Source organism: Gossypium arboreum, chromosome 11, assembly GCF_025698485.1.
Source record: "Gossypium arboreum isolate Shixiya-1 chromosome 11, ASM2569848v2, whole genome shotgun sequence".
Lineage (NCBI taxonomy): Eukaryota > Viridiplantae > Streptophyta > Magnoliopsida > Malvales > Malvaceae > Gossypium > Gossypium arboreum.
The window spans coordinates 135747208-135819296 of record NC_069080.1 but is presented as its reverse complement, the minus strand read 5'-3'; the positions used below and the strand labels follow the sequence as shown (position 1 = coordinate 135819296).

The window sequence follows — 72089 nt, the reverse complement described above, 5'->3', positions numbered from 1 at the left end:
CACATATGTTAGTGTTATTTAAGTATAAATATTTTTTAAAATTTATTTTCAATTTATTGGGAAACATTTATTTTAATGTTTTTAGTGTTTTTGATGTATTATAAAATTTAAAAATTATATAAAAATTTTAATATGAGTTTGGCCGAGTCCGGTTTTAACATTTTTATTTAGGTCCTGGTTTGAGTAAAATTTAGATCCATTTTTCAAGTTGGACTCAGACCTATCAAATGAACCTAAAATTTTATCAAAACTCGACTCATGATCAAATCTAATTCAATCTTTGAACACTTCTAAAAGTAAATTATTATGAATTTAGTAAGTAAATTTTAATAAAAAATATTAATGCTATCCTCAAAATGGTTAAATTTAAAAAAAATTAGAAATTATAATCCTTTGAGATTTAATTATTATATTTTAATTTTATCACAAATTTTTATATTTTTATAATGCTATTAATTAGTTAATAGTTAATATCGTTAATTTTTAATTAAAATGTTATGTGGTTATGTATAATTTAGAAATAAATTTTTAAATTCAAAAATAAAGTAATTAAAATTTTAAAAATAAAAGCAAGAGGACTAGATTCTAATTGTAAAAAGTGTAGAGATTTAGAGTCATTGTTGTTTGAATCAAACCGGGTTGGTTGGTCGGACCGAGAATTGATTGGGGTCTTGGTCTGGAGAGAGCAAGGGCAAAGTATGAAAACTTTTTTGTATGGTTGAAATTAAGTTGTATATTTTTACGATTGTAAAAATGCAAATTTATCATTTTAATAGACTATATATTTATAAATTTGAAATGATTAAATCAAAATTTTTATCATTTTTTGAAGGTCAAAATACAATTTTGCCGTTACTAATTTAAAATTTTATTAATTATAAAAGGACAAGACATAAACTTTCCGCTTTAAGAAGTGAGGGAGTGGCACCCTGCTAGCTAGAGGTGATCATGGGCTGGGTCGGGCCAGGTTCGGATAAAATTTTAGGCCCATCTATTGGGGTCGGGCCCGGCCCAGCCCGAAATATGGGCCTAAAAATTTGTCCAAGCTCGGCTCGAAATAAAATTGCTAAGCCCGAGCCCGGCCTAGCCCGACCCATATTAATTTTTTTTTCTTATTTCATTAAATAAAAAAAATTTTAAAATATAATAAATCAAATATATTTAAAAACATAAAAACAAAAATTAAAATAAATAAAAATAATACTAAAACAATTCTTAAAACAATACACAAATTAACAATATAATAAAAAATGGTTATATTAAAAATTTAAAATGATTAAAAATAAAATAAAAAATATATTAATATATAATTACATTTGGTCAAGCCCCCGGCCAAAAACTCTTACCCGAGGCCCTGCCCGTTTTCTAAACAGGCCTTATTGTTTTGCCCAAGCCCATTTTCCGGGCCTATATTTTTACCCAAACCCTCCCATTTTTCGGGAGGGCCTTCGTGCCGGGCCGGGCCACCCGACCCATGATCAGCTCTACTGCTAGCCACTCTAGCTCTATTATCGAGAGAGAGATATCAAACCGATTGACTCGCAAAATGGTAAGAACCGAATGATGTAGACTAAAACAAATAAACTATTTTTCTTTTGTTTTTATATGGTTTTTTAGTTTATTTAACAGAACTATACAAATCAATAATTTGATAAGTTCAATCCCCAGTTCGATTCAAAATATTTTGATTAAAGCATATTTTATTTAAAAATATATATATTAAATTTTTATATGAAGTCAATGTGGATTGCCACGATAATGATAATAAAATTTTAATTGTAACGTCCTGATTTTCGAATTTATTCGCGGTTTTCAGTATTTTGGTAGAGATTTTAAAATTTTTATTTGGATGTGAAATTAATATTTTGAGAAGGTAAAAGGGCTTATAGAAGGCCCATGTATTGGCCAAAACCCGGTTGAATTTTTGGAATTTTGGATTTGGGAGTTAGCGGTTCTGGCTAGTTGGCCTTATATAAAGTTGTGGGTAAAGTGTATCACAAAAAGAGCCTTAGTAAAGTGGCAAGGGTGACGCCACTAGGCTCCTAAAAATATGGCGTGTGGAGCTTTAAGGGAGGCATGGGATCGATTCCCTGTGTTGACAAATAGATGCATTTATTTTTAAGTGCAGGAGGAGTAGTGTTGGAGTCCAGGTGGATTCTGCTAAAGGAGAGTTTGGATCACTCCAAACGCTTGGATTAAGGAGTGATAAGGGAGAGATTTAAGGATTAGGAGAGAGGATAGGAGTTGGCGAATATTGGGAATTGAAGAGGAAAAATCGGCGGGGTTTTCGTGTTAATGTTTGACACTTAGGGTGTTGAGTGGTGCCGCTTTTCTTTCAAGCACCTTAGGGTTTTTCTTTTCTCTCTTCTTTCTCTCTAGCCGAAACTACCACCTCCTATATTCTTATTTTTCTATTTTTCTTCTTCAAAACCATTCATCAATTCTGCTGTTCATCAATACTTTTGCCGAATCCATAAAAGCCAAAATCCTGTGATCACTGCTTGTGCCGATTTCTTCAAAGCCAGGTCCTTCTATATTCTTTTGTTTTTATTAATCCACGATTATCTTTTCTCAATCCTAGATACCTGACGGTAATTTTACTTCAAGGTTATAGTTCCATATTGTCATCTCCTCCATCACCCAAAAGCCGAAAAACCATAGATTTGGGGGCTTATAGCCGAAACTTCAAGACTTTGGGGAGTCGAGTTCTACCATCGTTTAATAGATCAATCTGCACCGGATTGCGTGGAAATCAAATAAGAGTAAGGGGTAAGTACTTATCATCTCAGATCTGTTCTTATTTTACGATGTTAGGAAAAGCCGAAATCCCTAAAATCTAGGGAGGCTGCCGATTTGGGCATGTGGCTCTAAGGGTTTTTAACTGATGTTTTCTGTCAATGATTAGTGCCTTCTTAAGTGTTGGATTGAAGTCGTGGGAGTTGGAACAATCGGATTCGGAGCTAGCTATCGATTTTGGCAAAAAGGTAAGGTTTCAAAGGCTTTTAGGGACATGGTTTGAGCATGGATGAGTAAGTTTTGGGGTTTAGTGATTATGGTTTGTAAATAAGAACTATGCTAATCAATTGTAGGACATCGGAAGTGATCTCAGTAGCAGTCGTCGCAAATCAGGTGTGTACCGAACACCCTTTCTTAGTTCAATTCGGCAAAAGCCGAAATACCGAAATTCCGGCATTTCATGGTCATGTGAGTATGCGAATGCTCTCAAGTCATAAAGTAATTGTTAGATCTGGCACCGCAAGGTGGTAAGCAAGTTCGTGTGACGTTTTAGCGTATTTCGGAAAAAGGGGCTCGATGGGCCAAAACTGGGCCCAATGGGCTTACGGACCAATATGGGTAAGAGATAGGCAAGTTAGCCTGTTAGGTAGATGGTGGAATCAAATTGCATAAAACTGTTAAAAATTACGGAATTAGCTTGTGTAGTTGCGTAGATCACGAAATTACCCCTAAAGAGCAAAATTATCGATATACCCCTAGGGTTTAAATTGGCTGAACTGCATGATTGATCAATGTTGTATTTTACATGATATGCTTTTATTAATATCTGTTGCATGGGATTGGGGTATTAATGGAGGAAGTACTGAAAGTGGTTTATCCACGTACTGGAGGCTTTGCCTCAATCGATCGAACTTGAGCGGCGTTCTTTTAACTGTGGAGTGTAGGTTGGGTGGGTTGAGATATTCCCCACATGGAGTGTAGGGTTGGTATGGGGCAGTGTAGCGGTTGGTGGGTTGAGTAGTCTCCCCAGATGGGCTTGCATTCATTATTACTGTTGTTACTCATGTTACTGAACTAGGCCTATGGGCCACACTGTTATGTAAAAAGGGCTAAGGCCTTGCTATCAGATTCGAAAAGGGCTTCGGTCCACTGTGTCTTTATTATCTGAGTGGGGCTTAGGCCCAATGGGCTCGAGCTGATTTGGGCTTTGGATAGGTTTCTCAGATACACCGAGTTTTCCCAAACTCACCCCTTCCTCTTCCATCCTTGCAGTGAGCCCTAGTTGGTGGACTTGGAGTCAAGGGATTCAGAGTGGCCATGAAGATTGATTGCCAATTTTAAATAATTTTAGCATTTAATTTGGATTATTTTTATTATGCTTAAAGTTGTAATAAGGCCGCTCTTTTTAATTAATTTTATTTTGGGGATTATTAAACTAGCTAGCACTAGGGTTCGTTTTATAAAAAAAAACTACTTGTTTTTAAAAAGATCACGATGAAGCACAAAGTTTCCGCAAAGTAAATGTTTTTCCAAGAAAATAAATATTTTAAGCAAACGTTTTCAAACTTAATCATTTTCTTAAGACGGACATAACCAAACGGTTTTTCTCAAAATTATACGATATGATAAAGTGTGGTAATGGATGTGTGCATGTCTAGGATTGGATCCGGGAAGAGCTTGGTACTTAAGCAGTCTGACGGACTCACCTCCTCTTTTTCCTGGTTTCCTACCTGGTGCACAGCTTCCATTCACTTTAACCTACTTTTAAAAGTGTCTTTTACAACACCAACTCAGCTTTTCCAAATTAAGTGTTTTGAACGCATCAATGTGGCGTATCAGATCTGATCATGACGTCCAGGCCGGGTTTGGAGTGTTACATTTAGTGGTATCAGAGCCAAGTTGCAACAACTCCGCTGTGGAGCGGGTCCGAAAAGCTTTTCAAAAAAAAACTTAGGCCTATGAATGGTATTTTTGGAAATGGTAAGTTTTTCAAAGAATGTTCAAGTTTTTCTATTGTTAAACAGGGTTAAATCAATATTTTTAAAATAAAAGTGTTTTCAAATCAAATCCTTTTATTTTCTAGAAACAAAAATGGTTTTTAATTTTTACAAAGGAGGTGGCACATCAATCCCGGCACCAAGTCTGTAAGTGTTCTTTTTCTCGCTTTAAATATTTATATGGAACCGGATCGAAATAATATCGTAGATAATCTTGAGCCTTAGAAATAGTGCTATTGATAAGGTAGTATTAGGGCCACAAAACTGAGACCGTAGCTAAATTGTGATTATGCGAAAATAACTCTAAAACTTTATCTGTTCATAAGACATTCTGTAATAAACAAAGGAAAACAAGAAAGTAATGTCATAAAATTCGTAATCAGATAAATCGTTATGAGTACAAGGGCTACTCGAGGAAGAGGCCGTGGTCGAGGCCGAGGTAGCACTCAAGCTGAATCTGCGTCATCTGAATACTTGCCAGCTGGCGAGGTACGTCCACCACCGGTTAATGAAAATGGGCCGTATGACCGGGCTGCAGGGGATGACACTTTGTCTCAAGCCATGTTGAGAGTGTTGGAAAGGGTGGCCGGAGCTAACACCGGGCCCATGAATAGGGGGTCCATCTCTGAACGGCTTCGGGCCAACAGAGGCGTATCTGGAGTGGCCCCAAATGTGGCCGAAATCTTGGTTGGAAGCCACGAGCGGATCATGGATGACCGGACTGCTCGGTGAGAATGAAGTTGAAAGGGCGTGTCGTTGCTACGGGATGAAGCGTGTCGATGGTGGATTATTGTGAGAGAGGAACCCCACCGAGAGGGTAACATGGGAACTGCTTAAATGCACCTCTAAGGCAAAATATGTTGGAGCTAGCTATGTGGATGCACGCAGAAAGGAGTTCTTGAATCTGACTCAAGGAAATAAGACCATTGCTGAATATGAGGCGGAGTTTCTACGATTGAGTCGGTATGCTAATGGCATCGTTTCCACCGAATACGACCGCAGCGTTCGTTTTGAGGATGGCCTCAAAGATGAGTTAAGGGTACTCATAGCTCCGCAGAGAGAGCGAGATTTCGCTGCACTGGTAGAGAAGGCTAAGATAGCCGAGGAGGTGAAACAGACCAAACGGAAGAATCGTGATAAGGATCGAAATCGATTCCGGAGGGATGCTGGACCAGCGGGTGCTGCAAATCGAAATGTTAAGAGAGCTAGGATAGAGGAACCGGTTCGAGCAGTTCCGGTGAACACAGGTAGACTGCAAGCATGTGGAGATTGCGGAAGAATGCTTCAAGGAGAGTGCTGGAAGCGTTTTGGGGCTTGTCTTCGTTGTGGATCTAAGGAGCATAGGATTAAGGATTGTCCTAGGATGGCCACTCGTGCCCGTGTGGCGTAATAAGGGGGTGCATGACCGCTCAACTCATGAGGATGGACCGCCGCTGCCAAGAGGTCATGGACAAGGTCGCGGTGGTAATGGCCGTGGACGTGGGGCACCTAACAGGGGTATTGGTAACGCGGATGCTCGTCAGACAGCTTTGGTGTATGCTGCTCGTCGCCGCGAGGAGGGTGACGCACCTGATGTCATAACTGGTACATTTTTTATATATGGTGTACCTTATATCGCTCGATTGATGTGGGATCAACCCATTAATTTGTAGCATATAACATTTCGGGCACCTGGGTGTGCACTCGAGGAGACCGTGTGGGGTGTCCGTGATAAGTCCTTTAGGTCATTCGGTTAAGGTAGAGAAACTCTTCAAGGAGGTGCCTCACGGAGATTCAAGGCGGGGTTTTCGTGGGGATTTGATGGAGTTACCGCTTGAAGAATTCGATTTGATACTAGAGATGGATTGGTTGACTAAGCATAAGGCAACTTTGGATTGTGCGACTAAGAGGATGGTGTTAAGGATCAAATGATGAAGAGGTAATGATTATTGGAGAACGGAGGGATTACTTAGCCAATGTAGTATCGGCGTTGAGGGCTGAGAAACTGATGCGCAAAGGGTGCGAGGCATATTTGGCTTTGGTAAGCCAAACTGAAACTAAGGATCTGACTGTGGAGACCATCAGAACTGTTAGGGAATTCCGGGATGTATTTCCGGAAGAGCTTCCTGGATTACCTCCGAATAAGGAAGTTGAGTTTGGAATCGATTTGTTGCCTGGAACAGCTCCAGTATCTATTGCACCCTATAGGATGGCACCGAAGGAGTTAGTGGAACTGAAAGCTCAAATTCAAGAGTTGTTAGATAGAGGCTTCATTAGGCCTAGTGTGTCTCCTTGGGGAGCACCGGTCCTGTTTGTGAAGAAAAAGGACAGAACGATGCGCATATGCATCGATTATCGCCAGTTGAACAAACTGAAGATTAAGAATAAGTATCCACTACCAAGGATTGACGATCTGTTTGATCAGCTTAGGGGAGCTTTGATATTCTCCAAAATCGATCTTCGTTCTGGATACCATCAGCTAAGGGTAAAAGAAGGGAATATTCATAAGACAGCATTTCGAACTCGATATGGACATTATGAGTTTGTGGTCATGCCGTTTGGGCTGACGAACGCACCTGCAGCTTTTATGGATCTGATGAATCGAGTATTCCAACCTTACTTGGATCGGTTCGTAGTCGTCTTTATCGACGATATCTTGGTATACTTTGAAATGGAGGCGAAGCATGATGAGCATCTCCCTATTGTGTTGCAAGTGTTAATGGAAAATGAGCTCTATGCGAAATTCAGCAAGTGCGAATTCTGGTTGAGGGAGGTAACCTTCTTAGGGCATGTGGTCTCTGCCGAGGGGATCAAGGTAGATCCTCGTAAAATTGAAGCAATTTTGGAATGGAAGCCACCTAGGTCGATGATCGAAAATTCGAGTTTTCTAGGGTTAGCGAGTTACTCTGAAGGTTTGTGGAGGGTTTCTGTGATGGCGGCACCCTTGACAAAACTCATAAGGAAAGGAGTACCATTTGTCTGGACCGAGAAACAGCAAAAAGCTTTTGATCGGTTGAAAAAGGTTTTGATCGAAGCGCCAGTGTTGATTCAACCAGTGTCTGGGAAGGACTTTGCTGTATACAGTGATGCATCGCATGTGTGGTTAGGTTGCGTACTGATGCAAGAGGGCAAGGTGGTCGCTTATGCATCACGACAGCTTAAGGCTCATGAGGTGAATTACCCTATGCATGATTTGGAGCTAGCAGCGGTGATTTTTGCGTTAAAAATGTAGAGATACTATTTATATAGGGAAAAGTGCATCATATACACAGATCATAAGAGCCTAAAGTATTTGTTAACTCAGAAGGAGTTGAACCTTAAGCAACGAATGTGGGTGGAGTTGCTTAAAGACTACGACTGTTCGATAGAGTACCACCCAGGAAAGGCTAATGTGGTGGCGGATGCGTTGAGTCGAAGGGTTGTTACTGATTTGAGAGTCTTGTTCGCACGATTAAGTCTGTACGACGATGGAAGCTTGTTGGTAAAACTGCAAGTAAGGCCTACTTGGACTGAGTAGATTAAGGAAAAACAGTTGAAGGACGATTCATTAGCTTTTCGGTTCCAGCAAGTTAAGAGTGGTGAGAACGCGGATTTTGGGTTGAACAATGAAGGAGTTCTGTGCTTTCGTGGAAGGGTTTGTATTCCAAAGGACCCTGAAATGATGCAGTTAATTCTAAAAGAGGCTCATGGTGGACTCTGTGCCATGCATCCTAGAGGGAATAAGTTATATCGAAACTTGCGAAAGATGTACTGGTGGCCCGGATTAAAACGGGAGGTGACTGAATTTGTTGGGAAATGTCTGAAGTGCCAGCAGGTTAAGGCTGAGCACCAATTGCCTTCGGGATTACTGCAACCTGTGAAAATTCCGCTATGGAAGTGGGAAAGAGTAACAATGGACTTTGTGAGTGGGTTACCTTTAACACCTACCAAGAAATATTCGGTGTGGGTGGTTGTGGATAGGTTAACAAAATCTGCTCATTTCATACCTGTTCGTATCGACTACTCATTGCAAAAGTTGGCCAAGTTATATGTGGCGGAGGTAGTGCGACTGCATGGGGTACCAGTGTCGATAATTTCTGATCGAGACCCTAGGTTTACATCTCGGTTTTGACGGAAGTTGCAGGAAACGTTGGGTACACGATTGGATTTTAGCACTGCTTTTCACCCACAGACAGATGGTCAGTCAGAAAGGGTTATTCAAGTTCTGGAAGATATGTTAAGAGGTTGTATCATCGATTTTCGTGGAAGTTGGGAGGACTACTTGCCATTGGCGGTGTTTGCTTACAATAATAGCTATCAAGCAAGTATTCAGATGGCACCATATGAAGCGCTTTATGGGCGGAGATGTCGTACGCCGACGTGTTGGACAGAGTTGGGTGAACGACGAGTGCTTGGACCGAAATTGGTGGCAGACACTGAAGGTAAGGTTAGGCTGATAAGGGATTGGTTAAAGGAGGCGTCCGATAGACAGAAGTCGTATGCGGATCTAAAGCGCAAAGAGATTGAGTTCGCGGTTGGGGATATGGTTTTCTTGAAGGTTTCCCCTTGGAAGAAAATTTTGAGATTTAGTAAGAAGGGTAAGTTGAGCCCACGGTTTATTGGGCCTTACCAAATTGTTAAACGGGTTGGACCAGTGGCTTATCAGCTGAAGTTACCACCAGAACTGCATCGTATCCACGACGTTTTTCATGTATCCATGCTGAGGCGGTATCGATCTGACTCAACTCATATCATACCGATTCTGAGATCAAGCACAATCGATTTAACCTTCGAAGAGGAACCTGTGCAAATACTTGATCGTGACGTCAAGGTGTTGAGAAGGAAATCAGTTCCACTAGTGAAAGTACTTTGGAGGAACCATGGCAAGGAAGAAGCTACTTGGGAGACTGAGCAGGCTATGCGTCAACAGTACCCTCAACTATTCTAATATGGTAAAAATTTCGAGGTCGAAATTTCTTTAAGGAGGGTAGAGTTGTAACGTCCTGATTTTCGAATTTATTCGCGATTTTCAATATTTTAGTAGAGATTTTAAAATTTTTATTTAGATGTGAAATTAATATTTTGAGAAGGTAAAAGGGCTTATAGAAGGCCCATGTGTTGGCAAAACCCGGTTGAATTTTTGAAATTTTAGATTTGGGAGTTAGGGGTTCTAGCTAGTTGGCCTTATATAAAGTTGTGGGTAAAGTGTATCACAAAAAGAGCCATAGTAAAGTGGCAAGGGTGACGCCACTAGGCTCCTAAAAATGTGGCGTGTGGAGCTTTAAGGGAGGCATGGGATCGATTCCCTGTGTTGACAAATAGATGCATTAATTTTTAAGTGCAGGAGGAGGAGTGTTGGAGTCCAGGTGGATTCTGCTAAATGAGAGTTTGGATCAGTCCAAACGCTTGGATTAAGGAGTGATAAGGGGAGAGATTTAAGGGATTAGGAGAGAGGATAGGAGTTGGCCGAATATTGGGAATTAAAGAGGGAAAAATCGGCAGGGGGTTTTGAGGTTAATGTTTCGGCACTTAGGGTGTTGAGTGGTGCCGGTTTCTTTTACTGAAGCACCTTAGGGTTTTTCTTTTCTCTCTTCTTTCTCTCTAGCCGAAACTACCACCTCCTATATTCTTATTTTTCTATTTTTCTTCTTCAAAACCATTCATCAATTCTGCTGTTCATCAATACTTTTGCCGAATCCATAAAAGCCGAAATCCTGTGATCACTGCTTGTGTCGATTTCTTCAAAGCCAGGTCCTTCTATATTCTTTTGTTTTTATTAATCCACGATTATCTTTTCTCAATCCTAGATACCTGACGGTAATTTTACTTCAAGGTTATAGTTCCATATTGTCATCTCCTCCATCACCCAAAGTTCGAAAAACCATAGATTTGGGGCTTATAGCGAAACTTCAAGACTTTAGGGAGTCGAGTTCTACCATCGTTTAATAGATCAATCTGCACCGGATTGCGTGGAAATCAAATAGGAGTAAGGGGTAAGTACTTATCATCTCAGATCTGTTCTTATTTTATGATGTTAGGAAAAGCCGAAATCCCTAAAATCTAGGAAGGCTGCCGATTTGGGCATGTGGCTCTAAGGGTTTTTAACTGATGTTTTCTGTCAATGATTAGTGTCTTCTTAAGTGTTGGATTGAAGGCGTGGGAGTTGGAACAATCGGATTCGAAGCTAGCTATCGATTTTGGCAAAAAGGTAAGGTTTTAAAGGCTTTTAGGGACATGGTTTGAGCATGGATGAGTAAGTTTTGGGGTTTAGTGATTATGGTTTGTAAATAAGAACTATGCTAATCAATTGTAGGACATCGGAAGTGATCTCGGTAGTAGTCGTCGCGAATCAGGTGTGTACCGAACACCCTTTCTTAGTTCAATTCGGCAAAAGCCGAAATGCCGAAATTCTGGCATTTCATGGTCATGTGATATGCGAATGCTCTCAAGTCATAGAGTAATTGTTAGATCTGGCACCGCAAGGTGGTAAGCAAGTTCGTGTGACGTTTTAGCGTATTTCGGAAAAAGGGGCTCGATGGGCCAAAACTGGGCCCAATGGGCTTACGGACCAATATGGGTAAGAGATAGGCAAGTTAGCCTATTAGGTAGATGGTGGAATCAAATTACATAAAACTGTTAAAAATTACTGAATTAGCTTGTGTAGTTGCGTAGATCACGAAATTACCCCTAAAGAGCAAAATTACCGATATACCCCTAGGGTTTAAATTGGCTGAACTGCATGATTGATCAATGTTATATTTTACATGATATGCTTTTATTAATATCTGTTGCATGGGATTGGGGTATTAATGGAGGAAGTACTGAAAGTGGTTCATCCACGTACTGGAGGCTTTGTCTCAACTAACTGAAACTTGAGCAGCGTTGCTGCAACTGTGGAGTGTAGGGCTGGGTGGGTTGAGATATTCCCCACATGGAGTGTAGGGTTGGTACTTGGCAGTGTAGCGGTTGGTGGGTTGAGTAGTCTCCTCATATGGGCTTGCATTCATTATTACTGTTGTTACTCATGTTACTGAACTGGGCCTATGGGCCACACTGTTATGTAAAAAGGGGCTAAGACCTTGCTATCAGATTCGAAAGGGCTTGGTCCACGTGTATCGTTATCTGAATGGGGCTTAGGCCCAATGGGCTCGAGTGATTTGGGCTTTGGATGGGTTTCAGATGCACCGAGTTTTCCCAAACTCACCCCTTCCTCTTCCATCCTTGCAGTGAGCCCTAGTTGGTGGACTTGGAGTCGGGATTCAGAGTGGCCATGAAGATTGATTGCCGATTTTAAATAAGTTTAGCATTTAATTTGGATTATTTTATTATGCTTAAAGTTGTAATAAGGCCGCTCTTTTTAATTAATTTTATTTTGGGGATTATTAAACTAGCTAGCACTAGTGTTCGTTTTATAAAAAAAAACTACTTGTTTTTAAAAAGATCACGATGACGCGTAAAGTTTCCGCAAAGTAAATGTTTTTCCAAGAAAATAAATATTTTAAGAAAACGTTTTCAAACTTAATCATTTTCTTAAGATGGACATAACCAAACGGTTTTTCTCAAAATTATACGAGATGATAAAGTGTGGTAATGGATGTGTGCATGTCTAGGATTGGATCCGGGAAGAGCTTGGTACTTAAGCAGTCTGACGGACTCACCTCCTCTTTTTCCTGGTTTCCTACCTGGTGCACAGCTTCCATTCACTTTAACCTACTTTTAAAAGTGTCTTTTACAACACCAACTCAGCTTTTCCAAACTAAGTGTTTTGAACGCATCAATGTGGCGCATCAGATCCGATCATGATGTCCAGGCCGGGTTTGGGGTGTTACATTAATAATCTAATTAAATTTTAAATTTTAAAAATCAAAATAATAATAAAGCCAATGGGGCAAAGGTAAATCTATATTATGCCTTTTTTTTAGTTATTTATTAATGATTATGAAGGTTAGGGATTATTGCTTGCTTACTCCATGTAGATAATTAATCTTTTAATTAAATTATAAACAAAATAAAAGTTTGTGCAAGTGTCATAATTGAACATCAAAGGGACCATGTGCATGCCAAGACAGAATAAAATTATAACAAATCATTGCTATTAATCATTGCTACTTTTTTCTTTTTCTAATTTTGATTTAATTTTGATTATTTTAATTAATTTTTAAATTAATTTAATTACCATTTGATACTTAAATTTTAATGTGGTATACGTATTTTTTTGTCTAATATTGATATTTACATCGACAAAAATTATATAAAATATTTAATATTTAATTGGGTTTTATATATTGAGACTTCTCTTTTATATATTATGCATAATTATATTATTAATAATTTAATAGAAAGATTAAGCTTTCTTAAAGAATAAATAAGTTGAAGCTTTACTTGGGAGTGGGTAAAGACTAAAGAAGTAAAGATAAATAAAACAACTTTTATGATTCTTTCATACCACAATCTTTTATTTTTTATTTTAATTCATTAAATATTAAATTAAATTAAATTAAATTAATAATTAATGCTCATAAATAAAATTTAAATAATTACTTTATTTAATTTTTTAATTGAAATTTTTACCATTAAACCAATTTAATTATATTTAATTTCAATATTAGCCGTTGATCTGATTTGAGAAAGGGTGCCATTTTTTCTTAATGATTTGACAAACATTTAATTTTTTCCACATATAAATAAAATTTAAAAAAATAGAGTCAAATCTAATGATTAGATTCTTATGTGTGTTTTTTAACTTTGGTAAATGTAACTGCTTTATGTATTGTCGGTGGTTAATTATAGTAAAACAAAAGGTCGTCGTTAAATTCTTATCCATAAAAGAAAAAAAAATTTATTTGTGGCGTAGCTTTGGTTAGATTTGCTTACACTTGGGTTTTAGTTTGATTAATATCAGTACTATTGTTATTATAAGAGAATGTAAATTTAAGTGTGTCGAAATACATTATCTTTTTATTTAAGAGATTGTATGATCATCGAGGAATTTTTTTACTTATTTATTTTATTCCAATAGAATTTTTTTTTCTAATTGCTTGATTGTTGAGATTAGTTATAACAATATTGAATAAAAACTTCAAAATTTTAACTCGATCCTCGGAATCGATATTTTCCTGTTAATCTTCTGTCAATATCAATAAAGAGAGTTATTTTTCTGTTGCTAATGATTTTATATTAAGTGTATCTAGTTTCAATTCAAATTCATGATAATTGGTAATAAAAAGTAGATAACGAATCTTATTTATCCAAAACGGGAAGCTATGAATAATTGTAAGCAGTCTATAAAAAAGAGCAGATATGATAAAAACTTATAATGAAGTTCATATTAGGCAAAATAATTTATTTGGCCTTTCAATTTAAAAGAAAAACTATTTTAATCAAATATTTGATTTTTGTCCCTTTTGATTATTAAACTTGTATAGTTTGATAAATCATCACAAAATGGATAGAAAAATTAACATATTTGTTGATGTGGTATATATGTGGTTAATTTTTTAAAAAATACACTTTTATAATTTTTTTAATTTTACAAAATTAATTAATTGCTAAAGTGACATCCACGTATATGTCACGTTAGCAAAGTTAACATATGTTTAATTTTCCATCCATTTCGATATGATTTGATAAACAATGCAAGTTCAATGATTAAAAGATGGGAAAATTAAATAGAAGGCTAACATGACTTTTTTTTTTTTTGTAAAGTTGGAGGGCAACTAAGGGTGTATTTGATAAGTCATTGAAAATTTTCTTTTCATTGAAAATGAGAAATTTTGACATTTAATATTTTAAATGTGTTTGATTATCATTTTAATTCTTTAATTAATTTAAAATTTTAACAAAAATTTTGAAATATTAAATTAATTTTATTTTATTAAAAACAAGTAATCATTTTTAAAAAATAATATTCAAAATACTATATTTATCTTTCATCCAAAACTATCCAAAATAATATATTAATAAAATTAAAATTAAAAAATCGTTAATCTTTTAAAAATAAATATTTACTTTTATCAAATAACATAATTAAATTCAATGTTTATATTTATTATTTTACAAAATAATTTTTAATACAAATTAAACACTTATAGAATTTATCAATAAAAATTTAGTACTTTATTTTTCAGTTTATCAAACACACCTGAGTCATTATGTCTATATATTTTATGATTAAATTTAATATATTTGTTCTTTACTTTAAATTGGAATCAAATTAAATCTGTTCAAAATTAAAATTAGTAGAATGATAAATTTAGCCTTTAGTATTTATCTTTTTTTTGCCACTTCAAGGCTCATTCTTTTTTTTTAGATCACTTTGGTCCAAAACCTCTAAATTTTAGTTTAATTGTTATTCTAGATGAAAAAATTGATTGGACAGTTAAAATTTTAACAGTAACTTGCGTTACAATTCACATATACTTCGTAAAAATTAAAAAAAAATTATAAAAAAAAATCATGTTAGCAATAAATGGTTGAGCCCATGGACAAGTTCTAGGTTAATCAAAGTCATATGCGTGAATTATTTGTGGGGAGACTTGTCGCCTTCGGCCCATCCACATACCATAACTTTGGAAATGGTTTTATCATCTAATATCAATAATTGAATCTGCCGACCCGAAAAGATTGATGGAACTTGGGTCGGGTTTCAAATTTCAATTCTATTTTAATAATTATCTCCTTTGTTTGGTTTTATTGAAGGTCCCACTTTGAAAAAGTTTCGGTATTATTTTTAATTGGGGTTTTATCTTTCTATTTTTATTGAGAGATTTACTCGATTTTCGTAGAGCGTGAGCGCTTCACAATCCTAATCAAATGGCAACATGTTCTTGCTCCCATAAATATAAGGCATATGCAAGGATGAAATCATCAATTCATTATTGGGGTTAAATTAGAAATTTAAATAATTAGAAGGTTAAAGCTAAAAAAAATCTGTTTGAGAATGATTTAAATTGAATACTTTATAATCAAAAGAGACTAAAATAAATATTATACCGCTTAATTTAATTGCAAGGTCACTGTTTGCTTCTAACCTTCAATAAAATGATTACTATTTAGTTAAATTCTAAGTGCATGTGCATGGACAATTTGGGTTATTGTTTAAGTCTGAAGGATGGTCTAAAATTTAAAAGTATTTAGGCAAAAATATTAATCTCGATAAATACCCTTGAGCAGAAAAATGAATCTATTTAAAATATGGGACAAGCTCTGGTTTCAACATTTAAGACTCAATTCAATTTTTTTTAAATTTGTAATGTTTTAGATTATATTATTTTTATAAATTTTGTAATTTATAACATATGAAAATTAAATCTATAGTAGTATATAAAATATTAAAGATGATTTTATAAATATTTTAATAAAAATATATAAAATTATTAATTATTAAATTATATAAATATATATATTTTAAATAAAATGAACAAGTCTAAAATGCGTTTGAATTAATTATTTATAAATATTTTGATGTATTTTGTGCATTTTATTTTAATATGTACAGTTTATTATCTCAATTGGTTGTATATTTATATTATTTATTAAACATTTTATTGAGTTGGTGTAATCGTCAATTAAGTCCCTAACTCGCTTAAAAAATTATAGAAATACCTTTTCATAATTAAAATAAATTATATAATAGAGGACATTTTAATTATTTTATTTAAAAATTAATAAAAATATGCATACCGTAAGATTCAAACACATGTCAAATTATATATTTATATTTTTAAATGGAATTTCTAATTATATATTATTAAAATTAAAGTTAGCTGAAGCAAGAATGGGTCTAGCCCACGTTAAAAGTCCCCCAATGTGGACTGTAGGCAAAATTGGCTTAAAACATACACTCAACTCAATGTTTGATTTGGTCCAATTAAAGGTTAAATCCACGGGTCTCGTGGTCCACCTTAATATAATTTTCACCCCCACGAAATTGTGTGTCTACAAAATAAAAAATAAAAAATTTATTAAAATAATAAATAAAAATTATTATTTTTAAGGCTTGTAGATTTTGGTTTTGATAATAAAAAATCGAGAAGTTTGAAGTGTGGCAGGTGATTGACTTTGTATGGGTTGTTGAGAGAGGAGTTTGACTCACAATGAATTTAGTATTTGGTGTATTAAGGTGAGTGGTAAATAATTATTTTAATTGAGAATAAATAGCCACGATGAAAGTTGATAAGGATGGACTAAGATATGATGCGATGCAGTGTGATAAAAAAATATTACTATTTATTATTATTATTTTTAAAAACATTGAAAGTTATTAAACTCCAAGTAGAAACATAAAATTATAAAAAGAAAATACAAATTATTAAATAATGTTAAAATTTAAAATTCTTCTATTTTATATTTATAAAATTTTAATGATTTTTATATGATTTTTAAAAAGTACTTACGTCCACATAAAATAATTAAAAAATAAATTAAACCCTTCACATCGATATATTTCCACATCAAGCATCACATAATCACTTAATGGCTTGTTAGGGGCTTCGATGAAAAATTATATTTCAAGCGGTCAATTGATTAAAGTTTCCGATTAAGGGCATAAGTGACTTTTTAATTAATTTTGAGTGCTTTTTTGACATTTAAGCCTTCTTTTTTTGAATTCTTATTTATTTTTTGATATTTTAGAATTAGGACTATAAAATTGTGTAAACATTGAGGACTAATTTTTTAGAATTAGGACCAAATTAAAAATGCGAAAATATGGAGGGATAAATTTGTTATTATGCTAATAATAAAAAAGGTCATATCATCTTGTTGTTAATGATTTAATGGAGGAGTTATAAGAAAATTCAATGTTGATAAGGTTGGTGATGAAATTGAGATATTTATAGCTATAGAGGTGTCCATGAGTTAGGCCGGACCATAACAAATTTTTAGGCCCGGTTCTAGTCCAAAATGAATATAAAATTTTGCCTAAAGTTGATTTGGATAGAAATGCTAAAATCCAAGCCCGACCCAACTGTATTAATTTTTTAAAAATATAATACGTAAAAACACTAAAAATATTAAAATAAAAATTCCCAATAAATTAAACATAAATTTAAAAAAAAAATTATATTTAAATAATACTAAGATAGTGATAAGCAAATGTCTCTAGAATAGTAGTAAAATTAACAATAAAACAAAAAGTTATACAATATCTAAGCAATAATAACAAAATAGTAGCAACAAAATAGTGAAATGACAGTAAAACAACAACGAAACAACATATTTTTTCTTTTTCCAAATTTGGGTTGGGCTAGTCTCAGGCCAAAAATCTTATTTGAGGTTCGATCTGTTTTTTGGGCTTTATTTTTTTACCCAAGTCCATTTTTCAGGCCTATATTTTTACCTAAACCCTCCCATTTTTTGGACGAATTTTCAGACCGAACTGAATTGCCCGACCTATAAACAAGTTTAGTTGAATGACCAAAATGTAGCTATATTCTTAAAAAACAAAAATCACACCATCATGTTTATAACAAATATAAAAACAAATTATATCAAAGTTTCAATGTCATTACTAAACCAACATCATTACAACTTTTAACACTTCAATCTCTTCATAATTAGACCTCAAATGAATCATTGAACCTAAAATTCTATCAAAAAGAAATTCATTGAACCTCACAATTAATATTAAACTCAATAAACAGTTAAATGTGATAAATTTAGGAGATATAAAGTTGGAGAATTACTTAACAATCTCAAACAAATAATTGAGGAATCAAATGTGACACTTAGTCAAGGTGATAGAGGAAAAGCAACCTATTAAATTTTGTGTACAAAAGATTCCCCAAATTCTAAAATAAACATATTTAATAAGAGATGGAGATTTCAAGATATGGGAGAAGGTCACTTCTCTAAATTTTCCATGATTCTGCAGCTATTTATTACCATTTTGATTCAATTAAATAAAATAAAATAAAATAAACAAAAAGGCTGCCATGTTTTTTTTCTTTGTTTGCTAACTTTATATATATATATACATATCGAATATTGACAACCCTTAAAAAGGATTTGGATTCTTTTCTTCTCTATATACATAATATATATGGGTTAAATCGTGCTCTAAGTCCTTAAATTCTGTTAGTTTATTTTTATGTTAAATTCAAGTTTATTATAATGGTATTTGAGTAAGTATTTTTAATTTCAAAATATCATAACAACAAATTTGCTTGAAGAATTTTAAGATAAGTTAACAATTGGATTTGAATTTTAAAATACAAAAGTATAAGGAAATAAGAATAAAAAGATTAAATGTTAAACTTATAAAAATATAAGGACTTAGAAATATATTTGAACACATATATATATGGGCATACGGGACACGTAAAGTGAAGAAATCTTTGCACGACATGCAAAGATGCAAACACAACACTAGTGTCCCAACACGTTTTTTTAAATTGCTATAATGAATCTAAAAACTAGAGAAAAGAAAAACCCTTGACTTTGTTGCCAATGGTATCCAAAAACAGTTAATAATAATAATAATAATTTGAGAGTAATTAATAAAATTTAATGTAATTTACTTAAATTATTTAATTTAATAATTATAATGATTAATTTAATAGAAACTATTTATGTAATTAGTTGTATTTAATAATAATATTAATAAAAACAATATAAAGGCCTTTATATATATATATATATATATGAATTTTTACTTGAAAGATGGGTTATTCACTCGGTTTGATAAGTCTAACTTGTAAAGATAGAATGTTTAAAGAGAATTTTATTATATAAAAAATAAAATAGTAATTTTTAATATATTTTAAATGAGGCTTTGGTCTGTTAGTTACGTGTTGATTTTGATTTTTGAGTATTCAGGTATGGGTTTACTATTTGCAATTGTGATTTGTAGATCTTTAGTTCTATCATGTGCGTACGTTATATGTAGGTTTTGTCTGATTTTTTCGGGTTTGGTCTAGTACTTTTTAGTTCTTCATCTATTGTGGTTTGTTCTGATTTGATTCTATATTGGAGTTAGTCGAGTATATATTTATATATTAGTTTGATTCTTCCTAGTTTGGTCTGGTTCTTTTGAGTTTTTCATCTGTTGTGTTTTGTATTGATTTGGTTCGCATTATAATAGATCAAATATTTATTTATACTTATATCATACTTGTAATTGTGTTGTAATTGTAATAGTGGAACTTTAAAAAAATAATTTTAATATTTTGTAAATATTCTGAATTTTGAAAAAAGAAAAGAGAATTAAAGAAAATATCTGGTTGGACAAAAATGTCTAGTCTTTTCAATTTTGGAGTTGTCCTCCTCATCAAGAATCAAAATTGTTGCATGGGGCCTTTTTTCTTTGAAAATTTCATGTTAGCTTTTTAGGGACATAACCTAACTTTTTAAAAAAAAAGAAAGATAATACATAAACTAGTAATTCAATTCTCTGAATTTAATCTATATTTATTTATGTCTAGATTTATAAACTAATATGCTGTTGTAGGAAACATAATTAATTTAAAAAATTGAATAATAATCCAACCATATTTAAGTAGGAGTTGTCTAAGTAGGAGTTCACTCAACTCAGAAGCCACGTAATCACAGTCAAATCTTAAAGGAAATTTACCCAAAACGTACTAGTGTCAAATTAGATCACATCGTAAAGCTCCAACACCAACTCTCCGGGATAGAGTGCAACCAAAGGCAAATCTAGGGGTAGTGTCAGGTAGGTGCTTTGGTCCCTTTAGATATAAAATTTGCTATTTAACCTCTCAAATTAAACTTCAAAAATGATGAAATTAGAAATCAATACATTATAAAATTGTGTTTTGATCTTTAAAAATTTATTATTCAATTCGGTCTGGATTCACCACTAAGTACAATCATGCATAACACCATCCTATCACATTTAGTTGCACCTTATCAAAAGTTTTCCATGACTCTACCTCTGTTTCTATTTAGTACGGTACTCATTTGGCAGGGTAACCGCTCAACTATAAGTTATTTTCTACCAACCCTCTATCGAAATTAAGAAGAAGGCTCCTCTTCTTAAAAAATACTCTATATTATATCAGTTTCTACACTATCAACGACTTTTAACTATTGTATGAACCACTCGTAACTTATAAAAGAAATAACTTTTACTATAATATATATATATCACTAGTGGAACAATAACAACAATGTTATTTATACAAACAATTGGGGATTGTTTTGATTGATTTTTCTTAACAAGATCAACATAAAAGTTTGAATCCTAAATGAATCTTATCTTTTTATAAGAGAATTAATGATTTGATATTTGTGAGATATTAATTTAACTTAAACTCTAATAAAAAAAATGAAACAAAACAAAGAATATAGCAACTTTTGAGTAACAATTCTTTAATTAAATGCCTTTTAGCTTTATTTTTCTTCATTTATCTTTTTTTGGGTCCCTTTTTTTTTTCTTTCAAAAATTAAAAATAATAAAAAAACCCAATGCAAAATAGTATCAATACTTTAATTTCCATCATAAATATTCCCCCCATTAATTGTCCAAAATATTGCACCACTCACTTCCCTACATGAGCAAAAACATGATGATGGTCAATGCCAAAACCAATTCATTCCTCTTCAAAAATCAGTCCCATAGTCCCATGGATCAACCCCATCATCATCATCATCATCAAAGCGGTGGTTTTGTTAGCCGAAGGGGGAGCCGGAGGTCACCTAATGGGGCAGATTTATTCCCAACGTCACCCGACGTTCCGCGTATAGGGGATGAAATCTTCCATGCGGCTCACCCGCAACATCCGTTATCGCAAACGCGGCTCTCGGACCTCTTCACCTGTGGCGCTTGCAAGGAGTACGGTGCCGGTGAACGGTTCACTTGCTCGGAATGTGATTATCAACTCCATGATTTTTGTGCTTTAGCTCCTCCTAGTCTTAAGAGACATCCAATCCACCCTCTTCACAACATCATTTTGATTCGTAAACCTGGTAATTTTCTTTCCTTTATTACTAGTATATTTATTATCATTTTAGATTTTTTTTATTTAATACATTACTTTAAAGAAATTTAAAAAAAATGGGTTAATTATGTCTTTCATATATCAATATAATCACCTTAATCAGCCATAAAAAATTAGTTTAATATCTTGCTCTTTGATTATCTAGGTTAATGCATTCAATTGAGAATCTCGTGTGTTGCCCTAATGCTTAGAATGTTCAATGCCCTATGTGTAACTTGGGTTCAAATTGCACTAGTCAATTAAGACTTTATCTTCCTCTTAAAATTCACAATAAATTCAAAAAAAAAAAAGTGTCTAAATGAGTTTAATGAGTCACACCAATTTCATTAGTGAAAGCTCCAAAAGATTAATACAACTAAAAACATTAAAACAAGAATAAGAATAATACTTTTATTATAATTTTTTATATTATGTCTTTAAAAATTATTTACATTCTAAAAGACCTGCCCACTAATTAAAAAATTACTTGCCTAAAATATTTAAACTATCCTATATATAGTAGTGGGAGTGATAAATTCTAGTTGAAATTAAAATTTTGAATCTTTGTTTATAATTATTGTCAATATTTAATATTAACAAGGGTTGGATACAGGGTAAGGCACATTGTATTTTCAAGAGAAGAGCATATTTTCAAACATTAGAGAATATTATTGAAATGGATAATCATAAATCTTAAATATAAACCGTACCATCGTAGGTGACATTTTCTAGATTAATTAACAAAATATCCACTAAATTCTAGTTCCAATTAATAAACTTTGAGAAAATAATGCAATAGTTTAACTAACTATTAAAGGCTAATGAATTTCTAAATATACATAAAAATACATTGCCTATGGAAAGATGCCCTTCTTTTTTTTATCTACTTTTATGAATGGTGAAATATTAATTATTATACTTTTATTTAGTTCTTGTATTTTAATTTGATCAATTTTAGTTTTTGTATTTTTGAATATTTGAGTTTTAGTTTCGTATTTTTCAAATTTTAAAACTTTCGTCTTGATGCAAATGGTAATAGTTAAATCCATTTGGTTAACTCTTACTACTAGTCCTATACTATGCATAAGGTTATAGATTCAATTAATTTATTCAATTTGATCAATCTTAGTCCATATAATTTTTAAAATTTTGAAATTCCGATTTTGACACAAACAACAACCGTTAAATTTATTAATGAACTCTTTTGTAAATAGTATGTGGAAATAACAAGCTGGCATAACATGTTATTAGATTTGTGCATGGCCCGCCCAAAATGTGAGAGGGTTTGGGCAAAAATATAATCCTCATTTAAAAAATGGGCCGGGCCTCGAGTAAGGCATTTTTGGCCCAGCCCGGCCTGAATTCACTAAAAGACAAAAAAATTTGCTTTTTTTTAAAAAAAATATTATTTTCTTGTTGTTTTCTCCCTATTTTTTGCTACCATTTTACTATTATGTTGCTACTATTTTGTTGTTATTGTTTGGGTATTGTATAAAACTTATTTTATTGTTAATTTTGTTATTATTTTAAAGACATTTGTTAATTTTATTATTATTTTAGAGGCATTTGCTTGTTAAGTTATAAATATTTTTAAATTTTATTTTTAATTTGTTGGGAAATATTTATTTTGATGTTTTATTATTTTTGATGTATTATATATATTTTTAAAATTATATAAAAAATTATAAAAATTAATATGGGTAGTCTGGGTCTAGCCCAGGTTTTAACATTTTTATCTGGGTAAGGCATGGGCAAAATTTTAGGCTAATTTTTCGAGGGCCTGAATTTTCAGTTGAGCCGACCCAAGTTCAGCTTGGCCCGACCCATGCACACCTCTACATGTGATCATATGTTTGTCGCATAAAATTTTGAAAATATCATAACTTAATGAAAATAGTAACTGTTGTTTGGTTAGGATTGAAATTTAAAAAATTGAAAAATTTAAAGACTAAAAATGATTAATTCAAATGCGAGGACTCCAACTTTTGTCAAGTTGTTTATTTGAACTCAATCAAATCGAATATTGAAATCTGCTAAATTAATTAAATTTTTTTGTTCAATATATCTTATTTTGATAGTAAAATAATTAATAACTTTATGATAAAACTATTCAATGTTTCAGTTAGAAGTGGAATATTGAAATCGAGGTGCGATATTTGTGCCAAGCCCACCAAAGGATGCGTTTTCAAATGCAATGCCTGTAGTTTCCAAATGCACCCATGCTGTGCCATGTTATCAACTGAAATTAACATCTCGGTTCATCCGCACATGTTACGGCTCCTCCCCTCGCCGTCAACCGTTGACCCTTCTAGTTTCTCATGCGGCGAGTGTAACCGCAAAAGGTCAGGGAGGGTTTACCATTGCACCACATGCGATTACCATCTCCATGCAGTTTGTGCCAAGAACATGGTGAATGGGCTTCAAGCCAATGGTATCAAGGGCATGGACAAGCCGAGCATGTTAGGGACTGCCGCGAGGCTCGCATCTCAAGTGGTGATCGAGTTCATCGGAGGGCTGATCGAAGGGCTCGGGGAAGGTGTTGGGCAAGTGTTGGTTCAAACCGCGGTCCGAGGAAGGTGCTACAGTAATAGATCATCTAGGGCTACATAAAATGCTCCTAATTAATTAATTAAGACTATATAGTATTTATTAATTGATATTTCTTTGACATGTTGGATTTTTATTTTTATTTTTTGTTTAACAGTTGATGGGAGCTTGGGGTTTATAGTTTGAAGATGGGGAAGTGTTGCAGCTATTCATATAGGATTTGATTGTGTCAAGAATTCTTATAATATTGAAAGTATGTTTCTTTTGTAAATTATTTTGTATATTCAATGTAATTAAGTATTGTTGAATGGGAAAATATTTTCAAGTATTGTTGATAATTATCTAAAATTTTGAATTTATGTGCAATTTTTTATATTATTATTTTATAATTTTGGAAGGAATTTGGAGTAAGAGATCATATAACAAATGTTATTATAATTAAAACCAATCATTATAATTAATAAATTAAATAATTAATTCAACAATTAATTCCGCTCAAACAAATTAACTAACTGCGCAAATTACGTATAATTGTCAATTGAGTCTTAGCTCGATTGACATTGGTAATTGGTAGGAGAATGTGGGTTTAAGTGCGCTGAAACGCATTATTCTCTTATTCAAGAGTTGGGAAGGGGCTATGGGTAGTTATAGGCCTTGTTTCGAAAAAAACAGATATGATAAGAACCTATAACGAGATTATGTTAAAAAAAATTCGAAAAGTATAATAACAAATTTAGCTTTAATGTTTTTATATTTTTTTGTCGATTTGACCCTTATTTTTTTAGTTAAATTTGACTCTTAACCTTTTAGAAAGAGTCTAATTTGACCATCAACCTTTCAAAAAGATTAGACTTGCTACTTTTTTAATAATAATATTGACTAAAACATTAAATTTTTGAACATGCCAGCTTGTATGGTAATCCATGTGTGCTTCATGTTAATTTTTTTCTAAATTTTATAAACTTTTTATATTTATTTTGAATTTTTTTATTTTAAAAATATTTTTATAATTTTTATTTATGTAACATATAAGGTAAATAATGTTATGTTAGCATGAAGTACACGTGGATTATCATGTAGACTGTCATGCCAACTTCATTAAAACATTAATATTTTAGTTAGCATTTTCGTTTAAAAAGGCGATTTAACTCTTTTTTAATGTTTAATGGCCAAATTTAACTAAAAAAAGAATACAAACAAAATTGACGAAAAATATAAACGTTAAACACTAAATTTATCATTTTACCAATTCGAAAGATCTAAAAATAGTTTCAATTTAGTATGAACAACTAACCAAAAATGATCCCAACCTACCATATTAGAACCCAAAATAAATTTTGAACTCATAATAACGTGACTTGAAAAAAACAGCGAACCTAAAGCAACCCAAATCAAATGTACCAAAAGTTTCAAAGTTTGAATAAACTAGAACTAGATTAACTCGGCTTGAAACCGATTCAACTCGACCAATTAATCTATTTTTCTTTGCAAATAAGATTGAATTGCTTGTATTATTTAAAATAATAAAAATTTTACTTAGAAAATTTTAAAATAAAAAAATTATATTTATACATAGAAAAAATTCAAGAATTATTAAATTTTCAAGGAGTATTTAAGCAATTAAATTTCATTAAAGCGAAATTTTTATTCGTATGTGAATTGGGCCTTTGTGCACCTACTCTAATGCATTTTCTTATTAATATTGGGCTTATTTTGAGCCCTAGCATTTAAAATAACTCTTTACATTCAAATTATTACATTGTTGCTTCGAAAATATTTTAAAAATATTAATTATTTTAGTGAAACACATTAATAATAATGTCAAAATATTTTCTATTAAAATTTATTCATTAATGGTAATAGGTGGAGTGATAATGAATTTATATTTTAATGCTATTGAACATGTGTTCGATCTTTAAATTTATAATTTTAAATCTCTTATTTAAATATGATATAAAAGTATAAAAGATAAAATTGTTATCAAAATAATATTAATTATATAATTTAAAAGAATCGACATCTCTATAGTTTCATAACTGAACTGGTAACCCAGTTAAGAATGGTACCAACGTAGTAAAGTATTTAAATATAAGTATTAAATTAAAAGTTAAAACCCTTTATGGATCGAGTTTATATTAATTTTCTTACATTTATATTTATTAGTAAACAAATAGATATAAGATTAAAACGGTTGAATTAAAAATTAATAAATTATTCTATGTATTATAATATTTACTATGTTTGATCAGATTTTTGGAATATTTTATTAATAATTATTAAAAATATTTTGTTAAATGATGAAATTGTAGCTTATTGATCTCTCATATTTTAATTAATTGATTGGTATATATATATATATAGTAAGTGAAGATTGTAATTGATACTTATAAATACTAATAAAATCAGAGCATTTAATTGTGAAATTCTGAAATCTCCATTTAAATTTCCACAAAACGAAAAAAAAAATAAAATCTCAACCTCCAGTTTAAATTTCTTAAAATTGGGTGATCAAAACAGAATATAATCATAACGGGTGACGATTTTTATAATTTACCCTATTATTTTCATCATACTTTTTTTAAACAATTTTTCACCATACTTAAAACTCTTAAATATTATTATTTTTTCATTATAGTTTCAAATTCAAATTTTTTCTACAATCAATACGTGAGATCCTGTGTCATAGGGATCGATCAAATTAGTCACTCTATTGTTAAATGAATCAATCTAGTCCCTATACTATTAAAAAGAATCAAATGATTCCAATTTATAATAGATTAAACATTTATTGTATAAAAATGTGTTAAGAATTATTTTTCAATTACAGTTCAATTCCAAATAAAAGATTTAATTTATAGAACCATTAAAACTTTAAAATATCAACTCGCTAAACAATAAATTGTATTTTTTAAACTAGTAAATGTTAACTCTATTTTAACTTGACCTTATTTGATTCTTTTTAATAATATAGAGACTAAATTGATCCATTCAATAATAGAGAGATTAAATTGATCGGTACCTATAATAAAGGGCCTCTCAAGCAATTTGACCAATAAAAAAATTAAACAATTTCTATTAACATAAGTCAAGGTGATATATAAAAAGAGAAGTACATTTTAACAAAAAATAAGAAAAGGAAAAGTATAAATTAATGCATCACTTTTCTTAAATTAAATGTAAAAAATAATTAAAATAAGAAACAAAATAATCTTTAATAAAATATTAAAAAAATGAGTTAAACAAAAGAAATAAATTAACGTGAGAAGACAATATGTTATATGAACTTGGAAGTATTCATTACATTGGATTCCCTTTGTCACTTTCTCTGACATACACACTATACCTAAACCATTAATGGCCATCTCTATCTCCATCTCAATGAACAAAGTGTCGAAAATGGGTCATATTCTTCTTTCTTTCTTTTTTAATTACATTTAAGCCCATTAAATTACTAATAAGTTACGTTTTGGTCATTCAATTTTAAAAGTTTTCATTTAAATTACTAGGCTGTTAAGTCATTGTTGTATGACATTCTCTGTTCTCACTGCCTACACCAATTGAAAGCTCCCCTTTCCCTTTTCTCCTATAGTTAAGTTTTTCTTTTTCTAGAAATATCTTTAAACGTTACAAATTTGCAAACAAAATTCAAACAACTTTCTTCTCTGGTGTTTGACATTTATTGTCAAATTAGCTTGGATATAAGGTTATATACTTCTATTCGTCAATGAGTATTGATCTATTGTACTGATCGGTGATTTGTTAGAGGTGGAATGTGATAATGCTCTGATAGTGAAAACTATTTTAGCTGGCGGTGTGGCAAATAGTAGGATGTTGGAGCTGCGACTGATTCATCATTTCTTGAGTTGTAAGGAGTGTACATTCTCGACATATTTCCAAGGACCACAATAAAATTGCTGATCATATGGCTAAATATGCAAGTTCAACGTACAATGAGATACAAGTTTTTCACTTAATAATAGACTGTTTTAATGTAATCACTTTTATGTTGTTTCCTTTTACCAAAAAACAAAAAAATAAAAGAAAGTTAACATAATATAAACTTTAGAAATGAGCTATGCGAGACCAAACTTGGGATTTGATTTGAAACTTAAAACTTATGCTTGACTTATATTTTAAACAAGCCTTTATTATTAATTTTGCACAAACAAATTTTTTAATATAATATTTTTATTCAAATCCTCTTAAATAAGTTTGAGTCCCATATACATAAAGAAAGTAGACTTGCATTAAGAAAATATATTAAAAAGAATTAATCTAAATTTCCATAATTCATTAGGTAAAGAAAATCCAACTTATTATCTTTAAAAAAATTCACATTGTTTCAAGAATTTCAATGCTATATAATATCTTAAAAATAGAAACATCATTAAGAAAACAATAGAACTTTTTTAGGGTAGAAAACAATAGAATTATGATGGAGAATGGGGGGAAATTTTTCCCCAAATGAAGGAATTAGGGTTAGGTAAGTATTTGGTAGACTCCATTCTAAAATTCTAAATTTTTAAAAATAGAATGAACATATTAATTCTAATTTAAAAATTATTTATACAACTATACTAAAATTATTTTCTATGATTTATTATATTATATTTATATTATTGGATAGTTTAAATTATGATATATATATATATATATATATATATATATATATATATATAGGTTTTCGACTCTATCTAAACGTGAGATGGCCTCGAAAGTTCTAACGTGCTTGCAAGGGAGAGCCAAAGCTTGTGAGATTCAAGAGAGAAGCCTCCTCGATGAAGGGATAATTAGGGACCGTCGGAAAGGGGGGGGGGGGGATGTAGGAGCTCTAACCCTCCCAAAAATTAGAAAATTACATTTTTATCTATTAAAATGTATAAAATTACAAAATAGTAATGGTAAGATTGCATTTTGTCCCCCTAAAAGATAATTTTTTAATTTAGTCCTTTGAAGATGGTAAATAATAGTTTACAATGGTGAAATTGTATTTTAACTCTTATCAAAATTTATAACTTAATTCTGACCCTCGAAATGAATTTTCTGGTTTCGTCCCTAAGTATAATCCATGTGGTCAGTGGTGGATCCAAAAATACGACTCAGGGGGTCGAGGCGAAGTTAGAATTTTTTTTTTTTGGGGGGATGGAATTAAATTATATATTTTTATGATAGTAAAAATGCAATTTCACCATTTTAATAGCCTGTATCTTTATAATTTTTAGAGGATTAAATCACAATTTTTTATCATTTTTTGGGTCAAAGTACAATTTTATCATTACTAATTTAAAATTTTATGAATTATAAATAGTCAAAAATAAAAATTTTCCATTTTATGGGGGACTGAGGCTCTGCCAATCCTCCCTTATATCCACCCCTACCTGTGGTTATAACTTGGTTCAAAAACTAACCTCATTTATTTTTAATTTATAGAATGATACCAAAGTGGATTGATTTTATCTTTTGATAATGAACTTTCACAATTAAATGAACTGAATCGAATTTAAATGTGAAAAAAACACAAGAAAAGAAATCTAGGTTGCTTAATTACATGTGCATGAAAGCTAGCAGGAAGATTAGGTTAGATGATGATGAATGTCCCAATCAAAGAGGAAAAAGGGTATGAAGGAAAGTGGCAAAAAAGGTAAAGAATATTGAATCAAAATGTAAGCTCCTCACATTCAAAAGTAGCTTTTCTTTTCTTCCATTATATTTCTTTATGCAGTTGACCCTAACTAAAACTCAATAATTTTAAATTTGCTCTACAAGAAAGCAACAGCTAAACAACTACTTCCATTTTTTATTTTCTTTTTCCTTTTCTGAATTTACGTGATAGCAATCTATCCTTAACATGCATTGTCAATCTCGCACACATTGTAAATTATTTGGATGCATATGCATTATGCATCTATGCAGAAGGATATGGGTTCGAGTGCACTGAAACACATTATTCTCTTACTTATGAGTTGGGGAGGGACTATGAGTAATTCTAGGTATTGTGTCAAAAAGAGTAGATATGATTAGAACCTATAAGGAAATTGTTCAAAAAAAAAAACATGATGTGAGAGAAAAACCCATTGGATGGACAATACTTTAAAGGTCAATTTTTATCATTAGTCCCTGTATTATGTATAAGTTGTAGATTTGATATCTATTTTAGTCATCATCTAATAATAGCGATTAAATTTGTTAAGTGAAATTCTTCTATTTTTAAAATATTATTTAACAATCAGATTATCACATTTATGATGCCATAATAGCTTTCTATTTCCAAATAATAATCATAGAAATGTCATATTATTTTAGTTAATGGGTTTAATGATTATTATTTGAGTTGGGACTAAAATGTCAAAATTTGAAAAGTATAAGTATAAAATGATTAAATTGAAGAACAAAGACTAAATTGACAACGTACACATAGTACGAGCTAATACCTGAGTTTGATGTAACAAATTTAATTGCTACTATTCGGGTTAGGATAGAAATTTCAAATATAAAAAATGTAAATAGAAAAATGATCAAAATTGAGTACATGGGCTAAATTTGCAACTTATGCATATTACACGAACTAATAACATAATTTGAATTAGTTTAAATTATATTAGGTTAAATTCTTCCGTTAGTTCTTATTGTATATGTAAGTTTCGGATTCAATCCCTATGCTTTAATTTGATCATTTTTAGCCCTTGTGCTTTTTAAATTTTAAAATTTCAATCATGACTAAATAGTAACTATTAAATTTATTAAGTTAAGTTCTGCTATTTCCAAAATTTGATATGGTAAACATATTACCACATATGTAATACCATATTAGCTTGCTATTTCTACATGTATTACTCACAAAAAATTTATTGATTAACTTTTGTCATTTCCAATCAAGATTAAAAATTTGAAATCCGAAAATCTAGAAGCTAAGAATGATCTAATTGAAGAACATGGATTAAATTCACAATTTTAGGCACGGTACAAGATTAACAACAAAATTTAATTAAATGGATTTGACTGCTACCATTTGATTAGAATTGAAATATTAAATTTTGAAAAGTGCAGAGATTAAAATTGACCAATTCGAAAAGAATATAGACTAACACTGATCAAATTAAAATATAAAGACTAAATCCACAACTTACGTAGAGTATAAAGACTAATAATAAAATCGGACGTAAGATGACCATAAAAGGCAAAATTTTAATCATATATTTGTAAATGTTTATTAATTAAAATCATATATCCTATTTCACCAAATCAATTCCTCCCAATAATATTTTACATTTCATATATTTTAAAAGATTATTATTTGATGTCAAATATTTTATATCACCAAATCAATTCTCCATGACAATATTTTAACCTTAATTATTTTATTTATTTTATTTTTCAAAAGAATATTTTATTTTTAATTAATTAAATAAAAATTAATCAATAATAATAAAGTAATACTCAAAGTTTAGGGTTAGAGTTAGGATTTAAAATTTTAGGGTTTAGAATTGGAATGAGGATTCATAGAGATTAAAAACTTTAGGGTTTCAAGTTTAAAATTGAAGTTGAAATTTAAGATTTTAAATTTGAGTATTTTACGAATAAACTATGAGATAGCTAATTTTATTGGACGTCTAAATCATGATATTTTAAGATTGTTCTAATGTAAGTTAAACTCTGGAGCAAAATATTTAACATTATGTGAAAGATTTAGCACTCTTTTAACAAGGTGAACCAGAACACTAAAAACTGATGACTTTGGGATTTAAGTAAGTGAAGAACTAATGGCATTTTTGAAATGCAAGAAAGAAGAAACTCTCCATATCTTGTGAAGCAAAGAAAGTCCTATTGGATGATAACTTTGGTGCAACTTTGGGTTTCATTGGAGCTGGCGGACAAGCCAATATCTCTGGTATTTTGAACCTTTGTCCCTTTGGAGTACAACATCCATGCCCACTTTGCAAAACTCGAACCCCATTATTATCCGTTGACGACCCCGAATCGCTACCTCTTTCGAGCTCTTGCCTTTGTCGTCGTCGGTACCATCTTCTCAGCTTTCTTGTTCGAGCCATTTCAGGTGTTAAAATGGGATGTGGATGTTGGTAAACTTGATGAGATTGATGATGATGAAGATGAAGATGGTGAATTGTGAATGAAATAAGGGATTTGCTTCGATATATAGCAGACTGGAAAGGATTTTGATTTAACAATTTGGGTTATTTGGGGAAAAAGTTTTCAAACTATTTTTTTTTTCTCGAGTAAAATCCAATGAAATCTTACAGCAGCAATTAACTACTACCACTGAATAGAAAAACTAAAAGTTTATTTCAAAACTCTACCAAATCTTCTTGATATGGTTGGAAACACGGTTTTGATGAAGATTGATAAATGTCTCATTATCAATATTGGTTACTCATTCACCTTGATATGGACCAAATCTTATTTAATCATTTCGATATTATCATATCTGACTTTCCGATTATACATACAATTGACTCAATATGAATCAAATTTTAAATTTTGAATTCATTAATTTATAACCCGCTTATTAATTATATGTATGATTCATATTTATTTAACTGATTGTGTATATAATCGTATCATGTTACTCACCCAATTCGATATGGACTAAATCTTGATTGAGATTTCATTAATTCATAACCAGCTAGCCGATTATATAATGTCAAGTTACTCGCTTAACTCGACACGGATCAAATCTTTAACATAGATTTTATTAATTCATATATGATTAAATGGTTTGATCCAAATCATATTTGATAGTATAAATAATTTTTTATTTAAAATTTATTATAAAATATATGGATATTAATATAATTTTCTAATTTTATTTTTAACAACTAGTCCTAAATTGGGCAAGGAAATATAATTTGTCAATATTGTTTGTTTACTATATATATTTCACTATTGAATATCCTCTTTTGTAAATCCTTTTATAAGATGGATATTATTTTATTTTTATAAAATTTATGGAAGTTTACTACTTTATTTCAAAAAGAAATTTTATGGAAGAAGAAATATAAATTTTCTATAAAACTTATATTTTCTAAAAAATTAAATTGTAAATTTATCCTTTTGAGGTCAAAATTTAATTTTATCATTTATTAGCTTATAATTTTTAAATTTTAGAAAGATTAAAACACAAATTTTTCATTTTAATGTGGCCAAAGCCCCCGCTAGGTCCCCTCTAATGCCGCTTCTAAGGTAATTAATATTTGGTCGAGATTAATGATGTGCAAAGAATAATAACTCAACTCAAATTAATTAATTGTAGTAAATTTAGAGAGAATCCACACATTGTTTTATTTTTTCTAACCAATAAAAATAAATGTTGTGTTTTTTTTATAACAAACAATAACATTAATATGCCTGATTGAGTCTTAGTTAGATTGGTATCGATATTGCTGTTAATGTGGGAGAACGTGAATTCGAGGCACTGAAATACGTTGTCCTCTTATTCAAAGGTTGGGGAGGAACTATAACTAGTTACTAAGCATTGTTTTCATATAAAAAAAATTTAACATTTAGATGTTCTAGAATCGTGTATAAAAAATTAAATAAATAAATAAAATTCCAAGCTTGTGAACTTGTTAGGCCCAAAGAAACTGAAGCCCAAATAAATTGCTCACAACCAAATTGAACTCTTTAACGTGGTCAACACATGGAAGACACCTACCTAATGGCCCAACTTCCTCGTATTAGTATCAAACTCGAATTACAAAATATTTTGGCTTACATTTATAACAAACTCTAATATAATTTAAGTTTTAATTAAATTAATTAAAATATATTATAATAAATAAAATATTATAATTACAAAATTTCTTAATATTTTAATACTTAACTGCATTAAAATTTTTGATAAAAACTTCCAAAAATTATAATTAGATATTTCTATTTCTAACCTTGACTCGTAAGTATCCTTATACTATATTAAACATAAAAAAAAATATGACAATATATTGAAAAGTTTTAATTTTACAATGAATTTACCTCATAATAATCCTATATATACAAAAGGTTAAAAAAATTTAACCCTCTAAAAGTTTTAGGAAAAATAGTTGGTGCATTACGAATTTAACTCTCTAACGGTTGACAAGTATCCTATACAATTTAGATACATGCTAATTTTATAAAATTACTTGTGAAATAAAAAGAAATACTACTAATGTATCAAATACTTGTGTTTTTATCCCAATCCCCAAGGGCGTAGCAAAGGGGAAGGGGCCTTGTGCTCGTTCGGTTAAATGGACTAATAGCAACTTTAGTCCCTCCCAATTATAAACTATTCAATTTAAACTTTATTCAAAATAAATTTTACTTTCAACCTTCCAAACTTTCAAATTTTCATTTTCTCTCCCGGAAAATCAATTTTCTAACTTCACCCTGCCAACACCTTTGTAAAATTATTGACTTTGTAACACGCGTATAGTTTGCGGTAAAAAAAACAATATGGTGCATGAATACTAATAGCAAATACCAATTACAATATAGTGTTATATATTATTATAGATTTAATTTTTGTGTTTTAGGTATTATTTGTGTAAAAAAAAAATAAATTTAATCAGAATTTATAATAAGATTGTTCAAAAAATTATATACATTACATTATAAAAATTGAAAATGAATTGAGGCAAGTTTTGAATGTTCGAACTCAAGCCTTACTCATATTTTAAACGAGCCTAATCTTTTTGTCGATACGCATTTTTCAAATCTAATATTTTTGTCAAAATATTCTTAAATTTCAGGCAGATCTTCAAACTTGGATAGATGATCCAACCCATAAACATGTACACTCCCGATTACAAAACATTCAATTTAAACCCTATTTAGATAAAAATTTTACCTTCAGCCCTTCCAAACTTTTAAAAGTTTTATTTTGCCCCCCTCAAAACCAAATTTTGGCTTCGCCCCGAAGGCTAGAAAGGGGCAGGGTCTTGGGCTCCTTTGATTAAATGTACTAATAGCAACTTTAGTCCCTCCCAATTATAAAACATTCAATTTAAGACTTAAATGAAATTTTTACCTTCAACCCCTCCAAACTTTTAAAAGTTTTCATTCCCCCCTCCCCCCCGAAAGCCGAGTTTCTGTTTTCACCCCTACCAATCCCCGATACAAAACTCTTGACCTGGTAAATACATACATGCATAGAGCTAGCAGTAAAGAAAAAAACAGTACAGTGCATGAATACTAATAGCAAAAACCAATTCAACATGTGACATTCATTAGGAATATAGAGACGTTAAAGAGAGAGAAATAGAGAGAGAGGGATGGTAGCATGGGAAAAAGGTGAAGTCCTCGAGAATCACAGGTCGATAATGGCAGCAAAACATGTGAAGAAGTAGTAGTAGTAGTAGTGCTGCTGGCTTGGGCGGGGAATGGGCTCGTGATTGCCTACAATGTTGTGAGGTGGATTTATTCCACATGTTTTACTTTTACACCAGCACATACTTATTTACTACAATACAATCCTTTTAGAAGAATCCTAGGGAGATGAGATATATTGCTGGTCACCCATCCATCCATGAGCATTTTACATCATTTTTCTATTTTTATTGATGTTTATTGTAATTGATTATGATAATACTTATTACGTTTGACAAATCGAGTGTATAATCATAATTAACCCATGAAAGACAAGATAGGTAGTATATGTTTGCTTATTGTCTTGGTTTGGGACTAAGTTAAAATTTAAGGATAGTTCATGTGCTTATTGTTTTGTATGGATTTAATCTTTGTATTTTCATTTGCTCGAAATAGATTTTTTTTTTTACTTTTTGAATTATTCATTTTCAGTCTTGTGGGTAACTTTTTTTGTTAACTTAGTTTAAAAATTAGGTATAATTACAAAGTCAGTACTCAACTTTTGTAACTTTTTCAATTTGACCCATATTCATTATTTTTTCTCTTTAATTGGCCCTTAGCCCTTTTCTTTTTCTCAAATTGAACAAAATTCCATTACAATTTGAAGGAACCATTATAAATTGTAGCAAATGTTGCACATGGTAGCTTATATGTTAGTTCACGTGTATTTCATAGTTGATGTGTCACTATTTTATATTATATATCACATCATCAAATAATTAAAATTATAAAAACAAAAATATAAAAAATTCAAAATTTTATAAAACTTTCCCAAAATTACAAATAGAAAATACAATCTCTTCAAATTTACAAAAATAGTGTGTATATGCATATGCCAATATATATATTACCACATACTAGTTAAATAATGATATGTAAAATACAAAAACCACATCATATTTAAATGAAGTTAACAAAGCGAGGGGATTAAAAAGTGAAATTTGGATAGTACAGAGGATCAATTTTCTGTACTTTTTGAGTTTTTGTTTAATCTTAAATTTTCTTTATTTATATTTTTGAATTTTAAATTATTAAATTATTTATTGACGTAATATATAATACAAAATAGTGATATTTTAACTATAAAATATATGTGGATTGCGACATAAACTATCACGTCATCTAATGTAAGTTCTAGTTAAATTGTAATAGAATTTGTCCAATTTAATAATAAATAAAAGGTTGAGGAAAAATAAGGGCTAAATTGATAAAAAAAACTATAAAAGTTGAGATCTAAGCTTATAAAATTGCTTGATTTTTAATGAAATTAATGGAAAAAGTTACTAAAGAATTGAAAAGGAATGATTTGAAAAGTAAACAAAAATAAAAATAAAAAATTGAGCAAATAAAATGGGACTAATTTAATTCGTGCAAACGATTATATTTAAAATTTAACTTTAATAAGGAAGGATTAAATTGGACTTTTGGACAATTTTTTATTTTATTTCGGGTCAATCTGAATTTCTAATTAAGGGTTAAAATATTATATTTCATTTAAATTTAATATAAATATAAAAATAGTTTTAATATTAAGTAGAGCTTGACCTTATTAAAGATATTGAAAAACAAATGTGGGTATGGACATGTATACTTTGAATTTTAATTTAGTTATTTATATTTATACGAATTAATTAAATTAGATTTACTGATATTGCTCTAAATTTAAAAATTTAATTTGATTAATATAAATTGATTTAGTTCGATCATAAAAAGTTAATCGTTTAAATTCGTTCAAATTAAATTTAAAATAACATCAATGTGAAAGTTCAACTCGATTAATTCGAGCTTAACTCAACCCAATTTTATTATAAAAAAGTCAAGAGTTTAAACTCGGAATAACCTGAACTTGAAAGAACTTAGGTGCATATAAGTAACTTTGATTTGAATTTTAAATAGAACCCAAAATGATTTCAATCTATAATGACCCCGACAGACTAAAGCATTAAACTTAAAATGATCGGTACTCTAAATAATCAGAACCCAAATCAAACAGATCTCTATTAAGAAATATTTTTGGTATTTAAGGTTTTGGCTAGATATTTAAGTTGGGTATATTGAAAAAATATTTGTAGCTCCCTGGTAACGGTCACAGGAGCTTGAATTGTTTTTCCCATAACGTGAAAACATTTAAAACCAAACTACACTTCCCACTACAAATCCCCGCGCCATTCACTCCCATGGTTCCACATCTTCACTCGCTCACTAACTCACTCACTCATCTCCTTCTAATGGACAGCTACAAACGATCGCCATTGAAGCCATGGAAGAAAGGTCCAACACGAGGCAAAGGTGGTCCACAGAACGCATCGTGCCAGTACCGTGGTGTCCGTCAACGTACGTGGGGCAAATGGGTTGCCGAAATAAGGGAACCCAAGAAACGAACCAGGCTATGGTTAGGCTCATTCGCCACCGCCGAAGAAGCCGCCATGGCTTACGATGACGCCGCTAGGAGGTTGTACGGCCCGGAAGCTTACCTCAACCTGCCTCACCTTCGACGAATCCCCACCACCACTACCACCAACTTATCCAACAAATCGTCGACACACAAGTTCAAATGGATCCCTTCAAACAACTTTGTCTCCATGTTCCCTTCTTCTTCCCCTGGTTTGCTCAACATAAATGCTCAGCCTAGTGTTCATGTTATTCACCAGAGGCTTCAAGAACTTAATAACAATGGGGTTTTGAAAACAAAAACAGATACCCAAAGCAAAAACATAGCTGATGATGTTCAAATGAAAGAGAAAGATGTTGTTGGGGTTTCATCAGATAAGCCACAGATTGATTTGCATGAGTTTCTTCAACAACTGGGGATTAAAAAAGATGAAAAAAAGCAATGTGAAGAAGAAGCTGTTGTTAATAACAATGATGATGCTGAGAGTACTTCAACAGCAATGGATTCAACGATGAAAGATTATTATGATGAGTTGGTTCCATTTGGTGAGAATAGTAGCTTCAATTGGGATACCATGATTGAGATGCATGGTGGTGTTGATGGTTTCCATGGAGTTGAAGCTAGTTTCCAAGTTCATGATCATGGTTATGAAGAAGATCTAGCTTTTCCTACTATTTGGAACTTTTAAATATATTATTTATCTTTTGATCTTTAGTGGATCTTTGAGCTTGGAATATGATCGATGATACTAGTTTTGGAGGTTGTAAATTGTGATGCTATTTGCAATAATGGTAGAAAGTTTTGTGGCTTTTGGTTTTTTTATATTCTTAATTGTTTTATTGAAAATTGATAGTCATATTCCTTACAATATATTTAGATATAAGTAAGAAAATATGACATAATCTATAACTTTAAGTGATGGGAGAAGCGTACGTATCTATAAAAATTCAATCCATATATTTAAATTATACTTTGAACATTAACAACACATTACTTTAATCAATGTGTCTACTAATATTCAATGCACCTTGTAAATGGCTTTTATCAATATACTTAAATAGTATAATTATGAACTTTTTATGTGTTCATGATGGGTCACAAATTCCAACAAGCCATACATGTGAGTGGAGTTCAATATCAAAGACGTCTTGAAGCTTCAATTAAGGCTCCAATTGTATGTGCTTAGCTTCAATAAAGTAAAAACAATTATGTAGCAATGAGATAAACTTTGAGGATTATTATAGGGATTTGTTCACTTCAACTGGACATAGACAATGGGGTCATGTTTTGGATATTGTGCCTTCCTTGGTTACAGAAGAAATGAATTTGAAGCTAATGGAGAAAGTGAGAGAATAGGAAATTATGGAAGTAGGGTTCTAATAGGGCCTGATGTGTACTCTAGTATTTTCCATAAGAAATAATAGGATAATGAGGGATTTGAAGAATGTCTATAATAAGGTGGAGTGGGATATTTAGAAGGGGTGTGAGAGAGATTTGGTTTTGATACAAAATGGATAAAGTTGATGATGAAGTTCTTAAATTATGGTTCTTATAATATAGTTGTCATCGGCAAGAAAATTAACACAATTTTCCCAACTAGAGGTCTTAGGCAAGGGGATTCTCCATCCCCTTATTGCTTCTTGTTGTGGATGTCATGTCTAGAATGATAAATAAAGCAATAGGTACTAGAATAGTTAAAGGAATTAAAATGAGCAAACATTTTCCCCATTTGTCTCGCCTACTATCTGAAGATGGTTCCTTAATTTTTTATGGCAGCAAATATGGAGAATTGTGAGATTATAAAGTGCCATTTTGAATGAATTTAGTAAGGCATCTAGGCAGAGGATCAACCTTAACAAACCAAGTACAAATTTCAGTACAAATGTGCCACAATATGTTAAACTTGCAGTTGTTGGAAAGTTGCATATTCAAGAGGCCAACGACCCAGGAAATTTGAAGCAAAATGTGAAGAAATGGGATATGTGAAGGAAAAAAGTGTTAAGGAAGGTGCAATCATAGAAACAAAATCCGCTGTTAATGAAGACAATAGCAACAACAATACTTGTTTACACAATTCAATGTTTCAAGATACCAATGAAGTTGTGTAATGAGATAGATTTAGCTCTGGCAGATTTCCTGTGGGTCAAGGTAAGGAAGAAAAGAAGATGCATTGGGTGAGCTGGTTGAATCTTAGAAAGAGAAAAGCAAAAGGGGCAATTGGGTTCAAAGATATGTTGAAGGGGATTTATTTTCCTTGAAGCCAAGAAATTAGGTGGAAAGGTGCAATGGTATGTTTTGAATGGGGAAAATATATAAATTTGAGAGCATAAATGGCTAGAAGAGGAAAATGATTTTGAGAATGAAGTATCCCTATATACCAAGCTAGAGGAGATTATAGAATTATATGGCTAACTAATGTATATGGGGAGTACATTGCCAAATCAGGTTATCATTTGTTGAAAAATAAGGTGGAAGCTAGAATGGATCTTCAACTTCAAGAAAGAATAGAAAATTTTCGTTATAATATAAAAATTACGTTACTTGATTATTTATTAATAGTTATAATTAGTTATAATGATGAATTATGTCTTTTATCACTAAAAAATATGATTATCAATTAGGATAATTAAGATAATTATGTTTATATAATTATACCAAGAAATATGAGAGTTATTATAAATAAGACTCAACGCTCACATATACCAAGACGTATCAAAAACTAGAATTTAAACATAATTCAATCTAATTTAATTATAATAACTAAATAATTTGTACCAATTTAAATTGAATTTAAATTGTTCTTTAACTCATAACAACATGAACAAATAGTCGAAAATGATTTAAACTTAAGTAATCGAAACTTGCGTTGATTCAACTCAAAAACTCAATCTTTAAATTTAAATGATTAAAAATTTTAAAATTTAATAATTTGTTCAATGAAAAATTAGTTATGCAGTTTTTTTAAAAATCTCATTATAAGTTTCGATAACACCTCTTTAACCAATAAATAAGAAAATAATATACTTTAACACACTTGAATCTATATCCTACTATATTAACAATAATACATTTATTAATTGAATTAAAACTCAATCGAATTATGTAGAAATTATTCAATTCTGATGAAGGTAATGATTATTTTGAGTTGCAGCTATTATATGTATATAAAATTGGGGTATGGTTTGAGTTGGAATGTGTTGGCAGAATAATTGATAGGTTGTAGTGAATCATTGGTGTTGTACAGCGAAGCAATTGATTCTTATGCCATTGCAAATATATGCCCCTTCCTACCATATCTCACTTTTTTTACTAATATATTAATTAAAATATATGCCCCTACCTACCAAATTATTCTCAGTTTTTTATACAAGTTCCTTATATCTGAAAAATAAATAAATAAATCTTTCATATTTTGAAACTGTATATATTAACCTTCCTTTAATTTTGTCCTGTTAAATAATAATGCAGAATGTTAATTTAATGGTTAATTATTAATTTAGTCCTTAAATTATAATTAAAATATCATTTTAATATTTTAAAGAAAATTCTTTTACCAATAATTTTAAATTTTTTAAAATCTTAAAATAAATATAAATTATTAAAATATTAGTTTAACTTTTATAATTTTAATTCTAATTTAACAGCACTGGCCTATAAACACTTAATCAACCAAAACTTAATTGTTTTTAAATTATTTCAATTCAACACAGTCAGCATACTGTACTGACGAAAACATAAATAAAAGAAATTCAAAGTTAAATTATGATAAAAGGAAAACATCCCAATTCTTGTAATCTCAAATTAAATTTATTTAAATTTTGGAAATTTCCTTCCTTTATTAACAGTGAAAGACATGACATTTGGACCCAATCGAATTATTTTCAATTTAATTTTAGGAATGAATACTGTAAGAAAAAATTGCTCAAATATAATAACACCATAAAAATATAATTATAATATTCAATGAATCAACTTCATTACAATCAATCCCATGAAGTAACAAAGAATGAAATTAAAAACAAAACCCAATAATAAATCAATGGTACAAAAAAACCGCAAAAAAAAAATCCCATAAATTTAAGCTTTCAACAAAGCAAGAAGAGACACAACCAAAGAAAACCCAACAGCAGCGGTGGAAACGCCCACGGAGAAACCGGCACCGGCGTCTGGAGAAGGAGAAGGTGCCTCACTAACTTGTGCCGTGGCGGCGGTTAAGAATGCCATGAATAAAGCGACCAAAAGAGCCTTCAAGATGCTAACTTGAGCCATTTTTCTGAAGCGGAGAGAGCAAAAAAATATCTTTGTGAGACAGAAATTTGTTTGCTTTGTTTTTGGGGTTTGGTTTGATTTAGGGTTTGGTGAGGGGAAAGGAGAATATTTATAGGCGGAGAGAGTGGCGCGTGGGACCTACGTACAGCTGGGTAACGTTCATATAACGGCTAATAAATAAAGTCGACAAAAGAAAATAAATCGAAATTGTGTGAAACGTTCACTTAACGTTTATATAAAATTTGGTTAACTACCAGCTGCCACATCATCACTTCAATTATTCCATTTAAATTTTTAAATATAATATTCCTTCCATTTAAAAATTTTAATTATACTAAATATTTTTCAATTAAAATACTATTTCATATGTTTAATATTTTATGAAAATAAATTTGGAATTAATATAAAATAAATTAATAAAACATGAGATAAATTAAAATAAAAATATAATGTAATAGAATTAAAGCATAATACATCGAACGAATCAATCACTTCAAAATATAATTTTAATCGAATAGGGTTACTCTAATCTTGACAAAATAAAATAATTAAATACTTTTTCTCATTTACTTTTACTTTTGTAAAAAAGTTACTTTTTATATGTTGTTTTATTGATTAACTTTAACTTTTGAATCTTATGTTTTTTTTTCTTTTCTCTAATATATTTTTTCTACCATTTAAATTTTTACATGCCATAGGTTCTGTATTGATAGGTGAGAGATTTAACGTTATGCATGTACATATCGTGATAGTTCTCTAATACCCAGGGGGTCGAGAACGTATCACTAGCTCAAATATCTTGAGGGTATGAGCGTATTCTGGTGTAGTTGGTGGGATCGGTGCATTTATGCTCGATTAGCACTTCAATGTGTATTTGTTGTGTTGGTGGATTGATCTAAGTATCCATCATTGAGTATGATATATGTTAATGGGGATTAAAAATGTAATATTGCTTATTGTATACATATGTGCAGCTGAGATGAGATAAAAATGTTGAAATGATTCATGTTTGATATGTTAAACTAGATGCAAATACCTTAAGAGTGCATCGGAAATTATATCGAGAAATTGAGTAAAGCATTAATGTAAATAAGATGAAATGATAAATGATCTATTAGTATATATGTATCATTGATGTTAATGTGAAATGTTGATTGGTTAAGTTGGGTTATCTTGTTACTTATTTTTATTAGATTTATTATGTTTATAATTGAATTCAAGTTATGTTAGCACCACTGAGTAATCATTACTCAACGTGCATATTTATTTGTTTCTGTGCGTAAGTTGTGGATAAAAGCTATAAATATTTCATGGTCAAGCATCCGACTCTCCAATTCAAATAGAAAGCCATTACAATCATGTTTTGTACGTATATATGTATATATATGTTTTGAAGTCATATGACATGTACCTAGGTTGGTTGGTTTGATGCCTAATTTAGTTTTGCCACTTTAGGTAAGTGACCCATAAGCAAGGTTAGATTTTATCTTTTGACTATTAATTGATTATGCTTGTTTATGTTGGATTGATTGTTTGAATTGGTTTATTAAGTGTTTATGCATGGAATATTATAATTTGGTGATGGTTGAATGTGTTTAGATGGGTTAATTTGAGATTATGGTTTAAGGTAAGCTTTAGGTAAGTTTTGAGTTCAATTGCCTAAGGTTTTGGGCCGTTAGAAGTGGGAAATTTTGTTCATTTGGTCCTTAAATCTCAATACAAGGAGAACATGCCACAATATTAATGATAAAAAGAATTACTCTTAATTTTTGCATTCAAGAGCTCAATGCCTCGATACATAACTAATTAATCTCGAGACAATTGCTCCTAGGTCTCGGGACAAGTGGTCTTTGTCTCGAGAAAGAAGTACATTGAAGCTAAATTAGTTTTTTCCCTATTCTAAGTCTCGATATAAGAGCTCTTGTTTCGGGACATTCAAACATCGAACCAAAAATAGGAAAATATGAGAGGTCAATCTCAAGACATAAATGACCTTACCTCGAGACTCAACTCGAGACATGTTAACTTTGAAGCTAATATTTCCAAAATAATTTATGGACTGTCTTGAGATTCCCCATGTCTAGAGACATAACTTGAAATTTGACATATGAGTTTGGATTCAAGTCCTAACTCCAATATTAACTCATTATAACCCCCTGTATGTAGATGAAATTGATTCTTATGTACACCAAATGTTTTTTGTTGGTCATAATGAACAGGCTTATTGTTCTGAACGATGAATAAGAATTTACTTTTGCAAATTTATGTCAAGTTAGTCTGAGTTGTTTCGACAACGTAATGTAATGTCACACATTCGGACCCGACGATCGAGTTGGGTGTGGGGTGTCACACACAACCTTTTCAACTATGACTTCGCCCATAGGCAACATTTCACCAGCCATGGCACTCGCAAATGTATGTATGCTCTGCATGTGGCTCACCTCTAATCTACCTTGCCAATGATAGGTGTTGAGTCATTCTTTTGCATGGAACACAAGTAAGACCCACGTAGAGCTTTACTATGTCCACATTGATCCCACTATTGCTTATTTAGAAGTTCTAAATGTTTTCTAAGGGGCCAAACATGACAAGACCAGTGAAGACACGTGTTAGGGCCTAATGCCAAGGGATGATCATTCTTGCCTATAAATACCCCTCCTTAGCCTTGATAGGTTTCTTCTTCAACCTCTCTCTTTCAGCACTTCACCACCATTTAAACCACTATCTTGCTCTCTTGCCAGCCTATTCTATAATCATCACTCAGTTTAAACGAACAAGGATAAACACACATAGTTATAAATAAATAAACACGAAAATGATTTTACTTAATGAACACAAATTAAACACAAAAAAGCTTTAAAAAAATAAATAAATGAACATAAATAAAGACATATTATTCAAATTCAATTCATTTATAGTCAGTAAAAGTACTAGAGAAGCCCCTGTACTTAGCGGTAGATTGCATTTCGACTCTTTTGTTGAAAAATGAGCAAATTAGCCCTTATATATTCCAAAACGTGCAAATTAGACTGCCATTAAATTATCTGTAAAATGATGATGTGGCACGTTAAATCCTTGCTGAAAATGATTTTCATGGGTAAACTATAAAAATAGTCACCCAACTATGTCTTTTATTTTATTTTGGTTTCCAACTTTTAATTTTTTTGATTTAGTCATTCTGAGCTGATGTGGGCTTGTTTTATTGGTCTAGTAACAAAATTAGCTCTCTAATGTTTATATATTCCATTGATTTGATTCTAAATATAAAAAATGAACAAATTTAGCCCTCAATGTTTACAAAATTTGCCATTTTAGTTATAATTCTAAAAATTAATAAATTTAACTCTCAATATTTACAAAATCTATCAATTTAGTCCTAATTGTAAAAATTTTAAAAATATATTTTAAAGATATTCATTTTAGCCAATAAGTACCCAATTGATTAAATAGTAATTGGACTGAAGTGTATATCCACTTTGAGAAAACAAATTCTTCAAATTTCATTAGATTGATTGTTGAATTGACTAAATAGTAAATTGATTCAATTATTCAATAATAAAATTTGAATTCAAAATTTAGCTAACAAGACAAAAGCTGTAAAATAATTAGTTAAAATTTAATAAAAAACATATTTATGTAAATATATATTTAAAATTTTTGTTGGATTTTTAAACAAGAAATTGGGTTTTTCCTATGTTTTGATTGATTTTCATCTTTGTAAATATAAAATTTTTAAAATTTGTTTTACCCGTCTTATTTATGAATATTTCTGAGTCATTATTAATCAATGTTTTTAAAATGTAGAACCATATAATTTTACAGGTTAAATCAGTTGAATCAAGAAATATTTTTTTATTTAATTTGATATGAATAAAAAAATTATGATTAATAGTTAGGTGACCAAAATAGAATAGAATGAAAGACATAGTTAAGTGATTATTTTATAGTTTACCTATAAAAAAATAATTTTCAGCATAGATTTAATGTTCTATATCATTATTTAATAGATAAAATTTAAAGGATGATCTAATTTATGCGTTTGAAATATATAAAAGCTAATTTAGCCACTGTTTTAGTAAAAGGGCTGAAATTCACCCTAAATACAAGAGCTTATTTAGTTTTTTTTTTTTTTGAATCTAATTCAACCATGAAACTATCCAAAACTTTCTAAGTTGATACAATGCTAGAACTACTCATAACTCATCCTAGCTTTTCAATAGGAGGATAAACCCGCTCAAACTCACATCCTCTTGCATTGATAATAATATCAATGTCAACTAAGCTAAAACTTAATCCACTTTACTTGATACTTTTACTTGTATAGTCTTATATTCATCTCAATAAAAACTTACCATCCGACCATTTATCATAGTACATAATATTTTTTAGTACATCTTATTATATAATATTTACATATAAATGATTAGAATCGTCTTGCTTTACTTTACCATTACGGTTCTAGTTAAAAAAATCAATTCAAAATTAATAAATATAAAATATATGGAATTAGTCAATTAAGTTTTAACTCAATTGGCATAGGTATTATTGTTAATCCAGGAGGACCTGAGTTTGAATGCCTTGAAACGCATTATCCTCGTATTTAAAAGTTGGGGAGATGTTTTGATAGTTCTAGACATTAAGTAAAAAAATGCAGATATCAAATATTATGATTTTAAAAAATAATGAAAAAAACTTATTCAAATAGTTTAATTAAATTTAAATAAAATTCATTATCATTCAATATTAAAATTTAAAATCTCCTTATCTAAAAATTCAGTCAAAATCGTTAAAAAAATTCAAAATTTTGCATGTCTATCCCGCAAACCATGCGAAAACCAAACACGTAATTTGATTTTTAAATTTCGTCACTAAAAATAGCCATGAATTTTCACCTATAAAAGATCCTCCCCACCATCATTGTTCTTCAGACCATCAATAACAAAGCAAATAATAACAATCACCGGCGGATCCCCATTCGCCAGCAATTAAACGCAGGTCTCATTCATTTCCGGTGCGTTTAATAATCCCTTTATACGCCATGGACATGAAGAAGGTCTCCACCGCCATCATTGTTGCTGCTGCCTCAATGAGCGCCGTCATGGCTGCCGGTGCACCTGCTCCTTCCCCTTCCGCCGGTGGTTCTAGTCCTAGCTCCTCTCCTGCTTCCGCCCCAGCATCAGGACCAGATTCCAGCGTGGCTGCCGCAACCTTGCCTGTTCTTGGATCATTGGTTGGGGCTTCCATTGTTTCTTTGTTTTCTTACGTGCTACATGTATGAAAAATGAACACGTGAACGAATATTTTATTTTATTTTTTATTTTTTGTAAGAAACATGTGATGAATATTGAAAAAATTGAAATGGAGCTTTGGAAAGTATGTTGTGTTTATACATTTACTTTTAGATTTATTCAAAACAATGAATAACTTGAAAATAACAATGAATTATTGAACTAATAACTACTATGTAATTAGATAAATGTGGGTTGAAGTTGGAAAATCTTTTAAAGTAGTTGAATTAACTTTTAAGTTTTAAACATGAAAATATTAAAAGATTAAATAAATTTTTATCATTTTGAGGGATAAAGTATAATTTTATTATTGTTAATTTAAAATTTTAAAAATTATAAAAGAGCTAAATGAAAAAATTTTCATTTTAGGGGAGGCCGATGCCCTGCCAACCCATCCTGAATTCGCTCCGATAAGGTTAAAAATAGTGATTGGGTATGTGCTTGAATTCAAACATAGCTGTAACGGTGGTGTGAGGATATTAAGTTGGAAATAATTTTCTTTATCATTATTAGAAATAATATATAATAGAAGTTGTAAATTATTTTATTTTTATGAAATTATTAAAATATGTGAAGTTGTAATTTTATTTAATAAAATAATAACATGTATCATAATATTTTTATAAATATTTTAATTAATTAATTTATAGTCATTTAAAATAATTTATTATATTAAATGATAAATATACATTAATTTATTAAAAATAACAAAATTATTTAATTATTAAAAGAGAAATAAACAAAAAAAAAGAAGAATGAACATGGCATAAGGAGTATGGATATAAAACAAATGGTGCACGGATACAAATAGGCTTCAATAGAATTTTTGATCCGTTTTTTGGCCCAACTTAAAAAATGGGTTTAAAATTTTGTCCAAATTTGGCTTGAATAAAAATGCTAAAACTTGAGCTTGACCCGCCCTGTCTGTATTAAAATTAATGTTTCTCAGCTAATTGAAAATAAATTAAAAAATAATTTATAATAATACTAAGATAGGTACAACTTAGCAAGCAAATTCTCTAAAATAGTAGCAAAATTAACAATAAAATAAGAGTTATACAATATCCAATTAATAAGAACAAAATAATAGCAATATAATAGCGAAACGATACCAAAACAGTGACAAAACAACTGCAAAAATAGTGCAATAGTAGCAAAAAGCAGTAGGTTTTTTTTTACAAAGTTGGATTGGGCCGAGGCTAGGGCAAAAAAAGCTTGCCCAATCTCAACTTGTTTAGAAAGTAGGCCTTGTTTTTTTTTTAGAATAAACCTATTTTTCGAGCCTATATTTTTGCACAAATACTTTTACTTTTTGAGTGGGTCTTCGGGCTGGGTGACTTGGCCAATGATTAGGTCTAGATACAAGAGGAAAGAAAAAGTTAGTGGAGTTGTAATCCGCCAAAACTAAAAAAGTAAAGCTCAGTGCAATGAAATTGAATCCCATTTATGCATCCTAGCGATTGATTGCAACACAATTGGGCAATAAAGTGCCAAAATCGTGCCACACTGAAGGTAAACTTAAATCCAAACGAATTCTTGATTGGGTAACTAAAATAGAACAAAGACATAATTAGGTGACTCTTTTTATATACCGGTAAAAGATAATTTTCAACATATATTTAACCATTCACGTCATCATTTAATAGATAAAATTTAACGAATGAGCTAATTTGTATATTTCAAATATATAAAGATTAATTTACTCATTTTTTAATAAAAGAACCGAAATACAATCTTCCCCAAATATGGAAAGTTAACTAATAATTTTACATTTATAGTCCTATGTTCATCTCAATAAAATTTACCATCCAACCATTTATCATAATATATAATATTTTTAATACATTTTATTATATAATATTTACATATAAATGATTAGAATCGTTGCTTTACTTTACCATTAAAATTTCGTAAAAGAATCATATCGGTCCAAATTAAATTTTTATTTTAAAAATAAAATATATTCAAATAATTTAATTAAATTAAATAAAATTAATTATCATTCAAACTTAAATTTTAAAATCGCATTATCTAAAAATAGTTAAGAATATTAAAAAATTTGCATGTCTATCCCGCAAACCATGCGAAAACCAAACACGTAATTTGATTTTTAAATTTCGTCACTAAAAATAGCTATGAATTTTCACCTATAAAAGATCCTCCCCAACATCATTGTTCTTCAGACCTGCAATAACAAAGCAAATAATAACAATCACCGGCGGATCCCCATTCTCCAGCAATTAAACGCAGGTCTCGTTCATTTCCGGTGCGTTTAATAATCCCTTTATACGCCATGGACATGAAGAAGGTCTCCACCGCCATCATTGTTGCTGCTGCCTCAATGAGCGCCGTCATGGCTGCCGGTGCACCTGCTCCTTCCCCTTCCGCCGGTGGTTCTAGTCCTAGCTCCTCTCCTGCTTCCGCCACAGCATCAGGACCAGATTCCAGCGTGGCTGCCTCAACCTTGCCTGTTCTTGGATCATTGGTTGGGGCTTCCATTGTTTCTTTGTTTTCTTACATGCTACATGTATGAAAAATCAACATGTGAATTAACGAATATTTCTTTTATCTTATTTTTTATTTTTGTAAGAAACATGTGATGAATATTGAAAAATTGAAATGGAGCTTTGAATTGAAAAGTATTTTGTGTTTATGCGTTTACTTTTCGATTTATTCAACTAATAACATGAAAATAACGATGAATTATTGAACTAATAAATAGTATGTAATTAGATAAATGCAGCGGGAAGTTGGAATTTTTTAGGAAATCGAGATTAAAATATATATTTTATAACTCTAGTAAGGACTGGTTCATCGATCAAAATAGAAAATTCATCAAAATAGAAAATTTAGGAATTTTTTTTAATTACCTATCATTTGGATCCCTTTTACTTTTAAAATATGAGGAGATTATTGAAATGTTTATTTGATTTTGGTTGAAAATGTGTTATTCATAAAATATTACTTCATTAGAATCCAAGAAATTATATGGTTTGATTCCTCAACTCCAATTAGGGGTACAAGTCCACTTCTTCCCATACTATGAGTGAAAAAGGAAAATGTAAAGACTACCATTAAAGCAGCTCAAGGAAGACTTACTATATCCATGTATATTATGTCCTTTATCTCTATGAATATGAAATAAATATGAAGGAATTTAAATTTTCCATTACTGTTCACTAATAATAGTGGAATTACTAGCATAGTCACTATTGATGAATCACTTCAATAAATCCATTTATAACAAGCTCTTATATCGAGTAAAATCGAGAATCATTAAGCATAAGCAAAATGTGCAGTAACACTTTTGGAAGTATCAAAAGAATGTTACTCACATGTATGAACACTCAGAGACTTTCATCTGTCTGTAAATTTTAATTAACTAAATTTAATTAATTGTAAATTTTAAATTAATTACATGTTGAATTGGAAAACAAAAACCGTTCGTCTCCTTTTTCTTTTACCTTTCTTTTTCATTTTGACTAAAAAAACTATTCTCATCCCAGTTGGACATTCCGGTTGGCATTTAAAACCTATTTGGATTACCACGTATGATTGTCGTTAGGGAGGTAATGGAGATGAACGGTAAAGTGATTATTTCGTAACAAAATGATAACTATTTTTACAATTTACCTTACATTTAACTTATGTTTTTATGAATTTTGGAGAGACTAAACCAATTTAAGAAAGGGTGTGAAGCCCTTATCAACCCCATCCTTTTGCCTCCTACCACTAAAGAGGGTGAAGATAGGAACAAAGACAAAAAGGATGTTTAAATATATTTGTATTTGTTTTATAGTTGTAATTAATTGAATTCTGTATTATAATTAGTTTATTTATAGATATTTTATAATTGAATTTTCTTTGTACTTTCTGAATTTAAAAAAAATGAAATTGACTCATGTTAATTTTGTGGTCTATTTTGCTATTAAAATATATAGTATGGAAAGACGTCCACTGACGAAAATATTCTTCATATACTTCATGATTGTTCCAAAGTTGAGGAAGTATGGATACAATTCATTCGGAATTCATTTTACTCCAACTTCTTATCTATATCACTTTTATTTTGGGTGAATGTCAACCTTTCTAATAAACTAAATTTATAATTCAAAGATGTTAATTGGATCATCCTGTTCGATATACTATGCTAGTTTGCATGGAAACAGAGAAATTCTTTTGTTTTTGGAAATGTTCCTCATAATTCTGGTATGCTTATAAGATTGGCTTTGAGTTGGGTTGTGAATGTTAAACATAATAGGGAACTAATGATCAAGGTCAAAAATCGAATCAAACCAAGCACCTGATAGCAACCAATAGCTGGTTGCATCAAAATGAACACATACAGTGGAAGGAAACCTCATACTAGACTTGCTCGCTCAACTGAGATTGCTAGAGACAACCATGGTAGATGGATATTTGGCTACAGTCACAATATTGAGAAATATAGTGTTGAATAAGCAGAACCTTGGCCAATCTATAGTGGACTTAAATTGCTTTGGTGCGAATGGTGGAAATTGGTTGTTTTGGAGTGTGATTGTTTAACTGTAGTTCAAGTAATCAATGATGGCTATAAAGGGCGTAGTGAACAGAACACTAAGGGTGTGTTTGTTTGGTTGTATTTCATTTTTCGGAAAATATTTTCCTCATTTTCTAGTGTTTGGTAGCCTGAAAACCTTTTCCATTTGGAAAACATTTTCCAAATCACGCGTAAAATCCTTTGGGAAAATGTCTTACCGTTTCAATTTCTGTAAGACATTTTCCCGTGCTTCTCCTTCATCCAGGTAAGGCCCCTTCTCTTGTTGCTGGTATTTCGTTTCCTTTCTCCTTCTCTTTCTCTCTTTCTCTCTTTCTCATGCAATCTCTCTCTCTCTCTCTCTCTTTCGCAGGCATTTTCCTCTTCCTGCATAAAGCTTTTTTTTTCGGGTCTTGGCTTAAGGTAAAGCTCTACCCTTTCTCAAATCCAATGGTTTCTCAGGGGTTTTATTTTGGTAATATTTGAAGTAAAAGAAGCAGTTACGCCAGAAAGAAGAAAGTTAAGCTTGAAAGCAGCAAAGCCAGATTCGGATTCTATAGCAGCTCCTATTGAGTTGCCTCTCCTGGGGTCAAAGAATCCAGTGAAAGCAGAACTAGCGCTTAAGGAAAACGCGTAGAAGCAGGCAAGTTGATTCCCATCTCTGAAGGTCAGTTGGAAAATTCCCATTCTCCTAGGTACGAAAGAAAGTAGGCTATTCATTTGCATCGAGCAAGCAGTCGCCACCTTCAACCTAGGTACTTACCTTAAAAACAAATATTAATATATATGAATGTTGTTAAATTTCACAAATACCTAAAGTATTATTTTGGACCTAACCAATACTTTAAAGTTCAAGGAAGATTTCATCAGTGTCGTGTTATTCGAAGAGTGTAATGCTCAAAATGTATGCTACGTAGTGATACTAAAACTCATTCGTAATGACCTTAAGAAGTTTTTGTCGACAATGAACCCTGTTTCTTCTAATTGAGCTATGTTAATCCACAAATTGTATGGTTTTTTTGGGTTTTTTTTTAAGAAGACTTTATGTATGCAACTATGGTTTCTAGACATGCTGAAATATTGTGCCATACTATTAGAATCAAAAGTATGGGAGGACGTAGATGTAGCTATTTATAATGATAAAAAGTTGTTAAATGAATGGAAATACATGTTTATGGTTCTTACATTGCTGAGTCTTTTTGTGATTCATATTTATCGAAAAATAAAATGCATTAATAGTTTACATCGAATATCCGAATTAATCAAATTTGAAGTAACTCGAAAGATTGAACATTGGATATTGAACATTGGATAATCTTTTTATCTTCTTCTCTAAAAGGAATAGGTATGAAATTGAAGTTACATTATCTTGTTGTTGATTTAAAAATGTTTTTTTCCTATTTGGATGTAATTCAGAAACATAAACATGTAAAAGGAACGATTCCCGTAGCTCTTATTTGCTTTGCTTTTTCTTTGATATTCAATTCCTCATTTCTTCTTTTGTCATCAACTTGAGCTCTTGCTCCACCTTCGATATCATCAATTCTTGATATCTTCAATTGGTAAACTTGATGGCTCCTCTTTATTTTCTTCTCCAATTCTTTCGTACTTCAACCAATCCATCATAGGATTCAAAGCAAAAGCAGTTTTCAAGCGATAAGAGTATGTGTTCTTTGTGAATACCGTTTGTTAAGTTTGTGCAACTCAAAGATTCGCAAGCATCACTTTAGTCTCTAAAGCATTATTGGTTTGGGAATAATTTCCTTCCACCTTTAGTCTCCAAAGATGAACCACCTCCTTTACTACTTTCCTTGACTTTCTCTTGGATGTTTCACCTAAGAAAACAAAAATATTTATTTGTTAAAAGGATCATAGATGGTCCAATCGGTTAAATCATCAATTTTAGTTATTAAGATGGTTTGTTCTATTCAACCTAGGTACTTACCTTGAGCCTTGATCCACTATTTCTTTATATACGAAATAGCCTTTGTTTTGTCATCTACTATCTGTGACAATCTTCCCCATGGAAATACCATGTTGACTCCTTTACGCCCAAAGCAAACTTCTACCGCTTATTCCTGTTTGATCGAACTGTTTTGAAAAGCGTACTTGCTTGGATTTAGGTAATTTAGTTGGATGTGCAATTATTCAATTGTAGCAATGGTTTTGTCTTGTCGGTGTTTAACTTTCAAACTAGATACTTGTGTAATCCTTAACCTTCTCCTTAAATGATTGTTGTTGTTGCTTGTCTTCTTGATTCCTCTTTATTTGTGGGATTATTCAATTGCAGCAATGGTTTTGTACTGTGCAGTGTTTAACTTTGAAAACTATATACTGTGGTGTGATGTGCTTAGTCTTATAGGGAAAACACTTATGGTTACCTGATGAGCTCAATTGCTGTTTGCAGGTGTGAACCTTTCTCAACATACCCACGTACTTATGATTTTATTCATGTAGCTGGCATTGAATCACTAATAAAGCTTCCTGGTTCAAGCAAGAGTAGGTAGATATAACGTTGACAACATCCTTCAATTCTCTTTGCATTTGTATGAGCAACTGAAGTTTCTATTCTTTATCACTTTGGTTATGCGAGAAATTGCATGCCTGTTTATATTATACTTTATTGTGACTTAACAAACCTTATTTTCTCCATGTGAGAGAACAAAACTCCATTCGACTACCTTAGAAAATGACACTGATGTTTAACAAATTTGACTCTTCTCCATACCACTTGTGTGTTTTTCTGTCAATATTTTTTACCTTTGCCAATGTTGACCTGTGTTTTTTGAATTGGGATAGATGGATACTACAATATAATGAAATTTAATAAACTACGAATAAAATATCATTTGGTAGGATACTACAATATATCATTTGTTGTAATTAGCCTGTGTCCGGAGTCAAGCCTGAAATTTTATGCCTTCTTTGTTTCTTTAGCCGATTTTATGCCTGAAATTTTAACTGGTTTTTTTTTTCTTTTGATCTTTCTTCAGATTCACCTTCTTGTTGCTGTTCGCAAGATTCTGTTGTTGTTTCAGATAATTAATCTGTTTTTTAATGGAATTTTTGTTAGATTTTTCTGCTGCCGATTCGATGGTATGTATTGTGAATTAGATTCTCGTGAAATTTTCTTTGTGAATCGAGATTACTATGTAGGGTAGTCATGTGTAATCAAATTATTTATGCATTGTCTTTGCAAAGCATGTGTGGATAGCTACAATAAGGTATGTGTAAACTGCTTTGGCAAAATATGTGCTAATTGTCCTTGTAATGCTTGAGTAAATCGACTTGAGTAATTCTCTTGCTATTGGCTCTATTTATAGGATGTTCATTCTCTTTGAGAGGTGTGCAATTAGAATGCTAGAAGATTGAATCATCTTTCTCTAACTATTTATTTCCAGCTTTTCTTTGATTTTTTTGTGTTGAGATTTTCATATTCACTATAGTATTGAGAACTCTCGTGTATTGATCAGAGACTGATATTGGGTGTATGCTAGTTGATTTCTAGTTCTCTATTAGGGGCAGCATGAATTCTAGTTGTATTAGTATCGATAAAAATAATAAAATAAAATAACATTTAGCATGAATTAATGATATTATAAAATAAAATAATAAAATAATATCAAATTAAAATATAAATATTAATTCTTAATTCATAAATTTAAATATAATAAATAAATAGTAACCATAATTTAACCTAAAATAATCTATACTAACATAGATTTAATAAAAATTCGACATTATTAAAGGTTTTTTTCAACTTTTTAATTAATAAAAATAATTTCAGTTGTTATAATTATTTTAATAAATATATATCTTTAAAGTCTTGACTTTTGGATATCTTCATGAGCTACTAGTGTATTAGATATCAATTTTCATATATGTATGTATGCACTTTAGTCATGGTAGCTTTATTCATATATGTGATCTTATGAAAAGCTTGCACCTTTTTTGTAGTGATCAAATATTTGTGTGGCATTGTTTTGTGTAGATGGATCGTAGTCAACATCAAAATGTAATTGCTACAGTCGTGGATTCAGTTTTAACTTTTGGGGCTCTTTGGATTAAAAAATTAAAAACTAGGAACGAAATTAATTCTCACCCTCGTGTGAATCTAGATTATGAAAGAGAAAATTATATTAATAATATTTTATATAGTGGTGACCAACATTGTATTAATATGATAAGGATGAGACCGATTGCCTTTTTTAATATGTGTGATATTCTTAGTAGGAATAATTTATTACAATCAACTAAATCTGTGAATATTAGGGAGCAAGTACTGATATTTTTACTTATAATTGGTCATAATGTAAGGTTTCGGGTGATTGGATCTAGATATTATAGATCAACTGAGACAGTTCACCGTTACTTTAGGATTGTATTGAGAGCTATTTTGAAATTGTATAAACTAGTTATTAGATCACCTGATGAGTCAACTCCTAGTGAAATCAGAAACAATCGAAGGTTTTATCCTTATTTTAAAGATTGTATTGGAGCATTAGATGGAACTCATGTTCGTGCATCCGTTCCACCTAGCATTGAAGGAAGATTTCGTAGCCGTAAAGGGGAGACGACACAAAATGTATTGGCTGCCATTACATTTGATTTGAAATTTTCCTATGTTCTAGCTGGTTGGGAAGGTAGTGCACATGATTCTTGTATTTTAAGTGATGCACTTTCACGCCCAAGAGGATTAAGAATTCCAGAAGGTAATAATTATCATTAAATACCAAATAGTTCTAATAAGCTCATAATTTATTAATATTAATTATGTTTTGTAAAATTGTAGGCAAATATTATCTTGCTGATGCTGGATATGGAATTCGAAATGGATTTATTACCCCATATCGTGGGGTCCGATATCATTTAAAAGAGTTTAGTGCTCAGGGGCCTGAAAATGCAAAGGAACTCTTTAATCTTCAACATTCATCATTGCGAATTACTATTGAACGTGTTTTTGGGATTTTGAAGAAACTGTTTCGTGTATTAGATGCTGAACCATTTTGGAATTTTCAAACTCAAGTAGATATAGTTTTGGTTTGTTGTATCATTCATAATCATATATGGGAGTTGATCCTAATGATTTACTTAATCAAGGATTATACGAGGAGTCTAAGTCTGATTTGATAATACCAACTCTTATGGAGCGAGAAGAAAGAGAAGAAGCAAGAGAATGGTCTGCTAAGAGAGACGAATTTGCACAAACTATGTGGACTGATTATATGGCTAGAAATATTAGGTAGGTTTAGGTCTTAGGTTTGTTGTTTCTATGTTATGTATGTTTTAGTATTAAAATTGTTCTTTTTTTTGTTAATGTTTGTTGGATAATGATATTAAAATTTTAGTTTGTTGGATTTTGAAATTATTATGTCTTGAATTTGTTAGATCTTGATTATGTTAAGCTTGTTAGATATTGAATTTATTATGTTTTAAGCTTGTTGGATATCGAAATGATTGACAATGACAACTATTAATGTAGAATGAGTAAGGGCAACAAAGAAGGGACCTCCAAGCAATTCAGGTGGACAAAACCGATGGAACATGTTTTTCTTGAAATTCTAATAGAGTAGGCCCAAAAAGGAAATAAGCCTTTTAATACTTTCAAAATAGTTTCTATTAAACGAGTTGTCGAAGCTATTTCTGAAAGATTCCAAGTCTAATACGATGCGAAGCATGTGGAAAATCATTTGAGGACTGTAAAAAACCAACGGCAAATTATATGCAAAATTCGAGGTGAAAGTGGTTTTGGATGGGATGATAACATGAAAATGATCACATGTGATAGAGCGACATATGATGCAGCAGTGATGGTAATATATGTATATATATGTTAAGTATATTTCAATTGTTTTATACTTGTTATTCGAATTGTGTATAATATCCAACAGGCACACAAGAAGTATGAACCATTTTTGAATAAAAGCATTGATCATTATGATGAAATGGCTTTGGTTGTTGGCAAAGATATGGCAACAGGGAGTTTTGCCAAAACATTTGCTGACATAGATTTGGATGATGGTAACCAAGATTCAGTGCCTCTAGACTGCTACAATGAATAGGATGAAGAGGTAAGAACAAATGTATCTTCATCTGGCACATCCAAACGTAAAATAAAAAATGTTCAACAAAGTGTCGTTGATGAACAAGTTAAATTTACTGCGGATAAGACACCACAGCTTTACGAACAAGTGATGTCGATGGAGGAAGAAGGATTTCATGATGACTTCTTATGTTCTGTGTTTGATTATCTAGTGAGTCATGAATCCGAGGCCAAAGCTTTTTTAGTTAAAAATAAGAAGCATAAAAAAATTTGGCTTCAAAAATTTTCTCAAGGTTGAAGATATTGATACTTTTATGTGGTGTAATATTTAGTTATGCACTTGGACAATGTTGTTATTATGTGGTGCACTACTAATTATGCATTTGGATAATATTATTAATTTCTAGTATTAATTGTGGTTTGAAAGCTAATTTATAATTATTCAATCCTTGTTTTTATTTTTTAACAATATTACAAATAATTTATTTGACTTTGGTTGTTTTCAATTTATGAAGGCTAATATTGTAGCTTAATAATTGAGTATTATTATATATTTAATTTAATTTATTTATTTATAAATAAATCATTGCAATATATGTAAAAACAATTTAAAATATAAAAATTATTAATATGTATATAAATTTATTAATATATGTAAAAATAACTTTTATGGAAAATATTTTCAAGAAATCCGCCAAATAACAGAAAATATTTTACATAGCTTCATCAAACACTAGAAAATATTTTCAATAAATCATTTTCCAAAAAAATTAATTATTTTTCAAAAATTATTTTCCGAAAAATATTTTACTGGCAAACAAACAGACCCTAATATGCAGAGTAAAAGAGCTTTGCACTCGAACATGAGTGGCTCATGTTGAGCATATTTAAGGAAATCTATTTAAGCGACTAATGCATTAGCTGATATGATGTTTGACTACGAACTGGATCTCCATTACTTCATTTTTTCTCCCCAACAAATTGACATTACCATTCTAAATAATCTGCAAGATGATATTGATGTAATTACTGTTAATTTAGTGCCTTTTTCTCTTAAAAAAATTTAAATTCTCCTTATCTAAAAATTCAGTCAAAATCGTTAAAAAAATTCAAAATTTTGCATGTCTATCCCGCAAACCATGCGAAAACCAAACACGTAATTTGATTTTTAAATTTCGTCACTAAAAATAGCCATGAATTTTCACCTATAAAAGATCCTCCCCACCATCATTGTTCTTCAGACCATCAATAACAAAGCAAATAATAACAATCACCGGCGGATCCCCATTCGCCAGCAATTAAACGCAGGTCTCATTCATTTCCGGTGCGTTTAATAATCCCTTTATACGCCATGGACATGAAGAAGGTCTCCACCGCCATCATTGTTGCTGCTGCCTCAATGAGCGCCGTCATGGCTGCCGGTGCACCTGCTCCTTCCCCTTCCGCAGGTGGTTCTAGTCCTAGCTACTCTCCTGCTTCCGCCCCAGCATCAGGACCAAATTCCAGCGTGGCTGCCGCAACCTTGCCTGTTCTTGGATCATTGGTTGGGGCTTCCATTGTTTCTTTGTTTTCTTACGTGCTACATGTATGAAAAATGAACACGTGAGCGAATATTTTATTTTATTTGTAAGAAACATGTGATGAATATTGAAAAATTTGAAATGGAGCTTTGAAAAGTATTTTGTGTTAATGCCTTCACTTTTCGATTTATTCAACTAATAACGTGAAAATAATAATGAATTATTTAACTAATAAATAGTATGTAATTAGATAAATGTAGGGGAAGTTGGATTTTTTTTCAAGGGAAATCGAGATTAAAATATATATTTTTTACTTTTATTTGTCTTATATTATATTTTGATAATTTATATTTAAAATATTATGTTTTAGTTATTTACGCTATTCACTATATCGTTTTACCTCTTTAACGGCAATCCTACTTGGTAGTCTATACGGGTTTTAAATGCCAACTGAGAATAGGTTATTCATTTTTATTGAAAATTTTAAATTAATTACACCTTGAATCGGAAAAAAAAAATTGTTTGTCTTCTTTCTTTTAGCTTTCTTTTTCATTTTGACTTAAAAACTATTCTTATCTACTTCGTAACAAAACGATAATGTAAGTGATCAAAACGTAATATTTCAAATATAAGTGACTAAAATATAATCTGAGACAAACAAATAACTATTTTTGTAGTTTACCCTATATTTAACTTATGTTTTAATGAATTTTGGAGAGTTGAACCCATTTTAAGAGAGGCTGTAAAGCCCTTATCAACCTCCTCCTTTCACCTTCTGCCACTAAAGAGGGTGGAGATAGGAATGATGACAAGGAGGGTGTTTAAATAATAGTATGGAAAGATACAAATGTGGACTGACGGATGATGCTAGTTGCTGCATTTGTGGATTTGCAGATGAAAATATTCTTCATATACTTCATGATTGTTCCAAAGCTCAGGAAGTATGGAAGCAGTTAATTTCAAATTCATTTTACCCCGAGTTCTTATCTCTGTCACTTTTATCTTGGGTGAATGTCAACCTTTTCTAATAAACTAAATTTATAATTCAAAGATGTTAATTGAATCACCCTATTCAGTATAGCATGCTAGTTTGTATGGAAGCAAAAGAATTTTTTTTGATTTTAGAAATGTTCCTCATAATTCTAGTATGCTTGTAAGATTGGCTTAGAGTTGGGTTCGGAATGTTAAACATAATAGGGAATCAACAATCAAGGTTAAAAATCAAATCAGACCAAGCACCTGGCAACAACTAATAGCTAGTTGCGTCAAAATGACCATAGACGGTGCAAGGAAACCTTATATCGAACTTGCCTGCTCAACTGAGATTGCTAGAGATAACCATATGGCAGATTTGGCTATGGTCACAATATTGGGAAATGTAGTGTTGAACATGCAAACCTATAGGCAATCTATGGTGGACTTAAATTTCTTTGGTGCGAAGGATGGAAATTAGTTGTTTTGGATTGTGATTGTTTACCAGCAGGTTAAGCAATCAATGGTGATTATAAAGACGTAGTGAACAAGACATTGATATGCAGAATAAAAAAACTTTGTGCTCGAGCATGAGTAGTTCACATCAAGCATATTTATAGGAAATCTAATAGAGTGACTAATACCTTAATTGATATGATGTTTGACTATCAATTGGATCTCCATGAATTTGTTTCTTCTCCCTCAACAAATTGATATTTCCATTCTAAATAATTTAGAAAATGATATTAATTGATGTAATTATTGTTCTGTGATTTACTACTCTTTCTTTCTCTTACCAATTTTTTTTTTTTTAAATCCGCTTACCTAGAAATCCAGTCAAAATCACTAAAACAAATTAAAAAATTTGCATGTCTATCCCGCAAACCATGCAAAAACCAAACACGTAATGTTTTTAAAAAATTCGTCGCTAAAAATAGCCATGAATTTTCACCTATAAAAGATCCTCCCCACCATCATTGTTCTTCAGACCTGCAATAACAAAGCAAAAAATAACAATCACCGGCGGATCCCCATTCTCCAGTTATTAAACGCAGGTCTCATTCATTTCCAGTGCGTTTAATAATCCCTTTTTTTATAACGCCATGGACATGAAGAAGATCTCCACCGCCATCATTGTTGCCGCTGCCTCAATGAGCGCCGTCATGGCTGCCGAAGCACCTGATCCTTCCCCTTCCGCCGGTGGTTCTAGTCCTAGCTCCTCTCCTGCTTCCGCCACAGCATCAGGACCAGATTCCAGCGTGGCTGCCGCAACCTTGCCTGTTCTTGGATCATTGGTTGGGGCTTCCATTGTTTCTTTGTTTTCTTACATGCTGCAGTAAGCTACATGTATGAAAAATCAACATGTCAACGAATATTTTATTTTATTTTTATTTTTTGTAAGAAACATGTGATGAATATTGAAAAATTGAAATGGAGCTTTGGAAAGTATGTTGTGTTTATGCTTTTACTTTTCGATTTATTCAAAACAATGAATAACTTGAAAATAACAATGAATTATTGAACTAATAACTACTATGTAATTAGATAAATGTGGGTTGAAGTTAGGAAAATCTTTTATAGAAATCGAGATTAAAATATTTTTTATGAGTGTTAAAATAGGTATTTAATTATCTTTTATAGTATTTAAAATGAAAATTTAATAATTTTGGGTTAAATTATAAATTTATTATATAATTAACTTATGCTTTTATGAATTATGGAGAGTCCGAACCCATTTTAGGAGAAGGTGTAAAGACTTTGCCAGCCCATTTCCCTGTCACTAACGAGGGTGAGGATAGGAATCATGACAAAGTTTACTTGAGGCTCGGTCCGTTTAGAAAGTAGATTTTATTTTCTTGCCAATTCTATTTTTTGAGCCTATATTTTTGCTCGAACCTACCCACTTTTTGGATGGACCTTTGAGTTGGAGCGAGATGACCTGATCCATGATCAATTCTAGATACAAAAGAGAAAAAAAAGAAGTCAATGGATTTGTAATCCTCTAGTCAAAAAGTAAGATATTAGTGCGATGAAATTGAATCTCATTGTGCATCCAAGCGATTGATTGCTGCACGATTGGGCAATAGAGTGTCCAAATCATGCCACACTGAAGGTATATTTAAATCAAAATGAATCCTTATTCAGGTAATCAAAATAGATCAAAAGATATAATTAGGTGACTTTTTTTATATACCCATAAAAAATAATTTTCAACATAGATTTAACGTTTCATGTCATCATTTAATAGATAAAATTTAACGGAGGAGTTAATTTGTATGTTTCGAAATATATAAAAGCTAATTTGCTCAATTTTTTCAATAAAATGCTGAATTGCAATCTTCCTCTAACCAATAATTTTACTATTATAGTCTTATATTCATCTCAATAAAACTTACCATCCCACCATTTATCATAGTATATAATATTTTTAGTACATCTTATTATTTAATATTTACATATAAATGATTAGAATAGTCTGGCTTTACTTTACCATTAAGGTTTTAGTTAAAAAATATCCATTTAAAATTAATAAATATAAAATTATAGAATTAATTGATTGAGTCTTAATTTAATTGATATAAATATTGTTGTTAATACTGAGGAGGATGTATATATATTTTTGCCTAACTCTATTTTTCAGGTCTATATTTTTACTCAAACCCTCTCACATTTCAAAGAACCTTTAGACTGAGCCGAATAACTCCATCCATAGACAACTCTACATTTATCATAGTATATAATATATTTTTAAATACATTTTATTATATAATATTTACATATAAATGATTAAAATTGTCTCACTTTACTTTACCATTTAAATTTTAGTTAAAAAATCCATTCAAAATTAATAAATATAAAATCTATAGAATTAATATACCTTAATTCCATCTCACAACCTGTTTCCTAAAACAAATCATATCCGTCCAAATCAAATTTTACGATTTTAAAATAATAATGAAAAAATTAAAACATATTCAAATAATTTAATTAATTTAAATAAAATTAATTATCATTCAATCTTAAATTTTAAAATCCCTTATCTAAAAATTGTTAAAAAAATATTCAAAATTTTGCATGTCTATCCCGCAAACCATGTGAAAACCAAACACGTAATTTTTCTTTTAAACTTCGTCACTAAAAATAGCCATGAATTTTCACCTATAAAAGATCCTCCCCGCCATCATTGTTCTTCAGACCTGCAATAACAAAGCAAATAATAACAATCACCGGCGGATCCCCATTCTCCAGTTATTAAACGCAGGTCTCATTCATTTCCAGTGCGTTTAATAATCCCATTATACGCCATGGACATGAAGAAGGTCTCCACCGCCATCATTGTTGCTGCCGCCTCAGTGAGCGCCGTCATGGCTGCCGGTGCACCTGCTCCTTCCCCTTCCGCCGGTGGTTCTATTCCTAGCTCCTCTCCTGCTTCCGCCGCAGCACCTGGACCAGATTCCAGCGTGGCTGCCGCAACCTTGCCTGTTCTTGGATCATTGGTCGGGGCTTCCATTATTTCTTTGTTTTCTTACATGCTGCAGTAAGCTACATGTACGAAAAATCAGCATGTGAACGAATACTTTTTTTTTTGAAAGAAACATGTGATGATTATTGAAAAAAATGAATAAAATGGAGCTTTGAATAATATTGTGTTTATGTTTTCTTACGTGTTTTGAGACGCAAAATGGAAGATTATTGTAATGGAGATAACCAAAATGAAAGCACTTGAAAAGTTGGATAATCATATGATAATTTACCCTTTGTTATGGGATATAGTAGTTGGTTGAGCGGTTATCGGTTGTTAAGAAGTTGTTAACAGCAGTTATAGACTCACTTAAAGTTTACTTCTTCTATATAAGGAAGAGACTCTCTGTTCATAAAGGTCGACTAAGAATTGAATAATACCTTTGTTTTCATTTAATATTTTCTGTGATTTCCTCTTGAAGATTTCTCTGTTTTACTAAGATTCTATCATGGTATCAGTCGCCTCTTGATCCTGGACCTATGGCTCACACAAACTCTGCTGATTCTGCTTCTACTGATGGTTGTTGTGCTGCGTTTCACGGTGACAAGGTGGTGAACTCTTTTCCTCGGCATGATATCGTAAAGCTTGATGACGGTACTTTCGTTCAGTGGCGCCAACAGGTACGTCTCATTCTTGGTGGTTATGGTTTGCTAGGCTTTGTCGATGGCACATTATCTCCGCCATCACGTTTTCTAGCTTCACCGGATGGATCTCTGGTTCCTAATTCTGCTGCTCAAGTATTTGATCAACAAGATCAGTTGCTTACCTCGTGGCTTCTCTCCACGGTTAGCTCTTCGTGTCTGGCTTCATTTACAGATGCGAGGTCTGCATGTGATGTCTGGACTACCGCGGCGCATCTTTTTGCTGCAGACACTGGCGCTAAACAGTCCCGGATTCGGCATGAACTTCATTCACTTACGAAAGGTGCGTTGTCTGTTAAGGAATATGTTGCCAAAATTACAACTCTGTGTGCTTTGTTGGCGGCCTCTGGCACTCAGATCTCGGACTAGGAGAAGACGCAGGTGATGCTCGCAGGTTTGCCTTCCGATTTTGATGCGGTTGTATCCTCGGCGTCTTTGTCGTCGGAACCGGTGCCGTTTCAACGTCTCGTTGATGCTCTTCTCGAGTGTGAAACTCGGCAGTTACGGGTTGTTCAAGAAGTTGTTATGTATGCTAATATTGTTGAAGGTGGTCCCTCGCCCGCACCGGAAGCTTCTGTCCGTGGTGGTCGTCCGCCGATGAGTGGTCGTGGACGTGGTTTTAGGCCGAGGATTTAATGCCAGATCTGCAATAGACTTGGGCATCTTGCTCAGAAATGTTATTACCGCTTTAGTCGAGACTTTGATGGGTCGCAGGCGGAGGCTCGGGCGACGGATGCGGCTCATGCTCTTGGCGGGTCTCGCTCGGTTCCTTTTGCTCCTCAACATGGTTTTGATGGTGGCGTTGGAGGGCCTTCTGCTCAACGAATGAGATTTACTCATTCTTTTGGTCAAAATCAAAATGATTTTGGTCAAAATTAGCATGCTTTTAGACCACATTATGATTTTGGTCAAAATTGGACTCCAGCTGGTTATTATGGTGGGCCCATGCATAATGCTTATGTTGGGCAGAATAGTGCCTTGGACGGTCATGTGCCTAGGCCTGGGCTTAGTCGGCCGAATCTAGCTTATGTCTCTCATGAACTTTCTAGGCCGTTTGCTCCTTATAATGGGCATAGAGCTGGAAATACCGGTGGACAATTAAATGATTATAGGCCAGTTAACAATTGTGTTCAGGTTGGGTATCCTTTGAGTTCTGAACCGAACATTGGTGATGGGTGTGATCATTCGGCCCCACCTATTCCTTGGTGAACGAAGCCGCGAGCTCGTGTTTATAGTGGTTCCGATCCGTGTATTGGTCTTCCTCGGGTTGGTGATTTACATGCGTCTGATTTTTCGGGTTCTTCTAATTCACATGTTAATACTGCTCAGGTTGGTTCTAATGGTGGTGAAAATGATGGCTATATTCCCGTACCTGTTGGGTCTGCTTCTTGGTACCCGGATTCAGGAGCTAGCAATCATGTATGTCACGATGCGTCGGCTCTTCAAGGTTCTTCTCCGTATTTCGGTAAGTCCTCTCTTTTGATGGGTGACGGTACTCCTGCTTCAATATCTTCTGTTGGCACTTGTGTTTTGCCTACGCACTCTAAATTACTTTGGTTATCTGATGTGTTGTGTGTTCCACGCATCCGCAAAAACTTGATGTCTGTCTCTCAGTTTGCTAGAGATAATAATGTCTATTTCGAGTTTCACCCCACATATTGTGTTGTTAAGGACATTGTGACCCAGGAAACGCTTCTGAAGGGCCACATTCATGATGGGTTATATCAGTTCTCGCTGCCAGATGTTTCCAGGCTGACAGTTTCGGTTCCAGTTGCTGCTTCTATTGAAGTTCAGAATAAACCTGATAAAGGTGATGTGTTTGCCTTGTGGCATAAACGCCTCGGCTACCCGTCTACTTGTGTTGTTAAAAGTATTTTAAATAAATGTAATGTTGTGTTGGTAAACGACTATCTTGATGGTGTGTGTACAGCATGTCAAAAAGGAAAATCTCAGAAGTTGCCTTTTACTCGTTCTACTACTGAATATCATACTCCTTTTGAATTGGTTGTTTTTGATCTTTGGGGCCCTGCATCTGTTTCTTGTGGGAATCATTGGTATTATATAGCGTTTGTTGACGTATGCACTCGGTTTACATGGGTGTATTTGTTGCGACAAAAGTCACAAGCACTTCAATGTTTTGTTCAATTTCATCAACTTGTTAAAACTCAATTTGGGGTGAATATTAAACAGTTTCAGAGTGATTGGGGTGGCGAGTATCGTGCCTTCACATCGTTTCTTGCTTCTCAAGGAATTCTTCATCGCATCACATGCCCACACACTTCTGAGCAAAATGGGGTGGTTGAGCGCAAACATCGTCACATTGTTGATATGGGTATTACTTTTCTAGCTCAGGCTAGCTTATCTATGGAATACTGGGGCTATGCCTTTTGTTGTGCTGTTCATTTTATCAATCGTCTACCTACAGCAGTTTTGAAGGGTCTGACTCCTTTTCAGGCTCTATATGGACATGCTCCCACTTATGATCATCTGCGGGTGTTCGGGTGTTGCTGTTTCCCTTACTTACCCGTTTTCGTCTCATAAATTAGATTTTCATTCTCAACCTTCTATTTTTTTAGGCTATAGTCCTTACCACAAAGGCTATCAGTGTCTTCTACCTTTTGGAAAAATTGTGGTTTCTCGTCATGTTGTCTTTGATGAAACTCGATTTTTATCGTCTACTTCTGCGTCGAATTCTGTGCCTGTGCAGCGCTCGTCTGTGTCCACATTTGTTCCTCTTGTTCGACCTCCTTTTCCGCAGTCTGTGGCTGTTACTCATTCGAGTGTTCCTTTCCCGGCTCAATCGTCCCCTCCAGGTAGTTGTTCTTCCGTTCCTGTCCCTGCTCAGTCTGGGGTTGGGTCTGATCGAGAGCCCAGTGGGTGTTCATCCGGGAATAGCATTCCCTCTGGCTCTATTGCTGTTGAGGGAGACTCTGCTGGCCATTTCGCCGGTGCTACTCCTGTATCTAATACGCATCCAATGGTGACGCGAGCTAAGGCTGGTATTTTTAAGCCTAAGGTTATGCATGTTGAAGTCACCGAACCTTCTACGATTAAAGAAGCTCTGTCCACTCCAGAATGGCGCTCTACAGCTCAAGATGAGTATGATGCTCTCGTTCGCAATTCTACCTGGGAGCTTGTTCCTCTTCCGCCTAACCGAAAGGTTATAGGGTGTAAATGGCTCTTCAAGGTCAAGAAGAATCCTGGTGGGACTATTGATCGTCGCAAGGCTCGATTAGTTGCTAAGGGCTGTTCTCAAGTTCCTGGCTGTGACTTCAAGGAAACGTTTAGCCCAGTGATCAAGCCGGCTACTATACGAACAATTTTGTCCATTGCTATGACTAAGGGGTGGTCTTTACGATAGGTTGATGTAAATAATGCCTTTCTTAATGGCGATTTGACTGATGAAGTGTTTATGCAACAGCCCCTTGGTTATGTCTAGTCAGGTCCAAATGGTGAGCAGCTTGTGTGTCGTTTAACGAAGGCTTTGTATGGCTTACGGCAAGCTCCGCGTGCCTGGTTTCTCAAATTACGGCAGTTTCTTGTCTCTTCTAGGTTTGTTCTTTTTAAATCGGATGCTTCCTTATTTGTCTGAGTTTCCTCAGCACTTACACTTTATGTGCTTGTCTATGTGGATGATATTGTTATCACTGGCAGTTCATCTGATGAAATTAATTTTTTTGTTCAGCAGTTACATAATGAGTTTGCTTTAAAGGATATGGGTGAGCTTCATTATTTTTTGGGTATTGAAGTCAGTCGGTCTTCCTCTGGGAGTCTTCATTTGTCTCAGCGCAAATACATTCGCGAGCTTCTTACTCGAAGTTCTATGGCTAATGCCAAAGGTGTTCATACTCCAATGGTGAGTTCATCTGTTTTGTCTAAAAGTGAGGGTGAGCCGCTGGCAGACCCAACTGAATATCGCAGTCTTGCGGGAGCACTGCAATATGTTGTTCTAACTCGTCCTGACATTGCTTATGCTATTAATCGGGTGTGTCAATTCATGCATGCTCCCACTTCTTCTCATATGGTGGCTTTAAAACGAATTTTGCGATATTTATGTGGAACTCTTTCTCATGGGTTGGTATTTCGTCCGTCGGATCGTCTCTCGTTGGTCGGTTATGCTGATGCAAATTGGGGTCTTGATTTTGATGATCGTCGGTCTACCACGGGCTACTGTGTCTATTTTGGCCATACTCCTATCTCATGGTGTTCTAAAAAGCAGACAGTTGTTTCTCGCTCTATGGCAGAGGCCGAGTATCGCAGTTTAGCTGCAGCCACTAGTGATGTGACTTGGCTTGTCTCCTTACTAGCAGAACTCAAGGTCAATTCGGTTGATCTACCGACTGTATGGTGTGACAACTCTAGTGCCGTAGCTGTTGCGGCTAATCCGGTTCTTCACTCCAAGTTTAAACATGTTTAGCTTGACTTGTTTTTTGTTCGCGAGAAGGTGGCCAGTGGAGACTTGGTTGTTGGTGAGGTTCTCGCTTGTGACCAGGTGGCCGATATTCTTACTAAACCATTATCAGCATCTCTGTTTAGTCGGTTTCGTAGTCTTCTTCGGGTGTTGCCCCTTGAGGAAGCTGGGTGAATGTTATGGGATATAGTAGTTGGTTGAGCGGTTATCGGTTGTTAAGAAGTTGTTAACAGCAGTTATAGACTCACTTAAAGTTTACTTCTTCTATATAAGGAAGAGACTCTCTGTTCATAAAGGTCGACTAAGAATTGAATAATACCTTTGTTTTCATTTAATATTTTCTGCGATTTCCTCTTGAAGATTTCTCTGTTTTACTAAGATGCTATCACCCTTGAAAAAAATAATCATCCTTTGCCTATATAAAAACTCAAATTATGTTACTCCTATTATTCTCAAATCTTCTATTTTACTTTATTTTGTTTCTTGCACCACAAGTTTTCTAGTGGTACCACCCACTGTTGTTCTACCAATTTGCGTATTTGTCACACCAGAGTTAATCCACAAGATTTAGACTTACTGCTCAATATAAACGAGATCGCTTCCAAGCTATCACATTCAACTAGCACATTTTCGAACCCCCTTTCCCACATTAACTGTAAGCCATCAAAAATACATCAAAGCTCCACATGAAGGACATTACACTACCCAAGGCTTCTGCAATATCCTAGCATTCATTCGCCTCTACAAAAACACCTCCTGCTGAAGCAAGACCAGCCCATGTCTTTAAAGCACCAAGCCACCATCTATATTGAGCTTGATCCAATCCTCGAGAGGTGGAGCCCAATGCCCATCGACCTCTTGAAACATTTTTAAATTGCGGGATTCTCTCGTCATGCGTTTTAACACTCTTGGTCCAGCACCAACTACGTTCCATTCCTCACCATGGAATATCTGAAATTAAAATGGAATGCATTTCTTCAGGTTGTATGCAAACCCTGTGGAATGGTGTTTTATTGGATGAGTTCCAACCTTCAAGAGGTATTACCTAGGGGTGTTCTTTATCTCCATATTTATTTATTCTATGTATGGAAAGACTGGGACAATATATTCATAAATTGGTTGGAGAGAGGCTTTGGAAACCAATCTTTTTATTGAAAGGATGCCTTGGAGTTTTGAATCTATTTTTTGGGGATGATTTGTTCCTGTTCATTGATGCTGATACGGAACAAGAAAAAGTTGTTAAAGATACATTGGAAATTTTTGGACTTATCACAAAGTTAATGCCCAAAAGACAATTTTTTTTTCAAAGAATACTCTAATATCGGTTTCCAAATCTGCATGGTTTTGGGATTTAATGAAGTTCCTAACCTTGGTGTTTATCTTGGCATGCCACTTTTTCACAGTGTTACTTGATAGTTGTGATGCTAAACTTCTTTTGATGGCAATTCGTGTTACTTTGGTACAATCTATTCTTATGTTAACCCCCAATTACATTATGCAAACATGTAACTCCCTATTATCTAATCCGATCATCGAATTCGAATAATGAGATGTCACATTCGTTGCTAGGGCAATTGTATTACAAATAAGTATGCATTCTAATTCCCAAATTAGAACATACAAGGTTTTAATTGTGAAGTCCGAACATGAATAAGGCTGAATTGTAAAATTTCAAAATATTAGAGTTAGTATCGAACTTAATTGCTTGGTATCGATACTGTATCGGTACTTTATTTGGTATCGATATCAAATTATAATTCTATTTATTTAAGAAAACTGTTCATATGATCAATTATCGATGGTATCGACACTTTTGTGTAGAATTGTCAAAAACCACAATGCCTATTATATGCTTGAACTTATCCAAGTAGTATCAATAAACACTCCAAAATCTCTCATATAATATAAAAAAGCCAAATTCAAATATACCAATTTAACCCCAAGCACCAAGGCTACTATATCATAGATATAACATCAACCAAAACTCAAAGAATGTTATGCTATTCCAATCATGGTCCATTACATCCAACTCATTGCTTCATTCTCTATTCAAACATTAAAACATATACTAACCAAATCAACTAGACAATATCTAGGCTTATTCCATTCTACTAGTGCAAATTCAATTATCATGCAACTATAATAATCTATTACCACTCATCCTTCAAATTAAGTCACCTATTAGACCTATTTACTCATCCTCATGTAACCGACATCATGATTTTCACACAAGGTATTAGAATCATCCAATACTCTTTATCAACCTATTATGTTATCTCTTACTCATTAACCACTCAAAACATCACAACATATTATAGACATATAATCATACCATTGTCAAAACATCATATATCACCATTTCAAATAAACTAATCCAATATTTCCACAAATTGGCATCAAAACATATCAAATTAACTTAAATAAACTCAACCTAATCAACCAAACCTTTTAACCATTTCATAACATTATATTACCTATGTAATCGTATACTCGAATGCCGTTTCAAATGCCAAATGCACAAGTCAATCCATTTACTAATGCATATGTTTTCCACTAAACAGTATCTTTGTCATAATTCTATCAACATAGATTTCAAGCCATATGACTATACAAGTAAACCAAAACGAGTCTTAAGTACATGCCACACATAACCGAGCCTTAATACAGTCTAAAGACTATCGAACCCATATCAGGATAGTGTGAGCTTTGGATGATCCGCTTGATGTGTTTCGCAAGTTGACAATCTACAGGGAAAGGGAAAACAAACGAGGTAAGCATATACAATGCTTAATAAGTTCATAGGCATTAAACCAATAACTTACCTTAGTTTACAAAATAATACTACATGCTACTTAGCTCGGTAAAGTTTGCTTAACATGGCAAATCAAATATAAAAAAGGTGAATTAACATTTAACCTTATCATATAACATTTCAATCTGAAATTAACCAAATCAACTAGAATCACATTTCAATACCATGC

General features: G+C 32.1%; 8 protein-coding genes across 9 annotated transcripts; all 8 read left to right on the top strand.

The window, feature by feature from the left end:
- The first annotated feature begins 21164 nt into the window (after window positions 1-21164).
- LOC108471913 (uncharacterized) lies at window positions 21165-24491 on the top strand. 2 transcript variants are annotated; one of them, XM_053021628.1, is made up of 3 exons: window positions 21165-21617; window positions 23751-24204; window positions 24333-24491. In XM_053021628.1, the coding sequence occupies exons 1-3, from the start codon at window positions 21203-21205 to the stop codon at window positions 24334-24336; spliced, it is 873 nt and encodes a 290-aa protein (XP_052877588.1). In that variant the 5' UTR covers window positions 21165-21202; the 3' UTR covers window positions 24337-24491. The 2 variants fall into 2 exon arrangements, with proteins under 2 accessions (XP_052877588.1, XP_017628946.2); XM_017773457.2 differs by having other exon boundaries at window positions 23751-24491.
- Window positions 24492-37697: 13206 nt separating this feature from the next.
- On the top strand, window positions 37698-38736 carry LOC108473117 (dehydration-responsive element-binding protein 2F). Its single transcript, XM_017774676.2, has one exon. The coding sequence runs from the start codon at window positions 37711-37713 to the stop codon at window positions 38611-38613; it is 903 nt and encodes a 300-aa protein (XP_017630165.2). The 5' UTR covers window positions 37698-37710; the 3' UTR covers window positions 38614-38736.
- An 8364-nt stretch (window positions 38737-47100) lies between these two features.
- On the top strand, window positions 47101-47567 carry LOC108473300 (arabinogalactan protein 23-like). Its single transcript, XM_017774803.2, has one exon. The coding sequence runs from the start codon at window positions 47233-47235 to the stop codon at window positions 47470-47472; it is 240 nt and encodes a 79-aa protein (XP_017630292.1). The 5' UTR covers window positions 47101-47232; the 3' UTR covers window positions 47473-47567.
- Window positions 47568-49647: 2080 nt separating this feature from the next.
- Window positions 49648-50124, top strand: LOC108471914 (arabinogalactan protein 23-like). Its single transcript, XM_053021627.1, has one exon. The coding sequence runs from the start codon at window positions 49776-49778 to the stop codon at window positions 50013-50015; it is 240 nt and encodes a 79-aa protein (XP_052877587.1). The 5' UTR covers window positions 49648-49775; the 3' UTR covers window positions 50016-50124.
- A 9141-nt stretch (window positions 50125-59265) lies between these two features.
- Window positions 59266-59731, top strand: LOC108473305 (arabinogalactan protein 23-like). The gene has a single exon (XM_017774806.2). The coding sequence runs from the start codon at window positions 59393-59395 to the stop codon at window positions 59630-59632; it is 240 nt and encodes a 79-aa protein (XP_017630295.1). The 5' UTR covers window positions 59266-59392; the 3' UTR covers window positions 59633-59731.
- A 1786-nt stretch (window positions 59732-61517) lies between these two features.
- On the top strand, window positions 61518-62063 carry LOC108473276 (arabinogalactan protein 23-like). The gene has a single exon (XM_017774788.2). The coding sequence runs from the start codon at window positions 61637-61639 to the stop codon at window positions 61871-61873; it is 237 nt and encodes a 78-aa protein (XP_017630277.1). The 5' UTR covers window positions 61518-61636; the 3' UTR covers window positions 61874-62063.
- A 1775-nt stretch (window positions 62064-63838) lies between these two features.
- Window positions 63839-64176, top strand: LOC108473246 (arabinogalactan protein 23-like). Its single transcript, XM_017774767.2, has one exon. The coding sequence runs from the start codon at window positions 63839-63841 to the stop codon at window positions 64073-64075; it is 237 nt and encodes a 78-aa protein (XP_017630256.1). The 3' UTR covers window positions 64076-64176.
- Window positions 64177-68185: 4009 nt separating this feature from the next.
- On the top strand, window positions 68186-69282 carry LOC128283996 (uncharacterized mitochondrial protein AtMg00810-like). The gene is made up of 3 exons (XM_053021454.1): window positions 68186-68249; window positions 68300-69084; window positions 69142-69282. Exons 1-3 carry the CDS (start codon window positions 68186-68188, stop codon window positions 69280-69282), a joined length of 990 nt encoding a protein of 329 aa, XP_052877414.1.
- The last annotated feature ends 2807 nt before the right edge of the window (window positions 69283-72089 follow it).

Bases quoted from the DNA above. Each gene is read 5' to 3' on its own strand.
- LOC108473246 (XM_017774767.2), top strand. From the start codon at position 63,839: ATGGACATGAAGAAGGTCTCCACCGCCATCATTGTTGCTGCCGCCTCA.
- LOC128283996 (XM_053021454.1), top strand. From the start codon at position 68,186: ATGGCTTACGGCAAGCTCCGCGTGCCTGGTTTCTCAAATTACGGCAGT. The intron at 68,250-68,299 runs GTTTGTTCTTTT...GAGTTTCCTCAG, and splicing joins CAGTTTCTTGTCTCTTCTAG to CACTTACACTTTATGTGCTT. The intron at 69,085-69,141 runs GTTCTTCACTCC...GTTCGCGAGAAG, and splicing joins TAGCTGTTGCGGCTAATCCG to GTGGCCAGTGGAGACTTGGT.
- LOC108473300 (XM_017774803.2), top strand. From the start codon at position 47,233: ATGGACATGAAGAAGGTCTCCACCGCCATCATTGTTGCTGCTGCCTCA.
- LOC108471914 (XM_053021627.1), top strand. From the start codon at position 49,776: ATGGACATGAAGAAGGTCTCCACCGCCATCATTGTTGCTGCTGCCTCA.
- LOC108473117 (XM_017774676.2), top strand. From the start codon at position 37,711: ATGGTTCCACATCTTCACTCGCTCACTAACTCACTCACTCATCTCCTT.
- LOC108473305 (XM_017774806.2), top strand. From the start codon at position 59,393: ATGGACATGAAGAAGGTCTCCACCGCCATCATTGTTGCTGCTGCCTCA.
- LOC108473276 (XM_017774788.2), top strand. From the start codon at position 61,637: ATGGACATGAAGAAGATCTCCACCGCCATCATTGTTGCCGCTGCCTCA.
- LOC108471913 (XM_017773457.2), top strand. From the start codon at position 21,203: ATGAGCAAAAACATGATGATGGTCAATGCCAAAACCAATTCATTCCTC. The intron at 21,618-23,750 runs GTAATTTTCTTT...TCAATGTTTCAG, and splicing joins CATTTTGATTCGTAAACCTG to TTAGAAGTGGAATATTGAAA.